This window comes from Populus nigra, chromosome 12 (assembly GCF_951802175.1).
Source record: "Populus nigra chromosome 12, ddPopNigr1.1, whole genome shotgun sequence".
Taxonomy (NCBI): domain Eukaryota; kingdom Viridiplantae; phylum Streptophyta; class Magnoliopsida; order Malpighiales; family Salicaceae; genus Populus; species Populus nigra.
In genome coordinates, this window is record NC_084863.1 from 6,692,351 (window position 1) to 6,764,439 (window position 72,089).

Below are 72,089 nucleotides of genomic sequence, written 5' to 3' on the forward strand. Positions count from 1 at the left end.
TGTACCAAGGGTTATACAACATAAATCTAGATTAACCATTTAACAAGCAAAGTATTAAAAATGAACAAGATAACAAATACAAAACATGTTAGTATCAAATATTAAAGTCCATGTTGAGTTTATACTATACTTATTCTTACACCATTAGTGTAACTTTTTCACCTTGACATGATAAGCTTAGCTAAACATAATGAAAGAGAGAAACATAAATAAACAAGATAAGAACATAAATAAGATATAAGTTAACTAAGTAAAGGAAAGGAAATGAAAAGTATAAACAAGAGATTAATATAAACAAAACTTAAGTATTGCAAAAATATAAAGAGAGAGAGCAAGAATATGATCTTGATATGAAAACCCAGATGCCTAAATGCATGGCAAATGCCTCTTTTTATAGGCCAAAATTTGAAACTATTGATTTGATGACTAATTATTGAGTGGGTGGCCACCTCTTGACTTGGTAATCAACCTTATCTTCCTGTCTACAGAAAGTGTCATTGCTAACATTAGAATTTGAACAGATAGTCCTCATGAAAGTTCTGGGGAATTGTCTCAGCTTTCCAACAAAATAAAAATGAGGTCATTTGTACTTCTAGAACTCGAGATATGGGCTGAACACTGAATAGTGCCTGAGCTACAGGACAGATTCTGACTTCTCTGTTGTTGCTACAATTTGAACTTGAAAACAGTCGTTTTGAATCTTGGACTCTTTATGAAAGTTTTAGGCCTATGTCTTAGTTTTCTATCCATATAAATCACACCTAAATCCAAGTTTTACAGCTCTAGTTATGATCCAATAACCGAATGGTGTTCCAATTTGAATTCAATCAGAATCTCTTTTCTAAGCTTAGCCATCTCTTTATCTTCTTATTTTCAGTGGTTAAACTCATCAATCAATCCTTTAATTTATGTGATAGGTCTGCATTTAAAATGAATATTTACCATAATTTAAAGGTATCTTATATTATCAGACTTGTTATTATAAAACATGCTCTTAGTTAAGGAGTTATTGATATTTCAAGTGCAAAATGATAATATAAAACCTTAATAAAAATACACTTTTAAGAACTAATCAATTTTTTTCACGATTCGGTTTTTTCGGTTATTTTTTTTCTGGTTTTCTCAGTTTAATCGGTTTTTTAGTTTTTTTACTCACCCCTAATAGAGATCATTGTCTCTTAATGAAACAATGTTTGATTATTTGATTACGAGGACAATCACATTTTAATGAGACTATTTATATTGATTAATTGATACAAGGAAAGTCACATTTTAATAAGACAATTTATTTAATTATTTGATAAAGAGGTTAGTCGCCTCCCTATTAGACTACTTTTTTTAATTATTGTTTTAAGGTTAGTCGCCTCTCTTATTGTTTTGAGGATAATTATCTTTTGATGAGACTTACTTTGATTTTTTAATTGTTTCGAGGTTAGTCACCTTTCGATGATATATATTTTCTATTTTTTTAAGGTTAGTCGTCTTTTTATAAGACTTGTTTTGCTTTTTATCTTATTTTGAGGGTAGTTACTTTTCGATGAAATTGTTTCATTTTGAAGAAAAAAATTGGGTGCTATTTTTCTTTTCTTTTTTGTTGAAAACTTACTATACAAAGTCAAAAGAAAATAAATTTTTCAATGACCTTGTGTCATAACTATTGTAAAGAATGAGTAGCTGTCATAACTTGTTTTTTGACCCTTGATTTTTTTATATATTTCTAAAAATTATATTTTTGGTCCAATTTAGTTTTTGGTATTTAATTTAGTTCTTGCTATGATGATGATAATACTAATAATAAAAAAAAAATTTAGGGAGTGAAATAAAAAGAAGAGAGGACAAAGGATCAAGCATGGTAGAGAATAAAAAAATAATAATGGGATATTATGCAAAAAGGAGAAAAAATAAATAGAAGGATGAAGCAAAATTAAAAAATTATTGAAAGAGATCCTACATGTTAGAAGAGGATATTAATTAATTAGGAACCCATGGTTTACGAATGAAATAATATAAATGTCTAATATTATTTTTTAATTTAATTTTTCATATTTAACAGGGAATAGATAATACTAGTTGCTATGCCCGCACGTTGTTGCGAGTTTATGGCATACTTGTGCGTTGTCATGGATTTGTAAAAACAATTATATGGAAAAACACTATTGCAATCCACAATATTTTCAAGAAAAATTAAACTACAGAGCTAAATTTTTAACCAGTTTAATATTAAAAAAACAAAATAGACAAAGATAATTTAAAAAAAAAATTATAAAAAAACAAAAGGAAAAAAAATCATGTAGAGAAACACTATAGCAATATATAATGTTTTGTGAGGAAATATATAATTGTAATTCTAAACCAACTCAATATTAAAAAAATAAAATCAATAAAGATAATTTTGAAAAAAAAATCATAAAAAAACGAAAGGAAAAAAAACTATGCAGGAAAACACTGTAGCAATTTATAGTGTTTCATGAGAAAATCTACAGTTGTAATTTTCAACCAACTAAATACTAAAAACAATAAATTCGATAAAGATAATTTTTTTAAAAAATTATAACAAAAAAATCATGTGGGGAAATGCTTTAGCAATCAACGGTGTTTTAAAGAAAAAAAATTACAAAGTTAAATTTTTAACCAGCTCAGTATGAAAAAAATAAATTTGACAAAGATAATTTTGGAAAACAAATCAATAAAAAAACATGTGAGGAAACATTGTAGCAAGAAAAAAAATCATGTGAGGAAACACTGTAGCAATCCATATTTTTTTTTCAAGAAAAAAACTACAAAGTTAAATTATCAACCAACTCAATATGAAAAAAACTAAAATTGACAAAGACAATTCTGGAAAAAAAACAAAGAAAAAAAATCATATGGAGAAACATTGTAGCAATCACGTGTTTTAAAGAAAAAAAGTACAAAGCTAAATTTTCAACCAGTTCAATATTAAAAAAAAATAAAAAAATAATTCTAAAAAAAACAAAAAACAAAAGACAATTTTGGGAAAAAAAAACAAAAAACAAAAACAAAAAAATAAAGGAAAAAACATGTGGGGAAAACTAAAACTAAATTCTCAATCAGCTCAATATTAAAAAAAAATTCAACAAAGATAATTTTGAAAAAAAAACATGTGGAGAAATATTGTATCAAAACAAAAACCATGCGAGAGAGAAATACTGTAGTAATCTATAATGTTTTTTTTTATATAAAAAAACTGCAAAACTAAATTCTCAACCAGCTCAATATGAAAAAAAAAAAAACAAAAAATGATCATTTTGGAAAAAAAATCATAAAAATAAAGAAAAAAAATCATACAAGAAAATATTATAGCAATCAATAATGTTTTTTGTTAAATGAAGAGCTAAATTCTCAAACAGTTCAATATTAAAAAAATCAGCAAAAAATTATTTTGAAAAAAAAATACAATTTTTTTTATATTAAAAATCAATAATGAAAAAAGAAAAATAAAAAAAACATGTAAAAAAAATAAAAAATAAAAAATAAAAATAAAAATATTAGTATAATAAAAATAAAAGGGGCGGAGAAAGCTACTCCATGCCATTGTTAATAAATAGAAAGTGTTTCACACATAAAGGTTAAAATATAGAGACTCACATAATAAACTAGCACAAACCCTAACACAAGAAAGAGAAAACAAAAAAAAGTAGCAATTCAATTTGTCCAGTAGAAGAAGCCTTTTCCACCCTCATTTGGAGTGCTCCGTTCAAGATGTTGCGTGTCAACTGGTGCTTAATCTTTGTATTAAACAAATATTAATGAAATTAATTAATTTTTAATGGGTTTAAGAAGAAGAAAAGGAAGGTCAAAAATTCAATGCACATGTGAGCTATGGCTGAAAGCAGCAGCAGCACCCATGCATGGCCGGAGATCCCATAAAAAAAACCCCTCATTTCTTCATTGAGATCCATCAATGGAGTCCCAGTCAACTCAACGAGGAGTAACTACCAAGAATCCTCCTTCCCAGTACCAGTTCTAGCTCAGAAAAACAAGATCCGATCCACCGCTGCTGGTCTCCTTTGCCTTTTCATTTGTTTATCGAAGACGGTGATTTTTTTTTGTTTTTGTGTTTTAAAAATAATTTCGAAAAATATTATTTTAACATATTTTTAAATAAAAAATATCTAAAAAAATAACTACTAATATTTTAAAACGAACAAGCTAATTTCATTTCAGGTAGCATTGCACTCCTGTGCTATTTCTCTAGAACGCCAATTATATGAATAGGCCGACACCTTATTTGCAGTAACTTTTAAAAAATTATTTTTTATATTAATATATTAAAATAATTTAAAAATATAAAAATAATTTTAAATAAAAAAATATCTCAAATTTTACCCCATCTCCCTTTGAGACACCGTACCAAGCAGGATTTTAATGTCAAGCATTGCTACTCTCTTATTTACAAATCAAGAAAAGAAAGAAAAAAAGTATTTCCCACCGTAAGGAAGGAGCCACATGTCACCTGGAGGTTCTTAAACACTCACCGCCCAATCTCAAGTCTCCACCTTGATTTTTTCCTTTTCCTTTTCTTTTTTTAGTATATACAAGATTTTCCCCCTCTCAATCTCTGATTCTCCCCTCAAAAACGAAAATGGCAAATTCTCTGATACTAGCAGCAGCTGCTGCTAACAAGTCACTACTAGCAGCACCGTCTCACTGCCACTCTTTCTCATTGCACCCAAATTGCCCTCCTCCTCACCACTCTCAATCATTTCCATACAAGCCCTTCCTCCATCTTCACTCACTCTCTCTGACTTCACCTCAGCGCCGACTCATTCCAGTTCCTGCTCTTGACTCTGACGTCCCTCACCCTCTTGACCTGGTAATTTACTGCTCACTCTAAACCCTTCTGATTTGTGTTAATGGTGACGACTTTGTGTTGGATTAAGGATTTTGTTGTTGGTGTTTTGAAAAGGGTTCAACAGTGAAGGTAAAGAATCATAGAAGTAAGGAAATTGAAGAATGGGACTCTTGGACAGCCAAATTCTCTGGAGGAGCAAATGTCCCTTTTTTGTTACTCCAAATGCCTCAAATCATTCTCAATGCAAAAAATCTTATGTCTGGAAATAAAACTGCCCTTTTGGCTGTACCATGGCTGGTAATTTTCTCACCTTTCCCCCTTCCTTTTCTTCTATTTATTCTACTCACTCATTGCTTCTTCATATGCCTGATTAATTGAGTGAAACCCATAATTTCCCACCTTTTGTTTTATCTTTTTCCCTTTTATGATCAAATGGGATGATTGCTATCCCATGACCTGAAATGGGCATTTTGAGACGACTGTTTTATTACCTGTATTGAAACGTGGAACTCTGAGTTTGCATAATGCAGGGGATGTTAACTGGGCTGCTTGGAAACCTTTCATTGCTTTCCTACTTTGCGAAAAAGAGGGAAACCGAGGTTATTGTGGTGCAGACACTGGGAGTGGTTTCGATTTACGTTGTAATTGCCCAGCTTGCAATGGCAGAGGCCATGCCTCTGCCTTACTATATGGTCACTTCAGTTGTTGTAGCAACTGGCTTGCTATTAAATTTCTTGAATTACTTTGGAATGCTCAATGCTGGAATCTGGCGCTTTTGGGAAGATTTTATCACTGTTTGTGGATTGTCGGTCCTCCCTCAGGTACCCCATTTTCTGTCTCACTTTTACACACCTCTAAATACCTACGCACCTATGCCTTTTCTCATCTTTATGTGTTCATCTTGGCTGTTGTGGGATTAAAAACATTGATATACTCTTAAGTATTCATGGAATATTCTCTTAATGGTTTTGTAAATTTGAGTGCAGGTTATGTGGTCTACATTTGTCCCATATATACCGAACTCCATTTTGCCAGGGGTAATATCTTTTGTCGCAGCAGTCGCAGCTGTTGTCATGGTAAGCTTTTCAGGTTTTATTCCGCCTTTGGTCATATTGATGTAATCACATGTCATGTTTGACTGTTAAAGATTAGCAAAGAGAAAGCATGTAGAATTGGATGATTTAATTCTGTTTGAATGGACTTTGCTTCTAAGTTTACTAACTTAAGATCAAATGACTGGAGAGGCTGTAAACACTCGTAAAGAGGACCGATTGAGCACTAATTTTATAGCTAATAGCAAATATGTGCACTGATTGGGTACCTGCATCCTACGTGTCTATAATGGTTTTTAAGATTTTGGGCTTTTAATGAGTAATGACAATGAAATGATACTGAAGTAATCGCTCATGATGCCTAGCAAATCTGTTTGAAACTTGTGTTTAGATTTATAATTTTGCAATTTCCTTCCCCTTTCTTTGTTTTTCACAGGAAATCTTCCTTTTGATTCAGCACCCCTTTAGACTTACCTGCTAAATTTTGCAGGCACGAACAGGAAAACTCTCTGAAAAAGGTGTAAAATTTGTTGGAGCAATATCTGGATGGACAGCAACACTTCTCTTCATGTGGATGCCAGTGTCACAAATGGTAATATATGTGGTCTTTCTCTGAGAATTTGGCTTATCGAATCAGGCATTTCATCTTTGCATCCCTGACCAAGACTTATGCTTCTTATTCAGTGGACAAATTTCCTGAATCCTGATAATATTAAAGGCTTATCGGCTTTCTCAATGCTGCTTGCTATGATTGGAAATGGACTTATGATCCCACGTGCCCTTTTTACTCGTGACTTAATGTGGTACTGCTTTTTACCCCATCATTTTCTATGCCTCTCAATTTTCTACAGATAAGATATACCCATGTTTATGCTAAGCTTTCTAAAATTTCATAGTTATATGCAATCGTAGTTTGTCACTGTGATCATCTCACATGCTAACACCTTATTTCTAGAACAAGTATCGTTGATTTACTTCATTTTTGATACTCTCAACTCTTGAGAATTCTCAATATGCTTGCTTTTCTTGACTACAGAAGGAATCAGGAAAAGGGACTCCGACCAGTCTGCTACAATGTTTAGACATGTCTCAACATTGTATTTTATTTGACAAGAACTTTACTCATGAGTTGTGTATCACCACAATGCTTCATAACTGACAGCTGCTAACAGTAATTCCTCACCAAGGAATAGTAAAATGACATCAACACAAAAGTTTTTATTAAAAACCTGAAAAGACGGGTGGGGTTGTGGAAGAAAATGAGAGAAATGGCTTTTGTAGGTAAAGCTAGTCTTTTTTCAAAGTGAGAATAGTGAGGCGGCTGCTTTGTTGCCAGGTTAATAATGACACTTCTGATTTATAAATCTTAATCTATACACTCTAGGGGGGGCAGTAATCAAATTAAACACTTCTTAACCATGAGTTAGGATGATAATAAAAAATCTTCTTGATATGTCTTTGATATTTCAGTGCATTAGATTATCCATCTTCAGATTAATTTCCGTATCTGACAGATGCATGTTCACCTTTTGCAGGTTCACTGGTTCTACATGGGCTTCCCTTTTCTATGGTTATGGGAATATTTTATGCATGTACTAGTAAGTTATCTTCTGTTAGTGAATCTTCATCTGCAATTGCTAGCTATTTTTCTTTTTTCAGACTTGGCAACTGAAGAAATTCAATTATGATGCAGTTTCAACAGCGTTAGTGGGAAATTTCTTTTGGCAGCAACAGCTGGTTTGGTTTCATGGATAGGTAGCCCCTCTATCCTTGTGTAGCTTATGTTTGGAATTTAGCATAGATAACTCCCTGCTCTGCCTCTGCCCTTGCCCCGACCCCACATGCCCAGAAAATAGGGGGCAAGTAAGCAATATTCTACACTTATGAGGAGCTTGTGATAGCGCTGAACATAAAATTTTCCCTTCATTACAGGTATGGCTCTATGGAGAGACACTGTAGTTTATGGATACAGCTCACCTCTAAGGTCTTTGAAAGAGTTGATTTTTGGCTCTTGAATTCCTAAGTCATGCTGCAATGGCGCTTAAATAAGATGAAGCAACCTGATCTAGCATCTTGACTGTTTTAAGTTTTATGAAAACTCATCTTCACCGATCACTGTTGAGATGCCAGTGCTCAGTTAAGATTACTACTTCAGCCCTTGGTTTTTAAGTTTGCTACTCGTCTGGCTATGGAAATTTGAACTGGAGAGGATGCTGTATGGGAATCACATTCGTTTGCACTTTTGAGATAAAAATTAGGATAGTATGTTGTAATTGATATTGTAATAATACAGGATTATTGGTTGACCAATACCAAAGCGCATTGAAGTTACCTGAGAGGAGCAAATAATTCTTGCAAGTTAAATAAAATGTACAATTAATTTCAGATTATTGGTGGAGTGTTCTATCAAAGCTCCTACATGTATTTGTAATGTTATTGTTTCTTCAAATCCCAGGTTAGAGCAAGAGTGACGGCCTGCCACTCGAATACAAGCTGCTGATAGTAACAGAGCTAACATCAAAAGCAGCAAATAGAATTAGCAATTGAATGCGTGGTGATCAGTAGTCATAAACTGAAGAATTGTCTGCCAAGTTCACTGAGCATGACCAATGGCTTCTGAAGGGAGAGACATTGGTCACAGATTTTGGCAAATATAGCTGCGGGTGATGGGGTTGAAACCGAATTGATGATGTTACTTCGAGGAACTACGAAATAGACGGTAGTTCCAGGAGATTTAAGATACCGAAAGTAGAGTACATAAAGGGCATCAGTTGAAGTGCTTCCTCCTCTCTAGTAATAGGGAGGAGCCTAACAGTAATGGTAAATATGTACTATAGCATTGATTTTATTTATGTTAAAAATATTTATTATTAATAATTTTTTAATATTTATTTATATTGGACTAATGAATTTAATATTTAATTAATAAATTTAGAGTAAAGTTAAAGTTAATAAGACAAAAAAAACTTTATAAAGAAAATTATTAAGTTATAATTATAATATTTTTATTGTATTAAAGTACTGTTCCTAAATATTACTGATTAATGTTTAAGTAAGATTGTATATTAATTAGAGTTGTTGAGACTGATATATATTATGTTTCTTCCTTTATAAAAAAAAACAGTTGCTCTCATAAACTAAAGTATGAGGGATATTTGAAACTAATATGTAAGTGTTTGTCAAATGATATGTACATTAAACTGACTCGCAAGAGAATTTTATATAAAAAGAACACCTATGTATGGAAAGACTAACATGATAGTTGTGTAAGTGATCCTTAGACTTGATATTACTAAGTTATCTTATATAGAGAATGTTATGTTTTGATCATGACCACGTGTTGTCCTAATCAAGAGTAACAAACAGGTAGATATTGAGTATATCATAAATAATATGAAGATATTTAAGTAATCAAGAGATGATTTATCACCCTGGGTGAATTAGAGAAAATGTTTCATATGTTCTCAAGATGGAATAAGTTATGAAAAGAATTTTAAAATCTTATTTAAGAAATCATTTACTATAATGTTGAAAACTAACATGATTTAACAAAGCAAACATACTTCATGCTATAATATCTAAATCGAGACATTAATGATGAAGGGATAATCATTGTATTGAGAAATTAGTCACTAAAAGGTTAAATCAAATTACTTAAGACTTTCTTAATATTAGAGATCATGACAGGTTGTTAGACATTGGATTTGATCTTCAAATATAAATCAATTAATTGTTGAGTTGGTAATAAATTAATTTATTTAATTTTATTTTATTTAGGTTTATAATTTATATCTGTTAGAGAATCTAATGGGTCACATATATAAAAATCATTAGTTAAAAATTAAAATGAGATGATTAATCATGTATGACTTGATTGTAAATAAATTTTAAAAATTAAGGACTAAAATTTAATGAAGAGTATAACAACTTTTCTTTTTAAGTTGCTTTATTCTGAACAAAATTATATGATTGTTAGAGTCCATAAGAGATATCAACATAACAAATAAATAGTTGAATAAAAAGAAACATAAGAGGTGGAGTTGTTATTTATATATTTGTAATGTAGTCAATTAAGGAGTTCCAAGAAGTGTAGTGGTGTTCTTTTAATGAATTATCTTTATAAACCTCAATCAAAACAATTTGCCTTGAGCTATTTAAGAGTAAATTTTGTTATAATCTTGTAGGTACAAAGGCAACAGCCCAGTTGAAAAACTATGTGTCTAATAAAACCAGAGGTTCTTCTCAATTGTTTAGTTGGCAGAGAAAGTACTTGTAGCAATTAAACAAGACAAATCCTATATCTTGCATAAACTAACACGACCAAAGAGCACTACAACAAGGAGAATGAGGAATCAATAACTTATCATGTTTTGTCATATATTTACATTTATTTTGGTTAGAATTTAGAGTGTAATCAATTTCATTTTCTTCATTTGCATCCCTTAATCTATAAATACAGGCTAAACTTTTATATCTGATAAGAAAAGGCATCTAGTAATTTTTCTAGGTCTTTCTATGAATTCTTTAGAGTTAAAATTAATGGGTTTCTATTTACCAGATGAATCCTTGTAGTTAGAAGTTAAACATTCTCATGAAATATCTAAAAAAAGGCATCGACCTGAAAATAAAAAGATCACAAAAGAAAGAAATAAATAAAAATATGGCATTCAAATATCATATCTCTGATACACTATGACATTCCAATTTTAGAATCTTACAGAAACTAAATTAAACAATAGAGTTCTCATTTCTTATCAAACCACCTTCTATCTATTTGCATGTTCTCACTGTTAGATCTATTAATGCACAAGTGGTAACTATAATGCAATATGAAACTTCTCTATGAACTTGCTAATGATACTTGAAAAAAAGAGAAGTTATACATTAAGATGATAGTTAGCCCGAGAGATAATTACAATGCACGAAATTGTTTTTCAAAAATAATTATACTTGTATAAGGATGTTTAGTTTATCATAGCAAAAGCATTTAAAACATAGAAGATATTCTAAATTTTATATAATTTTAAATCTATAAGCAAATAAATTAAAAACTCATAGCAAACATGCTTTTAACATAAATATAATAATAGAATTCTAGCATGCATACCAAATATATATTCAAATTTGCAATTGATATCAAATCAAAGATGTAACATGCATACTAATAATATAATAGAATTCTAGCATACATACATATGTGTGTGTGTGTGTGTGAAGTAAAACAAAGGTGATATAATCAAGACTGCACCAAAAGATCAATTGCAATTTTTAATTTGGTTAATTATATGATAAAAGGCAATATAGCTCAAAGATGTATTATATGGGTTTATTCAAAATATTTGGGTCAAGGTGGATTTCATGGAGGATACATCAACAAGTAAATATAAGACCTTAGTCAAATTAATTCATATACAAGAAGGGTCTGATCTATCTACTTCATGAGTTAATTAATTTCAGTAATTAAAGATTTATTTTTTTCTAATGTATAATTTTACTCTAACAAGCATAATTTTTTATTTGACCATTGTATTGGGACAAAATTTTACCACAAGTTCTTAGAGGTCTTCTCTATATTATTTTAAAATTTCATGGCAATCGAACATCGGTAAGGCCTTACAATAAGATTCATAAGTTACAGTGTGAGAATTGTATTAGTTTTAGTTGTTGATTTATGATTCTTTTTCTATTTTATTTAGAACTCTTTAATTATTTTTCTAGCATTATTTAGGATATTTTTGCATATTATAAATAGAATAATTTAGCTTGTATTTAGGGTTTTTTTTTTTAAGAAAAGACTTTGATTTCAACAATTATTATTATGTGAGGTTTTGCTCAAACTTTTCAATTCTTCATTTAACTACTCTGACTTATCAAATAATTAATCAAGCTTTATGATATTTTTTATATTTCTCGTTCACATCTCTTTATAGGTTTTAGGTTAGGGTTCCGTTACTTATAGTATTGGTGTTTATGTATAAATTATTGTTGTGTCAAGCTCAATTACAATTTGATCTTACCTTTTTTTGGAAGAGTTGATTTGATTGTGAGTTTTTGGATCTTTATATCCACGGAGTTCACATCAATTGATATCAGAATAAGGTTCTAAATTAGGTTGTATACCTTTTATCTTTGAGTTCATATACTCTATTTTTGTCAAATTATTTATCTTCTCTAAAAATTAGTTGTGGCATCTAGTTTTTTTTATATAAAAAAAATAGATATTATTTGTGATCTTGGTTAAATAAAGTCTTATAAAAAAACAAATAAAATCGCAGAAAAGAGATTTTTAGGGCGTGCCTCAAATCTTGATTCTTGGGGTTTTTTAGAGTTAAATCTTGATTTGGGATATTTTATGTTTACTTAGATGGGTTTCTTGAAAATTACAACAACAATAACAAAAAACATGTAGTTATTGCATCATTGTTTTTTTAGTGTTAGCCACCATGTATGTGTGTGTGTGTGTATGTGTAAGTGCTTTTGTTATTTTGAATCATTTAAATCTTATTCCATTAGTTTCTTAATTTTTGTAGTGTTTTTTTTTTAATCTTTGTATTGTTCATATTTTGCTTGAATTCGTATTGATAGTCGTGTTTTTATATTCATAGTTTTGTTTTGATAGTTTTTAGTCTTTATTAATTCTTGAGTCTTTACACTATTTAATTGTATCATTAAGATATTAATATTTAATTTGTTATGAACTAGTTCCTTAAAGAACTGAAATCTTAAAAATTGAGTAGTAAAAGGTGAAGAAGAGCATATTAAAGTGAAAATCCAAAACTTTATGTCAAACACGATATATACATATACATATACATATATATATATATATATATATATATATATATATATATGTGTGTGTGTGTGTGTGTGTGTGTGTGTGTGTGTGTGTTGTGCTAATAACTTAATTTTCAGCTTTTGACGATATCAATTAAGAGTAGATCATCACCACCAAAAAACAAGAATAATCTTGAATGAAGTTACTTGGTCATGCAATAATAATTAGAGTTGATGAACACAAGGTTTATTGAACTAATGAGTGGGATGACTGATTTGAGAACCAAAGTGGCTAGTTTTTTAGATGGGTCATACCAATGAGTTTGGAAGGAAAAAAGGTTTGTGAAACGAGCTAATTCACCCCTAAAAGAATATATAATAACAAATATTGATGAGGAGGCCAAGGATTTTCATGATAACCATTGTGTTAGGTTTCGATCATATAGAAACCAAAAGCTCAGGGATGTGCATGTTAGGTTTTCGAATGTCATACACATAGCGGAAATAATAAAACAAAATTATTTTGGAGTCCCTAGGATCCTGTTAGATAGATCTAGAGTTGTTTAGATATTTATTATCTATAGATCTAATCTTTTTTAGCTTTGAATTATTATTTTAAAGGTTAGGCTGTTGCAAACCACAAGCAGTCAAATTATTTAGCCTTCAATGATAATCCACACGAACCACCAATGAGAAATCTTTTAAATCTCTATTTAGGAGAGAAGGGTTGCTATGTCTAGAGTGCTAGCTCTAATTTTGTGTTTACATAATTTTTCTGTCTAACTAACAACTCTTAAAAAATAACATGCACATCTTATTATTTATAGAAAAATCTGAAAAAAAACTTATAAATTGGTAAAATATCAATTTGCCCCTAAATAATATCCATATATTAATTCAGAATAATTTTAGAAATTAACTCAATCAAGTCCTTACTTAATTTTTTTCTAGGTCTAGAAATATAATTTGTATTTGGAGATGTTTTAATCAAGTCCCTCTGTTAATTTTATTATAATTTTTAATTTCTAAAATATATTTTAATTAAGTCATACTTAATTAAATAATTCTAATTTAATTTCTGACTAATGGTTCTTAATATGTGTGACCTATTAGGTTTGTAATATGTTAACCCAAATATAAATTCTAATCCTAATTAAATGGAATTAAATAAATTAAAAATTTTAATTTATTATCAATTCAACATTTGATTAATTTGTATTTGAAAATCAGGTGTATCGTCTAACAACGTGTCATGATCCCCCAAATATTATTTAATTTTTCAGTGACCCGTTTCTCAGTGTAATTAATATCCTTTTATCAACAATGTTCTAATATAACATTAAAGCATGTAGTATGTCTACCATGTTAAATCATGTTTATTCTATATATAATAGTTATTGATCATTTGAATAAGATTTGAAACTTTTTTCAAATCTCATTCCACCTTGGCCAATGATTTCTCAGTCAATACTATTTGAGAACAGATGAAATATTTTCTAATTCACATAGGGTGGTGAATCCTCTCTTGACCACTCAAGTATCTTCATATAGTTCATATTATCCCCAATGTTTGCCCTTTCGTTACCTCAATTAAGATAACATGTAACAGGATCAAAACATAACATTATCTATATAAGAGAATTTAATACTATCAAGTTTAAAGATTACTTACATAACCATTACGTGAGCTTTTTCATAAACATATATGATATCTCCATATAGAATTCTCATATGGTCAGTTCAATATACATGTCTTATGACAAACACCTACATATTACTTCTAGGTATCCATTATATTTCAGTTTATGAGAACAACTATTTCCTTTCATAAAGGATGTTTTAGTTTCTACAACTCTAATGAATGCCCAATATTTAAGAGAGCACGACCAGGAATATTTTAGGAACAATACTTTGATGTAATAGAAATTCTATAATTATAACAACTCTATAATTTCCTTTGCAACGTATTTTTGTTCAATGAACTTTATCTTTACTCTAAATTTATTAATCTAATATTATATGAATATTAAAGATAAATTAAGCATTTATTAATAATAAATATGTATTTACATTAATATAATAATGACATGTATAACTAAATGATTGACTATATGACATATTAAACTAGTAGTACAGTCACTTGAGTAATTCACCCACAAGAGAGAAGATAGGGAGTATGTATTTTGGGATGGTTTGTATAGAGATTTGAGCAGCATTAAGATGAAGATTATGGTTTTTCAAGGCAAAAACAATTTGAAAGCTTATTTGGAGTGGAAAAAGAAAGTGGTGTTGATTTTTTGTTGTCATCATTACTTTAAGGTAAAAAGAATAAAACTTATTGTTATTATATTTACTAACCATGCTATTATTGGATAGGATCAACTTGTCTTATGAAAGAGGAGAAATGGAGAGAGACCCAAAAAGACTTGGAATGAGATAAAAGCACTCATGAGAAAAAGGTTTGTTCTTGGTCATTATTATAAAGAATTATATCAAAGATTGGAAATTTATTTTATGGTTCCATGAGTGTGAAGGATTACCACAAGGAAATAAAGATTTTCATGATTAGAGTTAATGTTGTGGATGAAAGAAAAGCTACAATGGCAAGGTTTTGAATGGATTGAATAGAGATATAACTAATTTAGTTGAGTTGCAGCACTATATTAAGCTTCAAGATATGATTTATATGGCTATCAAATAGAGAGGTAGTTCAAGAGAAAGGGCATTACATATCAATAAGGTAGTTAAGATTTCATTTCAGCTTGGAGATCGAATTATAGGTGAGAAAAGATTGTCACATCAAAGCCAAATATTATAGGCAATTAAACCAAATCATCTAAGGCTAGGAGAAAAGATTCGACCACTAAAATAAAAGGTAAAGCTAAAATTTTATCTAATCATAATCGTGATATTAAGGGTTTCAAATGTTTGGAGAGTGGACATATAGATTCAGAATGTCCAAACAAAATGATTATCGTTATAAGGAAGCATGGAGATATGAAATCTGAAATAGACAAATTCAAAGAGAATGAAATGCTACTACTTGACAACTGTAGTGATGTTGAGTATCCAACTGATGGAAAGATTTTGGTGATTAGAAGAACATTTAATGTTCAGATTCAAAAGGATAACGTAAAACAACAAATGAAGAACATATTCCACACTAGATGTCACATAAATAATAAGGTATATAGCATGATTATCGATAGTGAGAGTTGTGTTATTGTTGTTATTACTATACTTATTAGAAAATTAAATTTGAACATTATTAAATTTGAACATTATTAAATATGAAATGCCTTATAGACTTCAAATGTAAACCCATGTTTTACAATTTTATGGTCTTAAAAAAACATTGGAAATTAAACCTAATGACGGAATGAGTAAATTTAAAATTTAGAATAGAAGAAAAATAAATAATTGGAAAGAAATTTTTATTAAATAAATTTAAGTATAGTATTTTAATAGTGGACTAAGATAAAGTATCTGGTTAAATTAAAAATAAAACACATGAGCTAAACATAAGAGCATTGTAGTAAATAACTTAAATTGTGACTATATAAATGGATATATCTTAAGCCATGGCTCACGATTCAACAAGGAAAAAGGGCTAGGGTGTTTTTTTTCATTTTTTCATCAAATTATAAGAGAAAACATGAATTTAAGCTAAATTAAGAGACCAAAAGAGGTTTAGATGATCTAAACTAGAAATCTAAAGGCTTTTATTGAGTTTTTGAACTTTAAAGTGAGAATTTCAAAAGTTAAAGGGAGAAAGAAGAGAAGGTGAAGAAAGCTTGATTTTCTTTGTAATATCTTTGATATCTTGTGTTTGGAAGGTAAGAATCACTTTCACCATGATTGGTTTTTTATTTTAGCATAAATTGAATCTTAGTTAGTAATGTGTAGAATATTGAATTTTGAGTTTTATATGTTAGATTACTTGAAATGGTGTTTTGATTTTATAATTATGTTCTTAGATATGAAAAACTAATGAAGTTAGATTTTTCTAAGTTTAAAGGTTTAATGGACATCATCGACTTAAAATCAAACCATCCAGGGACAACTCAATTCAATTAAGGCCAATAAAATTAGATTTTTCTATGTTTAAGGGGGAGGATCCCCTACATATCAAATTTAAGGCATTCATCTATGATGATCTTATGGAAGCACTTATCAATCTAAAGAATGTTTTTTTTAAGTTGAAAAGAAACACTTAAAAGATCGAGTAACTCTATTACAAAATATTAAATTAAACTTATATAAAGTATAGAAGAGACAGAACACACATGTAGACCATTAAAGAAAGGAACTTGAATTAAAAGAAGGAGATTAGGTACCTTAACTTTGATCATATTATCAATTAAGCGTGCACTAGAAGAAAAATCAAAAGTTAGCTTACAAATATCACAAGTTATTCAAATACAACTAAATATAGAAAAGGTGGCTTACCATTTAGGGCAAGGTAGTTTTTTAATAAGAGTGGAATTGTAACGATATTAATCTTGACACACTAACAAAATTTAGTCTTATTTAAATTCAAAATTATCTAATTAATATATTTCAAATTTAAATTTGAATTTATATTTTATTTCAGCATTAGCTAAGTAGAATTTCAAGGTTATGGAAAAAATTATTCAAACTTTCCGATTGAGTTATTAGAGACCCGAGTTACTTTTAATTTACCTAAAAATTCTCTTTTATCTTTTTTTTTTAATTAGATTTTTGTGAATCAATTTTTTCATCCCATAAAATTTTTATTATTATCAACTTCAACTTGAATTTTCAAGTTTGTTAAATTTTTCTTAAAGAAGAATTCTAACATCACCTAGATCTATTAACTAGCTAATTTAGCTATAATAATTTTTTTAATAAAAAGTTTTAGCTTGGAATCATTATTTAATGAATTTTAATATTATTATTATTACAAATGGATACATTCCAATTATTTATTATTTATTTTTATTGATTAATGGTCCTGTCATATGGAGGAACCACATTCGCATAAAGGGACTCAATCAAACCAAAACACAGTAGAGGGATTCGATTTAAGCAATTTGAAGAGTACAGTGAGGAAGAAATGCTTTCCATTTCCGGATACCTTCGAAGGCTTGACACTGTAATCGAAAGCCAGCTTTGGGCCCTATTGGGCCTGTTAGGGCTTAGAAAAAGAAAAGGTCGTAGAACCCTAGCAGACAGGTTTTTCTCACTCTCTTCTTGCTCTCAACTCTCAAATGATTCCATAACGAACACCTGAACGGAAAAGGTCAGAAAGGAACAAATGAACCCTAAATCATGGTCTCGCTTGCTCCTCTATCAGTCCCTGAAAAAACCTAGAAAACCTCCAATGCCCCAACTTTCCCGGAAAATCTCGACTTTCCCCCACTTTCCCAGCACCCAAACACTCTCGCTCTCCCGTTTCTCCAAAACCCATTTTTCAACTTTCTCTGGTGCCTCCTCCAGTGTAGCCCGGGAACTTCTGAATGAGCTAGAGCGCGAGAAACAGAAGGAAAGAGAGGCAAGAAGGCGAAATGGTCTCGATACTAAAGACATTGATGCAGAAGATGAAGAAGATTACTTGGGTGTGGGTCCATTGATAGAAAAATTAGAGAAAAGGATTCAAAAGGATGCAGGGAAGCCGGAAGTTTATGAAAATGAAGCTGCTGATTCGGATAGTGACGATGATAGCTGGTTTTCTACCGATGCTGCTAAGAAAAGAGATGAACTTTTTTTAAAGAAGTTTGACAAACACGAAGAGTTAGTCAAGAGCTTCGCTGAGGCTGGTATGTAATAAAATTGTTGCTCTTGATATTCGGTTTGTTATTTAAGAAATGTTATTGTGGATATGTAATGGATTGTGATGATTTTGAGTATTTTTTATTATTATTGACAGAGACACTTGATGATGCATTCAAATCGATGAAGAAAATTGACAATTTTGAGCAAAAACATTTTCGGCTTCGTCCTGAGTATAGAGTGATTGGGGATTTGATTAATCTTTTGAAGGTAGCAGAAGGAAAGGATAAATTTATCCTTCAACACAAATTAAACAAGGCAATGAGATTGGTGGAGTGGAAGGAAGCTTATGATCCCAATAATCCTGCCAATTATGGATTTTTTCAACGTGCAGGAGTGGGACCAGGTGGCCATGCCTTAGAAGATGCTGAATCTGAGAAGCAAAAGAAAAAAACACCAGGTGTGGATGTTGAGGGCAAGGAGGATGAGGATGATGGGGGCAAGGAGGATGAGGATGATGGGGGCAAGGAGGATGAGTTTGATGACATGAAGGAGAGGGATGATATACTGCTAGAGAAGCTGAATGAGATTGACAAGAAACTGGAAGAGAAGTTAGCGGAGTTGGATTATACTTTTGGAAAGAAGGGGAAGGTTCTTGAGGAGGAGATAAGGAATCTCGCGGAGCAGAGAAATTCTTTGACAGAAAAGAAAAGAAGACCAATGTACCGGAAAGTAAGTACTTGCTTTCTATTTCTAGGTACCTATTTTATAGCTTCTTGAGCTATGTCAGTTCCGTCAATTTCAACCTTTAAGATCTTTGGTTGTGAATGCGCATTGTGTCTCTAAATTTTTGCATGAAGTTGTTACCCTTACAATTTTAAGTTCATATTTATGTGCATCGTGTATGGTGGTTGCCTTCGTCCTTAAGTATATATGCTGATTTATCTACAATGAGATTTATTTCGATTGTTGCTTCACCACTTTTGGCATCATATTAGTCATGCTTCGCAACACTAATTCTTTATATTTTCATTTTTCTGTATTTATTTGGTATTGTTGGTAAGTTTTATGCTCCATATATGATCCGAAATGTTATTGAATATTGACAGGGTTTTGATGACAGAGTGATAAATGTGAATCGAACTTGTAAAGTTACCAAGGTATTACTGCCTTACCAGTTTAGGCCTTTGATTTATGAGCAGTCTATGTAGAATTGTTACTGAAATATTTTTTTTTGACCCAGGGAGGGCGAGTGGTCAAGTACACTGCTATGTTAGCTTGTGGTAACTATCACGGTGTTATTGGTTTTGCTAAAGCTAAAGGGCCAAGAGTCCATGTTGCTATCCAGAAGGTAATTCAAAGTGTTGTTATTTTATTTAAAATGTTATTATTTTATTATAGTTATTTTTATTGCTTATTTTTTTACATGGCGCACACATTATTGCTAGTCTGCAGGCTTTCTTTTTCTTTCTTCGCCATTCTTTGGGCCTAGCATAAATCAGATTTTGATCTAAATCCTGTACATGTTGCTATGATTGCGATCTTCTGCATCATTATGACACAAACATAGAATGCTTGTTGTCCACGAACGTGTGTAATGCGTGGATGTTTTTGAGATACTTCTGAGCTTGGATGCTCCTTCACATGTACAATATTTTTCGTTGTGTAGTATATGATGCCTCTTGGCTATTCCTAGTCTTTCTTGCTCTCCCCACTTACATTGGCATAGAAGAGTATAATTGTATGAGAAACATAAAAAAGGGTCTGTAGCATACATTTTTAGTCCTTTTGTTGCGACAATGCCTTCTCAATTGATGATGGATTAAAGATGCTTGCTGTTCATTGTTGGGGATTAGTGTTGCAGATTATATTTTGTGAGCAATCAAACAGAAAATTCTGTGTGCGTGCTTGTGCATGCCAAAATGTGTTTTAGTTAGACCACTACATGTCTCGCTGCCCACAGTATCTATATTCTAGCATTTCAGGATTGTCATGAGATTTACCTATTCTATCTTGATATTGATATTCTTGGTTTCATTTGTGAGTCATTGTCATTCAGGCAGGAGTGTTACTTTGATCTGCCCTCCTATTTCTTCAAAACTTCTTGTTAATTTGTTTCTGTTTTGGAATTCGTGTTTTTTTGTTTATTGGATAAAGAGAGTAATAAAAATTTGGATAAGTTCTCCAAGGGAGTACACCTCTACCAGTAAATGGCAATCAAGATTTCCAAGTTCCACAGCACTTTGTAATTGTCAGTGCTTGGTGATAAATTTGATGCTTTTGGCCTTGAATAATGTTGCTTTTTAATGGTGAAGTAATTTTTTCTCCTTTCCCATGACAGACTAATATGCTTCATTATTTCATTCATCTAGTATCATATCATCAAGATTATGTTATATTGAACTCATTCATCTCCTGTAGCCTAACCTTCTTCAATGGCTTCTTGTAACCTGGCCCCCCTGATTCTACCAGTAAAGCCAGGGCAGCTAAGGAATGCATGCAGTTCTGATTCCATTTCATTTTGTTGCCCCTCTTACCCTCTTGAAAAGGCTATAATCATTAAAGGAATGTCTGGAAAGAGGTTGCACCATATTTTAGAAATTGACCTATTATGCGAAATTGGGAGTGTTCAGAGGCTCCTATTTTTTTATTTTTTTGCTTTCTGTTTAGTTGTAATAGCCTGAGTTGTCAATTGCCTTATGTGTCTGAGATATTTTGAATAGTGAACTAATTTGATTGAACAAACAGGCACGTGAGAAATGCTTCCAGAATCTCCACTACATAGAGCGCCATGAGGAGCACACAATTGCAAATGCAGTACAAACACAGTACAAGAAAACCAAGGTTTTTGCTTTTCCCCATCTTTCATTTTCCGACTTTCTCTCTCTCAAGTTTATCACTTTTCCTCTTTTTTACTAGTTTTTATCTCTGTTTGTGCGTGCCCCTTAGCTGTATCTGTGGCCTGCCCCAACTAGAACAGGCATGAAAGCAGGAAAAACTGTCAAGGCCATTTTGAATTTAGCTGGTTTCAAAAATGTTAAATCCAAGGTAAAGATCTTATAAGCCAAATCCGAGCCACAAGCACACCTCCTATACTCTGGAGTTTTAATTGAAAGCTCCAACTTTTTTGCAGGTCATTGGTTCTAGGAATCCTTATAACACTGTCAGGGCTCTCTTTAAAGCTCTGAATGCTGTAAGTAATCCAGTCTGCCTAGATGATGGACATCTCTCTCTCTCTCTCTCTCTTTCAGGGTTTGTGATCACTGTTTTATCTTTTGCTATTTCCAGATTGAAACTCCGAAGGATGTCCAAGAGAAGTTTGGCCGGACTGTTGTTGAGAAACATTTGCTATGATAGCTGCATAGTGTAAGATTCTCATTGATCTTGCAATAAAAGAAAAAACAGTTACATTACTTGAGTTTTTATTTTTTTTTGTTTTTTGATTAATGGTAGATAGATAGATAGATGTATTGGCCACTGCCTTCACTGTCTCAAATTTTGCATCCTCTAATGGTGGATAATTTGACAGAAACATGCTTTGCTTCTTTCGAATTACTTGTGTTCAATCAAGGAAGGGGGCGCCATTTGTGGCCTCACAGCCTTTTCCCCAATGCCGGTTGGCCGGCAAATATTTTTCACATGGCTTTGCCTGCATTTGGGCTCTGTGTTTACCTGGGTTCCGGTTAATGAAACTAGAAATCCATTTGATATTTATAGACAATTAAGTGCATGTGGTCTGCTGTGAGTGGTAACTTCACAACCACCTCATTCCCTCAATCCATTTTGAAACAAATCCGGTTAATTTTGACTTTGAAGGGTAAGGAGGGAGACGTCCTGTATCAAAGGAAGAAGATGAGTCAGGTTTCATTCTTTTCAACTTCAAATTTTTTTTGGAAAAAGAATAAAAAATATTTAGAAATTATTTAATTTCTTATTTACTCGACCAGCCATCTTTATTTAGCGGTGAATATTATTATTTTGTACTTTTTTTTTAAAAGTGAAAAATTGATTGAATTCTTTTGTTAATTTTTATTTATGTTGGCTAATTCTTATCTTTATTTCTAAAATTCTAGTCCTTGCTATCTAATTTTTTATTTTATTTTAAAAAGCTGAAGGAAAATGTTTTGTTGGAAATAACATTTTATTTATGAATTGGAATAACCCCAACATGAAAAAATGAAAATTAAAATGAAAAATCATGTCTCTAAAAAAGAAAAAAAAAGCGTCTTGAAGTCATCAAAAGTGTTTCATCAATTAATTCATTGCTTTATCATTTTAATTATTAGACCATCTTTTATTTATATGATCTACATGATCACTACAATATTAGCTTAACTAGTTGCTAATAGCGAAAATAAGTTTTAAAAAAATAGAGGAATTTGATTAATTTTTTATTTGTTCTTTTACTTTATAAGATAAAAAAATAACTTGCATAAATAAATAATAATTTCACCAAAAAAATTATTTAATTTCTTGACCTTTTAAAATAAAGTGAAATTTTGTTTCTAGTGTAAATAAAAAAAAGTTATTTCTTTATATATAAAATTTATTTTTTTCATTTATTTTTTTTATGGTTGAAAATGGAATCAATAAAAATATCGGCATGTGTCCTATATTACTCGTGAAAAGCAAAGAAATTATCTGATCATGGACAGAGGGGGACTGAGTGAGAAAAAAAATTAAAAAACTGATTAAATTGAGATAATTAAAAAAATTAATAATTAAAAAAACTGAATTATAAAAAAAACTAAATAAATCAATTAGAAAATTTTTTTTAAAATTCGATTTGGTTGTGGTTAAAAGATTGAAATCAAATAAACTAAATCGAACCGGTTCAAATAAAAATAAAAAAACCAATACCATAAATAGTTTTCAAATCAATCTATAGTTCTACATTTCAGTGTTAGGAGAGACACAAATGATGCATTTTATTTTAATTTTAAGGATCCTTGTAGATTGTATTTTTTTAGTTTTATCAGATGTACTATTTTCTTGGTTTAAGCCTATTATTTTCAAGATATTAATTATTTTTTATGTTATTTTCTGTATAATTTTATTTTAGATTTTGATTAGAGTCGAATAAAAATGCAATTATTTTAAAAAATAAATTAAAAATTTGTTAAAACTCTGGGTAAAGATGAAGGAAGAATCCTCCCTCTGGTACAAAGGAACCCGTTTCACTAATTGTTTTATATATATATATATTATATATATATATATATATATATTAAAATAATTTTAAAATTTATGTTTCAATTAATATTTCTAGTGATTTTTTTATTTAATTTTTTTTTATGTTTGTGTATATTTAATTTTTAAAAAATTATTTTGATTTATTATTTTTTTATCTTTTTATATGAAAGAGCTTTATTTTAAAAAATAAAATAAATTATTTTCAGATAATATTTTTTTTATTTGCAGCCTTACATAATATTTATTTTTACTTTTATTTTATGTGATAAATTTAATATGCATGTTTATTTCATTATCGTTTAATTGAATAAAAAAATATTTTAATAAACAAGTTTAGCAAACACAATCAGTTAAATATCTCATTTAAATATCATAATTTAAATTTATTTCTTGATTTTTTTAATTTATTAATACAAATAGTTTTTGGTTTATTTGATTACATATATATATATATATATATATATATAAATTTTTTGATTTTTTTTAAATTTAACTATGAAAATATGTTAAAAAACACTTGTATAAATAGTGTTTTTGTTGAGAAATAAAATATCTAACCCGGGATAAATATCGGATAATTTTGATCTCATCCACCGTCAATAGTAAAATAAACAGCTCCTTCCCCGAATCAAAGACAACAGCTTTCTACCACTTGCTCTCCCTAACCAACGCCGTCACGAGTGTTCCTTTTCCGTCCATCGAAATTCATTGCGATCTGCCCTTCCGCCTCCACCCTTTTGACTACTATATAAGAAACTTATAAATCATTCAAAATAAATAGATTATTATTTTAGAATGACACGCGCATATGTATTTTTCAACTATTAATTAAATAATACTTTTTTATATGGATATAATATCCACATAAATTTTTATCTCGTGTTGGTGTTAAGAACTAGGACATGTTTATTTTTGTATTTTAAAAATATTTTTGAAAAAATTTAAATTTTTATTTTTTTAAATTAATATTTTTTTAATATTTTTATATTATTTTGATTTACTGATGTCAAAAATAATTTTTTAAAAATAAAATAATATTATTTTGATATATTTCTGAGTAAAAAATATTTTAAAAAACAACCATAATTACACTTCCAAACACGTTTAATTTTAAAATTTAAAGATTACAATAGGAATGACAATAATTACATCTAGATTTTTATTTTGATACTTTATGGAAAATAAAATTAATTATGTTATATTCAGATATTATTTATTTGCTAGAGGATGTTTACAAAGTCAAATTGGACTGGGTTTGAGATAGAGAGTGATATTTTTTAAAAAAAAATGTGAGGTTTTCAAGTTAATTGCTAGTTAGTTCAGTAATTATGTTATTTTATTTATTCTAACCCTAAGAACCTTAAAAATGTAGATATGATGCCTTCAGAAGAATTTAAACCTCTTTAACCATTAGATGAATCTCTTGAGATTGCTCTTTTAATTAGTTATTTTGTGTATTTAAAGATAGGAAAAGGGAGTATTTTCCAATTATATAAAAAAGCAAAAGTATTTCCAAAATCTTTATATTTTTTTTTAAAAAAACCTAATTTATTTGTTGCCTTGTGAAAAATCAGTTTCCAAAATTGAAAAAATCAGACAAATGGGAGGGTTATCATTTAAAGAGTGTTACGGAACGTAGTGCAAACCGTGTTTCTGAAAAATTTAATTTTTTTTTTGCTAAAAATTAATTTTTTTATGTGTTTTGGATCGTTTTGATGTACTGATCTCAAAAATAATTTTAAAAAAATAAAAAATATATTATTTTGATATATTTTAACATAAAAAATACTTTAAAAAACAACTATTATCATAATGTGAAATTGATATTATTATTATTAGCACGAAGGGACTCAATCAAATATTAAATTAATAAAGAAACGATTAATTAAACAACTCATCATAGTACGAATAAGCTCATTTATGCCCATCACTAATTCCAAGTGAGTGGCTGCTTACTTATCCCACATCACTTCCAAGTATTAAACACCTGTCTTACGTTTAAGCTTTTCTGTTTATATGGGGTTAGCGGTAACGGTGAAATTAAAGTTGGATAAAATTTTAATTTTTATAATTTTAATTAATTTTTTAAATAATTTTGATGTGATGATATTAAAAAATAAAAATATATATTATTTTAATATATTTTAAAATAAAAAAATATTTTAAAAAATTACCGCTGCTGCTGTCACTGTCTTTAATATCCCTAACTTGTCTTCCAAGAGAGAAATTATAAATTTTGTGACGGAATATCCTTCCCTTGCTGTATGTGCTAACTGTTGTCTTGTGAAAAGAAAAGAAAAGAAAAGAAATTATAAAGTTTGCTACGGAATTACACGAATATTCAATAGTCCTCTCTTTATAATAAAAATAAAGTGCTGGAATGTTCCAGATTTAGATCCGCATGAACCACCACCGCCAATAATAATAATAATAATATAATAATAATAATAATAATAATAAACCATTTAGATGATGATTAGTGGTAAGAGATTGAGACCAAAAAGTTTGCTTTTTTTATGGTCTCAGGTTCGAGCCTTGTGGTTGCTCATATAATGACCACTAAAAACTTACATGGTCGTTAACTTCAGGGCCTGTGGGATGCTGTGGTCAACCGTGTGACTTGTTCCGCCCCCGTCCCAGGTTCAACCCTCTATGTGCACGTCTGTCACCCCCGCGGTGCCTAACCTGCCCCTGGGCTTGCAGGATATCCAGTGGACCGTGAGGAATAGTCGTGGTGCGCGCAAGCTGGCCCGGACACCTCACGTAAATCAAATAATAATAATAATAATAATAATAATAATAATAAACCATTTAGATGATGATTAGTGGTAAGAGATTGGGACCAAGAAGTTTGCTTCCTCTGTGGTCTCAGGTTCGAGCCTTGTGGTTGCTCATATGATGACCACTAAAAACTTACATGGTCGTTAACTTCAGGGTCTGTGGGATTAGTCGAGGTGCGCGCAAGCTGGCCCGGACACCCACGTTAAACTAAATAATAATAATAATAATAATAATAATAATAATAAATATAATTCAATTAATAAAATCTTGAGTTTTCTAAAAATCATTAGTTTGAGTTCAACAAATCTCGGATCACTAAAAACTTACATGATTGTTAACTATTATTAATATCCTACTACTATTAATGTCAAGGATATTCTACCACCACTACTATTAATGTCTTTTCTATAATTTTGAGGGATATAACTTAACTGGTCAGGTTCTGGGTTTACTCTCTAGAGATCATCGATTTGAGTCCCACAAACTTCAGAGTTACTGGAGGCTTACATAGTTGATAACTTTAGGGTCTGTGGGATTAATCGAAATGCGCACAAGTTAACTCGGATACCCATGTTAATAATAAAAATAATAAAATAAAAGAAAAATTCTGAGGGGTGTAGCTCAACTGGTTAAATCATGAAGTCACCAGTTTGAGTCTCATAAACCTCAAGGCCACTGGAGACTTACATGGTCGTTAACTTCAGGATTTGTAGGATTAGTGGAGGTGTGCGCAAGCTGACCTGGACACCCACGTTAATATAATAATAATAATAATATATCTTAACTAATCAGGTTCTGAGTTTACTCTTTAGAGGTCACCAGTTCAAGTTCCGCAAACCTTATGGTCACTGGAGGCTTACATGGTTGTTAATTTCAGGACCCGTGGAATTAGTTGAGATGCGTACAAACTGACCCGGACACCTACGTTAATAAAATAATAATAATTATTATTATAATTATAATTATAATTAAAAAAAACTAGAACATCTTCTTTGAGAACGAGAATGCACATGTACATTATTTGTGTCATTTCAAAGGGTTAATGTTAGAAGCAGTCATTCATTTTTTAAATAAATATTCTTAGATTATTTTCATTGCTTTTAAGAATAAATAATCTTATCAGTGTAATTTCATTTCAATGGGTTGTTAGAAGCAATTAGTCATTTTTAATATAAATAATTTTAGATTATTTTCATCGCTTTTAATTAAGAATAAATAATTTACTTGCACTGAAGATTGAAAAACGTTAAGGATATCTGTTAATCCAAATGAACATGCTCAGTACAGACCATTCTTTATTGATAAATCACGGAGGATATTTATTTTTCTATTTAAATTCAATTTATTTATTTCTAGACATATCAAAGGGCTTAACAATTTATTTTTTAGGGAAATTAAGTTTATTCATTTAGTTGCAGAACCAAGGTTTTAGTGATATTAATTGTTTATCCAATATTTAATGCAGATTATCTACTTGTTTATCCAAGCTCTATGGGTTATTCAAGAATTATATTATTACTAAATTCCTTCCTTTTCTTTGACGTGGCATTCTTTGTTTGGATTTCTCTAACTTTTTATTTTACATAAACAGAAATATTTGAGTATTTATGAGCAGAGTATTCTTTTATATTATTCTCTTACTCAGAGATACTTACTATTATTTTTTAAATCATATGCTATCATATACTTGTTTCATGCATAACAAGTATACTAAAGATATCGGGTCAACATGTTATATAGTTCAACTAAAAAAATTAAGAGATATATGTTTTGATTTGCATGCATTGCAATCATAGTTTTTAGACCAGGTCCGGTCGTCAGCCTGGTCTAAGATCTGGGTTCTGGGTTTTGACCGGGTCAGCAGGTGGTCTGGATCAATTTTTTTTAAAATCAAAACGATGTCGTTTTAGTAAAACAAAATCAACGAGTTACAACTAGGTTTTTGAACGAGTCTTGCCAAATCACCAGGTCACACCAAGTTTTTTCTTCTCCTGTTTTTTTTTAACCCGGCCCGGTTTAAGATCCGGGTCAGGTTTCATGATGGCAATTGTTTTATGTACGATATTATTTGGTAATTATCATCTTACATTTACATTACTATTCCTGTTGATTTCTTTTTCTTCCTTGTTTGTAGTGTTCTTAAATTATGGAAAAGAGAAAAGAAGGAAAGTGAAGTGAAATGGAAGGAAGTTGAATCTCAAATGTCCTTTTAAATAGTAAGATATTTCCTCTTGAATAGGAGGAAAATGATGGAAATTGAAAAATTATAATTTAAAACATACTAGTAAAAAACAAAATCAATTAACTTCACTTCACTTCTTTTATGTAAATATTTGAAAAAATTATTATGAGAAAATTTAATTTAATTTCTTTTTATTTTTCTTCTTTTTTGTCGTAGATATAATTAGTGGTTAGTTAGTTCAAAGCCCCATTTGTTTTAGTATTTCAAAAATATTTTTAAAAAAAATTAAATTTTTTTATTTGTTTCTTTGTTTTAAATTAATATTTTTTTGATTTTTTCAAATTATTTTGATGCACTAATATTCAAAATAATTTTTAAAATATAAAACAATATTTTAAAAAATAATCACTACCATGCTATCAACTAAACTCTTGATATACTTAATATTTGCCGACAAGAAATTTTAATTCTCTTACTCTTATTTCCTTTACATAATTTATATTTTAGAAAGCATGTAGATATATTCGACTTCTGTTCTTAATTATATTATTAAGACAATAAAAAAAATATTAAAAAGAGACCGACACCTCACACGTGTCCATTCCCAAAAACCTCTTCGTGTGCATAATAAATTCATAGACAGCCCCTAAAATCTGTAAGAAAAGAAAAGAAGGGAAAAACCTCCGAAACCGACAGCTTTTTTGAACTTAAAATTCCCAAAAAGAAAAAAAAAATGGTATCTTCTCCTTCTCCTTCGCCAGATGGTGGTAAGGACTCGAACTTGATGAGGAGAATACTGGTTTTGGGATTCTGGGTACAAGGGTTCAGGTGTTTACCATGGATGGCTATAAACTTTTTCGTGAAAGATGGGCTTAATGTGGACCCTTCTACTCTTCAGCTCCTTCAGAACTCTGCTAATCTTCCCATGGTTGGCAAGCCTCTCTATGGTGTCGTTTCCGATGCTGTTTACATTTTTGGCCAGCACCGCATTCCTTATATTGCCATCGGTGGTAAGTGAATTAATCACAAAAAAGCACTCAAGCTTTTCTTTTCTTTTTTCTTTCTCTTGCTGTTCATTGATGTGTTTGATTGAATTGTGTTTCACTTGTTTGGTTTTATTTTATTTGGTTCCAGACCTTACCTGGGATCAAAGTAAAGGCAGCAGGGGTGTCTTTATTTATTTATTTAGCTTCTTCTTGATCTGATTAAGATATGTTAAAGTTTGAGTATTTTGATAAAGGGTTTATTATTATTATTATTATTATTATTATATGGAAATATAAGTTTTTGGACGTTCAATGTAGGGTTTATATGGAATGTTGTTTGTTTTATGAGTGTGCTTTTGTATTTGTACAAGGAGTTCCACTGGTTGTTGTTCTCTTAGAATTCAGTTAGCAAATTTACTTCTTTTTTATTTGAAGTATAAAAAGAATTAAGGATGTTTCCAAGGTTTAGTTCGGAGTGTGTGGTTAGTTTGAGTTGCATAATTTTGTTTGTGCCATTCTCAAGGGACAAGTTTCTAGTATTTTTTTGAAACATGTGCTGGCCACCATATACCTGTTTGAAAATTGAACCAGGTGATGTTTTTTATTTGGAGAGCTTCCTCAGTCCTTGCAATTTATTTAAGATACTGTTTGCGTGTGGGTAGTTAATTTTTAAATGGGCAACCAAAATCAGAGACTCAGGCTTGAATGGTCTGCACGACTCTTGCTGTTCTCTGAAGCCTCTCTCCCTCTCTTCTTAGAGTCATACCTCTATAGGAACATTGCTTCCAAGAGTCTGCAATGTCGATCTGGTTATAGCGAAGAGGCTTCTTTCTGAGGCTGTATGTTTCGATAGTTAGCATGCTTTGTTCTGTTTCCTTCCATTTTAGTGGCGGTGGTGGGGAGGGAGGAGGATTTCAATAGTTAACAGCTTCAAGATGTTTTCATTGCAGCAGCTAAACTACTCTCATGATGATTTTAACCTATGCCTTTCACTCATTGGATAAGTTCTATATTCCTTGATAAAGAGGGCTTGCATGTTGAGAAATGATGGTTGGATCCCATATCAAACTACTTTTCTTGTCGGTAAAGGCTGACAGGCAGAGCACAGATGCATCTTAAGTTTCAAGAAACAACCTTTTTTTTGGTATTATCTAAGTTCTAAATACTATCTAACAGGTGATTTAGGATAAAACTGCTTGAATGTGTTTTCGACTTTCAGGGGAATTATCTCATCGCTTCTTCAAATTGTATTAACTTGTAATATTCCTGCTTCGCATGTTTATCTATTTGAATCACCCCAGCTGCCACCTTCACGATAATTTTATCCTTATACCTTTGCTCATGGAACAACTTATATGTCATTTGATGAAGATAGCTATGAAATAGAGAAGTAATGAATTGCAACATAAAAATCTTTTACTAATTTGCCTGCAAGGAAAAAGTTTGGTACCATGGAGAACTGATGGATATGATTCTACACAAATATGCATGGTTCTGTTATATCTCTTTCATGATATAACTCAAAATCGCTTCATAACATGTTTTCTCATCTGTTATTGCAGCTTTCTTGCAAGCAGTTTCATGGCTAGCTATAGCAATCCTCTCTCCATCAGGCATCTCAATCTTCACCTTGAGTCTATGTCTCCTCCTTAGCAATCTTGGTGCTTCAATAGCTGAGGTTGCAAATGATGCCATTGTTGCTGGGATAGGAAAGCAGCTCACCATGTCTCCTAAAACTTCTCAGTCATCTTCCTCAGGTGAGCTGCAATCATTTGTGTGGATTGCTTCCTCTGCCGGTGGTGTCCTTGGAAACCTGCTTGGTGGCATTGCCATTAACAGATACGGTGCCCAAGCCATGTTCCTCATTTTCAGCCTTACTGTTGCTCTGCAATTGTTTGTTACAATCACTGTCCATGAAAGCTCACTTAACCTCCCCAAAAGTTCATCCGGGGTTGGAATTAGAAAACAGCTTTCAGAGCTTTCAGTTGCATTACAGAAACCTGAGATTGCTTACTCAATAGCATGGTTGGCAGCATCTAATGCCATAATCCCAGCACTAACAGGAACCATGTTCTTTTACCAAACACAGTATCTGAACATCAATTCATCTGTGTTGGGGATCTCTAAGGTTTTTGGCCAGGCAGCAATGCTTCTATGGAGCATCATCTACAATTGCTATTTAAAGTCAGTCCCATCAAAGAAGTTAATTGCAGCCATTCAGGGAGTGATGGCAGTATTCATGCTTTCTGATCTGCTATTTGTTAAGGGAGTTTATCGGAATATGGGCGTGCCAGATTCGTTGTATGTTATAGTCTTCTCAGGCCTTTTGGAGGTTCTATTCTTCTTCAAGATTCTGCCATTCAATATTTTAATAGCACAGCTCTGCCCTTCAGGATGTGAAGGATCCCTGATGGCTCTTGTGGCTTCTGCTAATGCCCTTTCATTCATAGTGAGTGGATACCTTGGAGTTGCACTTTCATCATTTGTTGGAGTTACTGGCAGTGATTTTTCAGGATTTCCCCAGGCCCTTCTAATACAGGCAGTCTGCACACTCTTGCCAATTTATTGGTCATCCTGCATTCCTGACGATAAGCAGGCAAAAACCAGCACGAAAAAGGAGTAGGATTATAGTTGCGGTGATTTTCTACAGCATATTCTTTTATACCACATTTCCTGCTATGTCTAATTACAAGTATACTAGGTGTTTATTCTCCAGAAAAATGTATGCTTAGTGGTAGTTGCAGCCTTACATGAATTTCTTTGTGATATCTTGAATGCTATATATTGCGACATCGTGTTGTTGGATCTCTTTTCATACGTACTAACAGCAGAAATCCCACATCAAATGGTGTAATACTGGTCTTTCTTCTCCTCTTAGATTTCTAACGGAGCCAATCTTTTGGTTTACAAAAGGACTTTTTTCTCTCCTGATAGAGAGGGAGGTGAAGTGGGAGCATTCAAATGTCTGGTAGATTGGCAGTGTTTTCTTCAATGACCAAACAACCAAAATAAGGACAAAATGGAAGGCATTTCGATCACTTGTAGAACTGGAGATTGTTCGAAATGGGGGATGCCTGGAGCAGATTGAAGAGCCCTCATAAGTTGTCAAATCTCGAGTAAAATTATAATACTAGAAGATAAGAATCCTTTACTGCGCGAATGTTGTTTCCTTGTGTTGCAAGCCTATTGCTTGTTGCTTCGTTTGGTGGTATTAACAGATCGAATACATTCTCAAAAAAGGGAAAAGACTGGAATAGGGAGCGAATAACTTTGAATATCCTGCCCTAGCCCCACAAGAAAATCTTCTCTTTGTGCCTATGGATTTTTTATATTTGCCACACGATGGGAACCAATAGCCAGAGCAGTCAAACAGCTGAAATATCTCATGAATATCGCTTGCAGACAATCCATTGAACAATCGAAAGAAAAAATTGATCATTAAATCGTACCTGTACTGTTCCAACAAGCTAGGAACGTGCTGACAAGTTCATTTATGTAGAAACTCCAGCAGTCAATCATGATATTCAAAATTTAAACAAAAAATATAGAGCGATATCTACTTTTTTGTTAAATTCTGATCACAAGGCTGTCTACGACATGCTAAAACAGAATAATCAGACACATTCATGATTAAAAAACTCTCCATGTAGCTCAACATCATAGATGCAAACAAGCCCTAGTTGGAACAGCACATAATCTCGTAATCCACACAAAGGGCCACTGCTCAAATTTTTACAACACACAACATTTACGTCAAGAAAAGCATTTGATTAAGATCAGCAATTTCACTAGTTCACACTAACACACAGCCAGAGGCTGAACAGAACACTACAAATTAAAAGCACAACTTGCAGTCATACATTAGCTTCCATTGTGACACCAAAGCATAATACTAGAACTTCTAAACGCGACCATCCCACCAGCATTCTGATTGAACCATTTCAGCCTTCAACAGTCCCTCAAATTCATTCGGTGGGTTTAGACCTAAACGTTGAGCACGCTCCCAACGTGCAAGCCGAGACATCCCAAGACACGGCCCATATGCCATGTTCATGTCAAATTGTCTCAACAGTTCCTCATGTTCGTCATAACAATCTATTAAACACAAAAAAAAAAATCAACAAAACACAATAAGCTACATGTAGATCGATATTTTACAAAGAGTATATCACAATGAAGAAGAAAGCCAGATACGAATTTTCAATTTGAGTAAAAATAAATATGAAAAAATGTGATTAAAAACATCAATGGAAATTTATCTTCTTGGAATTAAAAAAAAAAATCCACTCTCTTTATTATTGAAGAAAAATACATCAATAATCAAACAAGAAGTAACAAATTAAATGTAACAACAAAATAAAATAAAATTTCGAGAGAGTACATATGAAACGAAAACCTTTATGATCAGGAGAGCCATGGGAAACCAGGGCAGTTGGTTGTGTAATATCGGAGCCAAGAGAGGCAATGTGATGAAGGGATGATTTCTTGGACGATGTTGGTTTTGTGATACCACTATTCTTGTTCTTCTTTTGCCTGTAGAAACCCTTCATGTTGCTTGATGCTGTTGCCATCTCTCTCAAAATTTCAAATTTCGAATTTCGAATATGTTTTACTGGTTCTGTCGGGAGGAAGAGAGAAAAGAGTGCTTTTAAACAGACAGATCACCAAAGGCAACGTGTCTGACCTAAAAGAAAAAAAAATACGTTTAATAAAAAATCTATTTTTTTTATCGATGTATTTCTTTTTTATTTAAAAAAAATATTTTTTTGTGAGAAATATTATTTTTTAAAGTAAGAAATGTATTATGATTGTGAAACCAAGTCTTAAATTATAAAATTATAAAATTTTGAATCAACATTTACATAAAAGATATTTAAGAACAATAAAATTAAGAAAATTATATAAAAAATAAAAATAAATATTTAATTCTCATTAAATATCAATAAGAAAATTATACATATTAGAAAAATACATAATTATTTATAACTAATGATAACATCATCACAAAAATCCTAATCTTTTTAAAAAATAATGTCATAATCATTTAAATATTATTTTAATAATTTAGTTTAAAGATATTTTTATCTTTTTAATAAAGAAATATCTAAAAAAAACAAGTGTTTTTAGGCTTTACCTACAGGCGTTTGGCACTGAGTTTGAAAAGTGCTTTCGAAAAAATTAAAATTTTTTTTTTGCTTAAAATTAATATGTTTTTGATGTTTTTAATTTATTTTAATGTGTTGATTTTAAAAATAATTTTTTAAAAATAAAAAATATATTATTGACAAACTTTTCTGAGTGAAAAACACTTTAAAAAGTAACCACAACCAAATACGCACATGCCTAACCCTAGAAAAACGAGTCTTACACCTACCTATTGGCCTAGAAAGCAAGCCCACATGCCTTATTTGTTTTTTTTAATAGACGATCTTTCCATCAAATATATTTTTTAAAAAATAGCTGACAATGCGTGTTAGGTATAGGTAGATAACTATCTAATCTTTTTTTTTATTATTATTATTAACGTGAATGTCCGGGCCACTTTGCACGCACCTCGACTAATCTCACGGGCTTTGAAGTTAACGACCATGTAAGCCTCCAGTGACCATCATATTAGCAATCACATGGCTCGAACCTAAGACTACAGGGGGAGCAAACCCCTTAGTCCTAAACTCTTACCACATGCCACTATCTAATCATGTTTGATAGTTGAAAAGTTAGGGTCTAATATTTAGGATTCAAAATACATAATTTTCAACTTGTTTTACTCAAAAGTATCTTGAAATATCATAAAAATCTCAATAAACTTATTTTAAACCCTAAAAAAAGCATATAATCACTTTAAAATCTAAAATCCAAAATCCAACCTAATAAAAAAACTTAACGGTCCTGATCTATTATTTACAACATGTTTAAAGAAAAATATCACCTTCATTGAACTCCTATCTCCAAGATAAACTCACTAACACCAAGATCGATTTTTTTAATAGTTGAAATGTGGTTAACTAACAACTTTTTTTTTAGGCTACTCTCTATCCTCTCAAATTCTAGAGAATAAAATGTAAAACAAATGGAATTTAAGATTAAAACATAAAACTCTAAAAAATAGGGATAAATAATGAAAAAGTAAAAAAATTTAGGACCAAATCGTAGTTTTATGCCCTATAGACATTGAAAAAGAAAACAGAGTTGTGTGTTTTGTTTTCGTGTTAGATTTGGTCCATGTTATTTTAATTTTTTTAGTTGATAAAATTAAATTTTATCTTGCAAAATCAAGTATGAACTCAATGTTAGGATATTTTTTGACAACATAACATGCAAACTATTAAAATTAAGTGAAAATAGTGTGGAAGGATGAAATTAAAAAAAAAAAGAAGTTTTGTGATCGAAGTGGATATTTGTTCAAGGATCAAAAAATGAGGGGTCAGACTCAACTTTATTGTAATAATCCACATTGCAACTGAGTGTTGAGAAACAATAAAAGAAATAGTGAAATACATTGCCCTTTTATTTTGTACTAGTCAATAGAACTGCGCTTTGTCATGGGTCATATCAAAAGGTTTTTTTTGAAATGTAAAAAAATATACAGGTGTTGTTAATGCATTTTAGTGTATCAAGAAAAATTTCAATGGTGAACTAAAACGTTGATGTTTGCACTTAATAAATTTTATTGAGAATTATAAACGTCAATACATGTAAAAAAGAGTTGCTAATGTTAATTAAAGATGAAGTTTGGAGTTAAAAGATAAATATAAATTAAGATATTTGATCTTGTGTCGCAAAAAGCTTGCCAAATTCTTTAACCTAATTATATGTCAAAAGATATATGTTTTTGCAAGAAGAGCACTAATTTAAATTCCATAAGAATATAATAATTTTCTAATATAATTCCTTCTTTTTTAACCATTATTTTTTTAAAATGCACTACTAGAATTTTGTTTTTAAAAAAGCAATGAAAATGCTGATGAAAAAAATTCCATCAATAGTTTCTGATGGAAATGGCAATGAAACATTTCTGTCAGTAATTTCTAACTTAGATGGAGATGGAATAGAAAAAAAAAAGAAAATCAATAAGATTTTTGCTAGCAATTGCATTGGCAATTCCGTCAGTAATTTGACATGTCAGCAACGCTAATAGAATTGCCGATGAAAATTTCATTAACAAATATTTGTATGCAAGTAATTAGAGTTGAATAATTGAATATTTGTTTTAAAAAGGCAATGGATAATTACTAAAGATGCATGCAATCCCTAACCTCTTAAATGAATACATCTATATATACAATACATGACCTTTAACTTTCACCTCATATATTAAATGAATGGGTAGATGACCGATGGAGTCTAAGAAAGAGAGAGGGAAGATCATTTTAAGTTCGTAAATTATCTCAATGTTCTTTCTAAGTTGCTCTATATGTTGGGTATGCAACCTGTTTGAATAAATATCTCTAAGAAAGTAACTAATCTTCATAAGTGCATCCTATATTCCTTTTGAAAATAAATCCTTATAAATAACTGGAATGAGTGCTTGCATAAACACATGACAATCATGACTCTTCATTTTATTCAATTTGTATTCGTCTAAATTCACTAGTCTAGCTATGTTTGAAGTATATTCATCTAGAAATCGTAGACTCCTAAGTTATTCATAGACAAGAAGTTATACATCCTTTTATAATGTGAAGGTAGTTTTAGGCTTTGCAACACAAAATCCATTATTAACAACATCTATATTTTCACTATTACAATATAAAGTTAGATCTATTCTAGCTTTTATATTTTCATTGGTTTTTCTTTTCATATTCATAACCGTGTTAAAAATATTTTCAAATACATTTATCTCGATATGTATAACATCCAAATTATGGAGGATGATATTAGTCTTCCAATAAGAAAACTCATAAAAAATACTTTGCTTTACCTAATTGCGAGTCATACCAAAACTAAGAAACTTTTGCTTACCAGAATGAAAACCAAATATAATGCCCTTATATAATAAGATTTTATCGTATGCTTCTTCAACTAATAGTATTGAAGGTGTAACATTATTTTCATTTAAACCTTTCAAGAAGTCCTTTATGTTGTTTCTGAATCGACATGACTTGGTAAGAACCTCTAGTAGCAATAAAAAAAGAAAAAGCTTTATCATTATTAATTAAGGTAAATGTCTTATTATTATCTATAAAATATAGAAAAGATAATTTTCCATATAAACTCAACTTAAAACCATCCTATACAGAGAAAAATCATTTGTAGTTCACATCAAAGCCGCCTTCATTTGAAAACTTTATTTTCTTAAGACATTATATATCAAAGCCTTGACTAACCATAACTGATTTAACTCATCAATCAATGATTTAGCAAAAACATCTATATTCGTACCTGGATTGTAAGGACCACGTATAACCATAGATAAAAATACAAATTCTAGCTTCATACATATTCCTAGGGGTAAGTTGTGAACCGTTAATATGACCAGTCAACAAGAATAGAGTGCAGGAAAGGATCCAAATGGATTAAATCCATTTGTACATAAGACAAAATGTACATTTTATGGCTTCATTGAAAATTATGGATGCACCCTATTAAACTATTTTCAAGCTTAACCATTGAAAGGATGCATTATGACTCTATCTACCTCGTCATATGAATGATGTCATGTCATATGCTCAGTAGTCTTTGGAGACATAAATAACCTTTCCAACATGAGAGTGATTGGGAAGTATCTCAATTTTTTGTATGCGATAAGTGTCCATGCTCTACCACAATTAGATTTATATTGAGCATGCTGACAGGTTTTGCACTCAATAAAATTTATATTTTCATCGTAGTACAACATGCACAAGTTTAGACACACCGATTTTTTAATATCCTTGGTCAAAAGGTTTCATTATGAATTTTACAGCATCGAAATTATCTTTCAGCCTATTCCCTTCATGTAAAATGATTTTCACCCATTCGAGGATCCTATCATAATCGGCTTCACGCAACCTATAATCTGACTTGATGGTAAATAGTTGTGCAATGACTGATAATTTATTGTGAGTTGTACACCATTCTCATAATGGTTCATCAGAATCTTTCAAAAGTTAAAAAAAACCTAGTTGCATCTACATTTGATTTTTCATCTAAAGGGATGTTATATGAACCTTCACCTGAATAATTTTGATTCATTCACATTGTATCCATCATCATACTCCTATAAGGATTATTATTATTATCATCCACAAGCTCGTGTATGTTCCTTTGTGCAACCCAATATAAATATTTCTTGACAAACCATCATTTCTAACATTGTTTTGTAAGGAACATATGGGTCTCTATGTGCAACCTAATATAAATATTTCTTGACAAACCCTTTCTTAAATAGATATAACATCTTTATGATGAAACTTTTTCTTCTTACACTTCACATATAGACATCAAATTTCACCTTCACTAATATTCTTTAGATTAGAAAGTACAAAATTAATAAAACTCTTAACCCCTTTAAGATAATCTTACTTATACAACCCATTGGAAGAATCTCGGTACATCCAATAATGATAATCAATTACTTATGAAACCTATATAGAATATTGATGATAACATTTATTTACACCTATCCATTCAAAATAAATTTTTTTTATTAAAATTAAATTCACAATCCAATAATTAATTATCATTTGTACACAAATTTAATTTTGTCTTAAAATGTGAACGAAATAATAAAATTAAAAAACAAATAATCGTTACCCAATTAATTAATTATCCATAATTTATTCAATTCAAACTTATTCAACCTATATTAATATATTTTAATTATTATCAATTACATAAAAAAATCAATTTCCCCAAATTTCCCCAAATTTTCAATCTGGCAAAAAATTGAGAAAATATAATTGGTACTCATTAAATAACTCATCATTTCTTCAATTATAAAACATTAAGTTACAAAATCAAACTCAATTTCATCAAATGACAAATAAAATCAATATTCTCAAATCCCAAACAAACCCTAACATACAAATCATGCATTAATACAACAAAATTCTCTTGGAGAAAGCTATAAAATACTTAAATATACAAATAAACTACAAATACTATAATTTTTTAATAAATTAACCTAAAATATAAATGAATTACAAAAAAAAAGAGATTTGCTTATTTGGTGTGATGAAGTTTCACAAGAAATTAAACTTAAAGAGGTTTATGGTTTCATTACTATTTATGGTAGTGTTAATGCTTTTAGCCTAATTTAATTGATGCTTTTAACACCTCTAAGGGCCTGTTTCAGATTGTGGTAGCGGTAACGGTTTAAAGTGTTTTTCGTTTAGAAATGCATCAAAATGAAGTTTTTTATGTTTCAAAAATTATTTTTGACATCAGCACATCAAAACAATATGAAAATATAAAACATTTTTCATTTTAAACAAAAAAATCGAATTAAAAAAAAAACAATTTACACAATATTCTCAAACACACTATAAGTCATTAATAATATGTAAAGCTCATCAAAAAATATATATTCTCTTTCGATTTTGCTTGATTAAAAAACATCTACTTCCATTTTTGGCTTTGACCACGAAGACAAGATTAAAATCTTTTTTTTCCCTAATTGATCTTAAAAATGCATAATTAATTTGATAAATCTTACTTAGAAGCTAACTCTACAATTTAATATAAAAAATTAAGAAAAAACCTTCCTTAAATAGTTACATCATAAAAAAAGTAGTTTTATGTATGTTTGGTTAAAACTGTGGTTGAAATTGAGGTTAAATAAAAAGTAGTTTAATGTGTTTGGTTAAACATGCTTTTCAAATTGAGGTTATAAAATAACTAAAAAAGATATATATTAATATTGATGGTTTTTAATTTAAATATTGTAGATTTAACTACCACTATTACGTCATTAAATAAATACTACTTTATATCAAATATTTTTTATTATTCCATTAACTTATGTACAATTTCATCACGTATGAAATTCATTCGATAAGGACTATAGTTTCCATGGTTTTTTGAGTGTGTAACAAAATCAGGTAAAATATCATCAAAAACAAAATTGGAATTGCGATCAAATTCTGCATGTTGAAGATCATCAGCTTTAATCAAAGCCTTTCCATATATACACAGCCTTAATCACAACACAATCATATCCAATTCCTTCCCTTTCTCTTGCTCACAATTATGTAATAACGTTACCTTCCTTTCTCATATAATATATTACATATTTGATGTATATAAATACAAGAACACTCACCACCAAATCAGTGTGGCAGATTTCAAACATTCTTATGGTATCAGAGCTTTCATTGGATTAACATTCCAAGATTCTAATGGCCTCCAACTCATCCGATTCTTCTCCCACCCTTTTTCCTTTCAACACCATGATTCACATGGTTACAATCAAGCTCTCCTCCTCTAATTTTCTTCTATGGAAGAGTTAGCTTCTTCCTCTTCTTGACAGCCAAGGTTTGCTGGGTCATGTGGATGGCATCCTTGTACCGCCACCACAATTTGATCCTCCCACCTCTTAGATACCAAATAGCAGTCACCTAGCATGGAAAACAACTGACCAGGGTCTCCTCAGCCTTCTCCTCTCCTCTTTCACAAAGAAGGCAATGGCTGAAGCTGTCGGCCTCTCCACATCCCATGAGGTCTGGACAGCCTTGAAAAGCACCTTCAGCCACCGCTCCAAGGCTCGTGAGATTCGTCTCAAAGATGACCTTCAATTGATGAAGCGTGGCACCCGTCCAGTCATTGTCTATGCCCGTGCATTCAAGGTTTTATGCGATCAGCTTCATGGAATCGGTCGCATAGTTGTGAAATCGACAAAATTCACTGGTTTCTTTGTGGTCTCGGGCCAGATTTCTCCACTTTCTCAACTGCCTATATGGCACAAACTCTTCTCCCCTGTTTCTCTAATCTCGTCTCTAAAGCTGAGAGTTTTGAAATTTTTAAAAAATCTATGGAGACTTTAGCGCCTCCAGTTGCAACATTCACTGCCAACAGAAGCTCTTCTCATCGTGGAATCAACTCATTTCGCCAAAATCGTGGTCGTGGATACAAGTCCAGTAGCAATTCTTCTCATTCTGGACAGAGCCGTACTCACACCAACCAAGGTTGCTGTCCACCACGCTGCTAGATCTGCCGACTAGAGGGACATTATGCTAATCGCTGTAAGCAGCGCTATGATCAGCATGAACCCACAGCATACCTTACTAAATCTGATTGACACTTGGATACAGGAGCTTCCATTCACATGACTCCAGATAATTCCACATTGGAGCAATCCACAACTTACACAGGTAAGGAATGTGTAATTATAGGGAATGATGCGTCCCTACCCATTACTCACACAGGCAATATTTCCCATTCTCCAGATCTCAAATTATTAGATGTTTTGGTTGTTCCTCACCTTATTAAAAATCGTTTATCCATCAGTAAACTCACAAATTATTTTCCTTTATCAGTTACCTTTGCTAATAATTTTTTCACTGTTCAGAATTGCCTAACAGGAAAGGTGGTGTCAATCGGTAGATGTGATGGAGGCTTATTGTGCTAGAGCGCGACAATTCTGCATTTATTTTTGTCCTTAAAAATAAATCTCTTCATGCTTCATATGATTTATGGCATGCACGCCTTAGACATGTGAATCATTCTATTCTTGTTTTATTAAATAAAAAAGGACAACTTTATCTCACCTCTTTATTGCCATCTCCTAAATTATATGACACATGTCAACTTACAAAAAATCATCGCTTGCCTTATACTCGTAATGAACATAAGTCATCAAATGTGTTAGATCTAATTAACTGTGACATATGGGGTCCTTCACCTGTAAAATCTAATTTAGGCCATAATTATTATGTTTTGTTTATTGATGATTATTCTCGCTTGACTTTATCTTTTGAAATTGAAATCTAACTTCTATGATACCTTTATTCAATTTCAAAAATTTGTTGAAAATCAATATTCTTCTCGCATAAATTTTTTTCAAAGTGACGGTGGTGCAGAATTTACAAGCAATTGCTTCAAAACTCACCTTCGTACCTTGGGTATCCATCATCAGCTATCTTGCCCATATACTCCTGCCCAAAATGGTCGCGCTGAACGAAAACATCATCATGTGATTTAAAATGGTTTGGCTCTTTTTTTCCATTCTCACACTTCTCCTTGCTTCTGGGTTAATGCCTTTAGCACTGCAGCCTACATCATCAACCGATTGCCCGCACCGCTTCTCGAAGGTAAGTCCTCCTTTGAACTTCTATATGGTTCTTCTTCTAATTATGAGAATTTTCATCCTTTCGGTTGTCTTGTATATCCATGTTTACATGATTATATGCCAAATAAATTTTCCCCTCGAAGTATTCATTGTATTTTTATGGGCTAAAACACTTCTTATAAAAGGGTCCCGTTGTTTTGACCCTTCTACATCTAGAATATATATCACTTGAAATGCTCAATTTGATGAAAATTACTTTCCCTCTCTAGATACCTCTCAGGCTCAACCCATGTCTTCCCTCCAAATATCCAACCTTTTAGAACCAACCCCTCCCTATACAAACATGCATGCTTCTTCCCCAACGCCACATTCCCCGTATATTACGCAGTCCGAATCTAACTCGTGTATTCTTTATACTGATCCCGTGACTAAGCCTATGCAGATGGACAATTTTATTGCAGGTTCTTCTCCGCAGCACTCAGACCCCAGTTCAACTTCCCTTGCACCCACTGGACCGGCTCCTCCTCTTCTACTTGCTGTCTCTCAAATGAGTTCTCATCCTATGCTCACACGAGCTAAAGTTGGAATTTTTAAAACTCGGCACCTGGCAAATCTTGCTTTTTTGGGATCCTCTGGTCTTCTCTCAGCTCTTTTGGCATCTGTTGAACCAAAAGGATTCAAATCTGTTGCTAATAATCCTTCTTGGACCATTATGGATGAAGAAGTTCAAGCTTTGCAAAATAATCACATTTGGAATTTGGTCCCTCGACCAGCTAACACCAACATTGTGGGTTCTAAATGGGTATTTCAGACCAAATATTTGCCTGATGGTTCCATCGATCGTCTTAAATCTCGCCTTATTGCCAAAGGCTATACACAAATACCTGGTCTTGACTACACCAACACTTTTAGCTCAGTTATAATGGCTACCACTGTCTATGTTGTCCTATCTCTAGCTATGACAAACAAATGGCTTTTCGCCAACTTGATGTCAAGAATGCATTCCTCAATAGACATCTCACTGAACAAGTCTACATGGAACAACCTCCTGGGTACATTGATCCTCGCTTCCCTAATCATGTTTGTCAATTGAAGAAAGCTCTTTATGGACTCAAACAAGCTTCTCGTGCTTGGTTTCAGCGTTTTAGCTCTTTCCTCACTCAGCTCGGCTTTTATTGCAGTCGTGCCGACACATCATTTTTTGTCTTTAACAGAAAATCTGATGTTATTTATTTGCTTCTTTATGTTGATGACATCATCATTACAGGTAACAACTCCTCTCTTCTTCACAGTTTTACTTTAAGCTTCATTCTGAATTTGCTACTAAGGATTTGGGTTCTCTGAGTTACTTCCTTGGTCTTGAAGCTACATCCACACCCGATGGTCTCTTTATTGGTCAACTAAAATATGCTCGTGACATTCTCACTCGTGCTTAGTTACTTGATAGCAAGCTTGTTCATACCCCCATGATTGTTTCTCAGCACCTATCTTCTAATGGTTCTATGTTTTCAGATACTACTCTTTATCGATCTCTTGTTGGGGCCCTTCAATATTTGAACATCACACGTCCTAACATTGCTCATGCTGTCAACTCTGTCAGTCAGTTTTTACATTCTCCAACTAATGACCACTTTCTTGTAGTAAAATGCATTCTTTGTTATGTCAAAGGGACTTTGCATTTTTATCTCACCTTTCGCCCCTTTGCCACTTCTACTACTTTAGTTGCTTATTCTGATGCCGACTGGGCCGGATGTCCTAACACTCGTCGCTCCACCTCTAGTTATTCCATTCATCTTGGTAACAATTTGGTTTCCTGGAGTGCCAAGAAGCAACGTATCGTGTCTCGTTCAAGTTGTGAATTTGAATATCGTGCACTTGCTCTCACTGTCGCAGAATTGCTTTGGCTCACACATCTCCTTCGTGATCTGAAAGTTTCTCTTCCACAGCGTCTTCTTCTTTTATGTGACAACAAAAGTGCCATTTTCTTAAGCTCCAACTCTGTTTCTCACAAGAGGGCCAAGCACGTTGAGTTAGATTATCATTTCCTTCGCGAACTTGTTCTTGCTGACAAGCTTCGCACACAATAAGTTCCTTCTCACTTACAAGTTGCTGATATCCTCACCAAAAGTGTGCCTAAAGCTCTCTTTCAATTTTTCCTATCCAAGCTTTATATCGGTCCCAACTCAATGTTCAGCTTGCCGAGGGGGGGTGTTGAAGATCATCAGCCTTAATCAAAGCCTTTCCATATATACACAGCCTTAATCACAACAGAATCATATCTAATTCCTTCCTTTTCGCTTGCTCACAATTATGTAATAACTTTACCTTCCTTTCTCATGTAATACGTTACATATTTGATGTATATAAATACAAGAACACTCACCACCAAATCAGTGTGGCAGATTTCAAACATTCTCACCACAAATGCTTATTGAATAATATTAAATATTAATTTTTTGAGTAAAATACAATTTAAAAAAATAAAATTTTTTACCGGATCAAACATGATCCAATAAACAATGAAGATACTATTCATATAACCAGTGCCAAGTGAAATTCATTCTGTACTGTTCTCTATAAAAAATTAACAGTGTCAGGTTCACATAAACACTGCAAGAGGAGCTGCTTTCGACATATCAGCAATTTCATCATAAAATGTTTGAGCCCCACATAAACAATAAATTAAGTTTTAATATTACCAAATATATTATTTACCGGCTTACTTTAAAAGCTAAACCTACACGTAAACAAACATCCAGTATCTAATCGCAACATGACAGCCATTCTCCACAAGAAAATCAACCCATTCCAATATTATTTATTAACTAAAATCATAAAAAAGAAAATAAAATTAAATGACATCACACACCCTACACCTTGCTTCTCGACCTGCGAGATATGTGGGCGTGCAATGGATTCTTCATGGTCACAGCAAGCTGTTGCTTCTCAGACAAATCAATAACATCTCCATCCACAGCCTTCCACTCAAAATTCCAGACTAAATTAGCCACAAAATACTCCAAATGAAGCATGGCTAAGCCATATCCAGGGCAAATTCTCCTTCCAACTCCGAAAGGCATCATCTTGATCTCCCTGCTTCCTGTTATATCAAATGCTTCCCCTTCACCATTTAGAAACCTTTCAGGCTTGAAAGCCATGGGATCCTCCCACACCTTTGGATCCCACCCCATATCAGCCACCATGAAATTTACCGTCCCGTTTTTAGGAATCAGATACCCACCCAACACCGTATCTTCAGTCACAGCATGTGGCAGAACAAAATGCCCAGGTGGGTGCCTCCGTAGACCTTCCAGAATTATTGCTTTTAAATACGGCATCTTTTGCAGATTATCGTCCTTCACCTCTCCCTCTCCTTCTCCAACGACCTCTTTCATTTCCGAAAATAGCTTCTCCTGAATCTGTGGATACTTATCCAAATTTGCCATGATCCACTGCAAGGCTGTGGTAGTAGTATCTACACCTGCAGCAAGGAACTCGATGCATAAAGTAACCATTTCGATCTCATTAAGCTTTCTTTTCTCACCAGGAAGTTGCAGATCCAGCAGCGTATCAACATAAGACAAGACATACTCATCCTTCTTGCCCTCCACATTTGATTTTCCCAACTTCTCTTCCTTCAACTTCTTTCTTGCTCTTATCAATGGAATGATTACATCTTCTTGGTCCTTGCGAAGCTGCAAGAACTCTGCCCATTGCTTACGAAGCACTATCTTGCTCAAACTTGGCCAGAAATTAAGTATATTGAATCTACGCATATTCTCAATCATGCGACGCTCGACTCGTTCGATCTCCTTAACCTGTTTCTCCTCTAACTTGTCACCGAAACACATGAGTACTAATAGACAAAACATGGCAAACTGAACATGATCCACAACACGAACAGGATCTCCAGACCTGGACAACAAGTCAAATTGACTCTTCAAGATTTGCAGCACCCATTTACGCGCATGACCAAATGTTTTAACCCGCGAAGAATGGAGGATTTCTGATGTGAGGTTTCGACGGAGGAGGCGCCAAGTCGGACCGTAAAATGAAGAGCTGATAGTCTGCCGATTGCTATTAGGGTGTGTTTGGGAAAGTGGTAGCTTTTGTGTTTGTGGTTGGTAAAAGTAGGTTTTGAAAAATCACTTTTTCTTGTGGTGTGTATATGAAAAGATGTGTTTGGTTAAAATTGTGGTTTAAAGTATTGTTGTCTAATAAGCAATTGATATTTGTTTGGTTAAGTTGCTTTTGAAAGTACTTTTGTTAATAAAATTACCAAGAAGGACACGTGTTAATTTGCAAGTTGTTAGTAGCATTTGTGAGCATTTTTTCATACATAAAGGAAACAAGAATGTTACATTATTGTTGTTCTTCAATCAGCTCATTAAACTATATGTTATTCCATCACGGACATAATTCATTCGAGAAGATCGCTGGTTGCCTTGGCTTTGTGAACATGGAAAAACATCGGCTAAAATATCATCAGGAATAAAATTAAGATTGCGATCATATTCTGTAAATGCAAAATCTTCTTGTGACTTCCTCCTAATATAGTTATGTAGTGCCATTGATGCCACTACAATCTGCACTTGCGATTTGTATGAATATGCCGGCATGTTCTGTAAAATTCTCCACCTTTGTTTCCACACTCCAAATGCACGTTCAATGACATTGCGAAGTGACGAGTGTTCACGATTGAATCGCTCTTCTCGGCTGGTTGGTTGCCCTCGACGCCGAAACTCTTGGAAGTGATATCTCTCACCTTTATATGGACCGAGATATCCATACTCATTTGGGTACCCATCATCAACTAAATAATATTTTCCTAATAACAAGGAAGAAAATTATAACAAATTTAATAAAAAAAAATATAGAATACACATTTTAAATTTAATTAACAATTAATTATTTTAATATATTTACCTTCAGGAGGTTTTGGAAATTTGATATTTGGATTGTCAATAGCCTCCAGAAAAATACGAGTATCATGAGCGCTACCTTCCCATCCTGCCCAAACAAACGTGAATTGCATATCAAAACTACATGCAGCCATTACATTCTGTGTCGGCACACCTTTTCTACCAATGAATGGCACTTGATTTTCCTGAGAAACAGAAGCACGAACATGTGTGCCGTCTATCGCATCAATGCAATTCTACAAAATATGACAAAACACAACATTAACCAACATGTCATAAATAATGACTAGCAAAATCTTAAATAATTTTTTTTTGTCATTGGTTGCAATAAACAGCATCTGGCTCACCTTAAAATGAGGCATAAATCTCGGATTCATCGCAATTTCTCGTGGAGTGTTTAAAAATTCAGAGTCCTGTGGTTTAATTATATCTACCGCAAGCAAACAAATTATCTTCAACACCTCATTAAAATTTCGACTCACAGTTTCACCAGAATGTTGAAATCTTTCTTGTACTTGTCTATTTGTTGCACCTAATGCAATTGTGTACAAAAACATTGCAACCTTCTCAATAACACTTGTCCTTCTTGATGGTTTCAGCCCATACTGTGTTTCCAAGTCATAACAAAGGGTTTGTAACGTCGTTGCATCCATCCTAAACATGTTAACACATCTTTTCCGGTGTCCTCGTACGACTTCATTCAACAATCTCATCCCTGTGTTATATGAAACCATACAAGGTTCCTTATGCACATAAGTAACATAATACAAGTGTAAAGCACCAGCAGTGCATAACAACAGCTTTTTACGATCATTTTCTCGTAGCCAAAATGAATCACCCTCATCATCAGAACAATTTTCGTCTTCATTTTCATCACTATCATCATCACTGTCACCATCATTATCTGTTCCGTTCGAATCATCCCCATCATCCCCACCATCATTAACTCCACCATTACCACCACCATTATCATCGTTGGCAGCTCCACCACTACCACCGGTACCACTACCATGGTAATTAATACTATCAATTACATGATTCATAACGATATCATAATTGTCGTCATAGTTAACACCAAACATAGCATCAACCCATTCATCTGCCATATCTACCTACACAAATTCAATTACAAACATTTGCCTTCATACCAATTCGTACCATAAATGAGTAACACGATATAATTACTATATCTTGATTAACAACAATTCAAATTTGTTTATTATTATAATATTATGGCATATGCCTGTTATGAATTGTACAAAAACAATGAGCGTGTTTGATTATTTGTTATAACACACATGGAGCAAAAGTTTTTTAAAATGCTACTTTGTTAAAGTGTAATAATCAAGTACAATCATATGAGGAAATGAAGAGGGAAGCAGCCTGGAAAAATTCATTGCATAATACCAGAAAGGAAGCAGCCTGGAAAAAAGTAACTGCACAATTCCAGGAAGAATTATTTGCCAAATTCTTGGCAAAAGCAACAGAAATGTTTACAGGTGAAACTTTCCACAAAAACACATCTAAGGGGTCATTTGAATATTCAGTAAATATTACACAAGGGATGTTGATTGAAAAAAATACACCTTGCTGTATGAGAGTTGTTAAAATAATTAATCTATTCAAAAAGTTGATTCAAATAAGAGTAACTTACTGCAAAGTGTGATTTTTTGTAGAAGCTCCCAAGACTGAATATTTTTCTTGCTGTAGTGTTTAAAGTTATGCCTCATATTGCACACAACATTATTATATAGGGGGCTACAAGTATTGTGGGACAAAAAACTAACCTCTATACACTCACCAGTTTGCTATACCAAACTGTAACAAGTTGACAGAATGCCCATACAATATGCCTGGCATATTCTCTTCCAAACTGTAACAATATGCCTGACATATTCTCTTCATGTTATGTTTTTCCTACTTTTCCTGCATTATATATACTGTGCAAGTGTCTTTATTGTGATGTTTTTATGTAGTTTGACTTGCTTTTCAGTTGTATGTACCCAATATCCTTTCAACCTGCAGCATTATATAATTATTATCAAGAAAACAAAAGCAACTGGAATAGTGTTGTGCTGAACACTTACAAATATATAATTATATCTAACGTTGGGAGCCATAGCAATTGACAGTAATTATTTTGTTTGTTTCGGCCAACAAGAACACAGTTCATCTAGCATTTTTGAATAATGCACACAATAAGGAAAAACAAAAGTCTGATATATGTTTCTCTTAAGATGTTGCAATCCGATTGGTCTAGGAAGAAAACTAACATAATATTCAGTAAATATAGCACAATTTTCTATATATTAACAGCAAACCAATTACCCAGGACAACAATTCACCATCAACATTTATAATAATTCACTATCAACATCACAATATAAATCACAAGAAGTTTACCAATATTTCATTACATGTAAAACATGTTACATTGGCAATCCATAAACACAATAAAGACCATTGATAATAATTATCCTTAAACATAACAGCAGACAACACAACAAGTGTTACCAATATTCCATTAAATTGTAAACAAGTTAGATTAGCAATCCGCAAACATAAATAAGAAAGGTTGTTCTCTACCAAAATCAGCACTACTCTTCATGCTTCAATATATCAGCCTTAAGAGTATATCCCATTATTGCAAACCTGCACATCATTTGGCAGCACAACAAAACTCTCATAACATGCAGTTGTATGTTGCAATTTATAGTAAGTAATTTTAATTAACCGCTATATCATTCTTTAAGAAACAACAAAAACTAAAAGCATCATTAAAGCAATACTAACCTTCATTTAGTGCTTTTGACTTCTCTGATGCATTTTTTGCAGCCATTGGTACTTCCTATCAAGATCTCCTATTGCTGCCCACATCTCTCTTTTATTCCTCCTAGACAAGTACTCCGTAGCAAAGCAATATAAGTCATCACCAAAAATAATATCGGGTATGGAATGAATCTCTGTCATCACCTCACTATTGCTACACCCTATCTTATCCCTACTATCATTCCTTGTTGAAACATCATCAACTAGTTTATCCCAACGTGTAAGCATTTGAGCTCCAACTCCATGAGGTTTTTTGCTTTTCTTTGTACTTTGCCCACCGCATTGCTCTCTTGCTTTTCTCTTTCCACTGCTATTTGTGGTACTGCTATTTCCCATATTAACTCCAGCAACTAAATTGCAAACATCATCTGTGTAATTGGGAATGACATCCTCCTCGGAATCACCACTCCCTTCCTCTAGATTTTCTTCTTCATTAACATGAACATCCTGAGTGTTTTGATTCACAGTATCATCATCAAATAATACTCCGGAAGATGAAGCCCAAGCATAGTGTCCAGTCGCCACAACATTGCTGAACATTCTATCAAACTTACTGCAAAGTGAAGGTTCAATCCCAGCATGTCTAAACTTTTTAGACCCTCTGATTTCCTGTATGGAACAAATATGAAAGAGCACATGTATAAACCATATAAAATGTGCTCAATAGTTTAAGAAATAGGACAAGATAAAGAAAAATCCAGGAAACAAGGGTATCAATAACTAACCTGAGTTTTTTTATTCCACCACTCATCACTAGCACTAATAGTTCCAAGTTCATTATTCCATCCTACTCCTGTTTCAGAAATCAGTTTTTTCCAAATCCTCCACTCCTTTTTTGCACCATCCCATTTGTTTTTTAGTTGAGTCTTAGTAAAAGCAAGACCAGTTTTCTCTTTGAAGACAGCCATAACAAATTTCCATCCGGCCTTATCAAAATGAGTGCTTGGCCTCATTCCTTTCTCAATAGCGACAATACAAATATCACAAAATGTATGCAACATCTCTTTACTCCAAGATGCTTTATCCGAGCTTTCAGCACCTTCCATTGAATGTTTTTTTCTAGCCAAATGTTATATGCATAGAAATTTCATCAAAATTGCAATTTTAAAAAATGGGAGCATGCTACCAGCAATGCAATTGATTCAAATAACTATCTGTATATTCATAGTACACAAGACATAACCACATCTTCAAATTCATACCTACTATAATCAATAAACTGCAGTTCATTAATCAACAATAAAAAACACATAACCTATCCAGATATACCATACACTGACAAATTGAAAAGAACTTCATAAATAATGAAATATTATCATTAAAAATCTGAGTACAAGCTACTTGGTTATATGACAAAACAAGCACCAATTTTATTGTAAACAACATAGCTGAGCCAAGTAAATTAATAAACAAAACCACTGCCACTAATATCATTATAGTATAACAACAACTATTTACACAACAATGGGTGGTCTCATATCACTTGGTAACCTTATATTTTTTTGTTTCTTTTATACTTTTCTAACTACAAAACTTTTAGGCCTGCGACAAATAAGTAGAACATAACAAATAAGTAGAGAAAAGTACAAAAAACAGGGATGGGGGGTTTACTCGAACTAAAATACGAGTTTGCAAGGGTACATGACAGTTTTGGCTGACCTACAATTTCTTTTCTGATCGTTTTGTAATTAACAAATAAGTGTTTTGAACCACAGTTTAAGTTCAAAAGAAAACTCTTATTAGCTTTACAATTTGGAACGTTGATTGATATAACATGGTGTTAAATAGTAAACAAAGCACACTAGTAGCAAATTCTCAATTCAACACCTCAAGACTCGCTTAAACAAAATTCCACACAACAACCAGTGTATTCTCAAAAATTGAAAATATGTCTTAGAAATGTAGAGTGAGCAGTAAAAATATACACATTCAACTTTATTGATCGAGTATCAACCTGAAACACACAAACACACAATTATACTGGGAAATGATTCTAATCCTTCACCCCCTTCACTCCCCCACCCCTCTCTTCCCCTTTCTCTCTTTTCAAAGTACCAGCATTGGAATCAGCATGAAGCCCACGTTTTTTATTTTAAAATACCAATTAATATCAGTTTTCTTTGATCCCTGAGAGCACTGAGATCTTATTCATGCAGGTGCTGAATTCTCCTCAAACGACTAAGGCCACACAAGTCTCTTATTTAATCACATACATACTACTATTGGCATTTAGAAATATCTTCCTATATTTGTGATACCAATCTTAAAAACTCTTTGCTGCACAACCTTAGAGCAGCTAATTAAGCAAATAAAAAAAATGAGATCATGCTAATAAGCACAGCACAATGAACTAACAAATCACTGTAGTAATTTTTTAAATAACAATTAACAAACTGTTATCACAACTCACTTTTTATGCAAGGTAGAGGGGAAGAAGAAAAAACACGGTCCTCAAATGCTTAAGTGTGATATTAGTCGTTAGAGCTCAGGATATTTTTCAGGAGATTCATCCCCCAACGTAACCAAATAAAAAAAAAAAAAAGAAAGCTTACCAGATCAGTCGTTATATGAAGGGGGTGTGAGATGGTGAGCAAACGGGAGTGAGCGAGCTTTTGGTACCAAAAATAGTAGGATCTGTTAATCTAGACAAAAGGCAACTAGATCTCTAAGGAGAGCTTAGCCTTAGAGATCTGTCGGCTATGATGAAGAAAAAAGGAAAGTGATGGCTTCTTGTTTGGCTCCATGATGGCTTAATGGTCTGGCACAGAAATGGGTTTTAGGGATCTGACTACAAACGTGGAGTAATAGCTTAGTGATCTTCTTGTGGCTTTTACAGATCTGGGGTATGGTGACAAAAATCTTTTGCGTTCTGGGTATTTGGATTTGGAGGAGTGATGACTTTTAGGGATTTTTCAGTCTCCAGTGAAGAAAAACAAAGTGAATCAAAATCTTTGGAGCAACGGTTACAGTGTTGTGTTTGTAAGGGGAGGATAATGTTATCTAATTTTTTCAATGGTCTTAAGCACCACAACTTTGTCAAAATTTGATTGTTTGTTTACTGTCTTCAGACCAGCTTTTCACGTGAAAAGCTGGCTAAAACTACTTCATGTTAACTGTGGTCATACCTCAAAAATTCATGTGGGGTCCACAAATTAATATCAGCTTCCTGTTGTTACCAAACAATAAAAAATTATGTTTGGACTAACCGCAAAAGCCACCACGGAGCCAAACACCATCTAAAACTACTTCATGTTAACTGTGGTCATACCTCAAAAATTCATGTGGGGTCCACAGATTAATATCAGCTTCCTGTTGTTACCAAACAATAAAAAATTATGTTTGGACTAACCGCAAAAGCCACCACGGAGCCAAACACCATCTTAAACACTCTGCTAGTAGCAAGAGCAGATGGGCGGTTACCAAAAACAGAACCGTTCAGGATCAAGGCTTGGTAAGCTAGGGAGCGATCGGAAATAAAGATAGCCGGGCGAGAGAAGATATGGAGGGTGACCATCGGGCCGAGCTTTTGGACGAGGGAACGAAGGGTGGGCTCGAGGTCGGCGAAGGATTTGGAAAGCCATAAGATGTTGCCAATAATTAGAAAGGCTAGGGGGCCTGGAGGGAGTTTGTGAGTTTTGCAAGGGAAGAAGAGGTTGAAGAAGGCTTTAAGGAATGCAGACAGGGACAGAGAGACGAAGATGAGGGCTTTAATAGTGCTGCCTGCCCTATTAAATAAATATATAAATTTTTTTTAAGATAAATTATTAATTTTTATACATAAATTTTTAAAATTAATAGTAAAGTTTTAATTCAAATATATTATCTAAAATATTAAAAAATAAATTTAAAAATATATAAATTTAAAATAAAAGTAAAAAAAATTCACTATTAAAGTTGTATTCTTTGATATTTTATGGAATATAATTCATCTATAATCGAATCTGAATCGATATTGTAACAACCCCTCAACCGGTATAAAATAATAATCTCATGTTAACTGAAAAATAAAGTAATTAAATTTTTTTCCTCTCTCAATTCCCCATTTCTTCACTTGATTCTTCCTTAGGTTAGTGTTTTATAAATTGAACTTTATAAGTTTACAAGTTATTCTCTCACTTTTCCTATTTTTTTTCCTTAGATTTTTTTTTTATGTTTTCCCCTTAATTTTCTCTCTTTCTCTCTCGCCTTTTTTTTTTATTGTGCTTCTCCCACTACCAGAAATTCGCTAAATACCAACGGATTTACCGACAGAATATTTCTGTCGGTATTTTGAGGTCGAAAGTACCGACGGCCACTTTCTGTCTGTAATTCAGTCTGTAATTACCGACGGAAACTTTTCCGTCCGTAATTCAGTCGGTAACTACTGACGAAAAGTTTCCGTCGGTAGTTACCGACTGAATTACGGACGGAAAATTTTTTGAATTTTAAAAAAAGCGGGTCGCTGACGTGGAGGTTTTGGCGGGTTTTTTTTTCCGACGGAATCACCGACGGATTCAAAACGACAGCTCGTACAGTGCTCGTACAGTGATGCGACCGGTTTCGCCGTTTAAATTGCCGACGGACTCACCGAGGGATTTGAAATGGCAGATCCGTACGGTGATGTGTCTATGTTTCCGTCAGAATCACCGACGTAATAACCGACAGAGTTTCTGTCAGTGAAACCGTCGGAAAAAGTTAATATATGACAGCTCTGCCGACCCGCTCATCCCCTATTTCTCCTTCTTCTTCCTTATCCCAACTCTCCCCATCTGCAAACAACTAGCCCCCCCTCCCAAAAAAAAAAAAAATCTTTCTCATATTAGCACAACAAGTTATATTTCTTGAAGTTTTGTGGTCACAACATCCGTGTTCTGATTTACCGACGGATTTTATCAATTTTTGTAAGTAATTATATCTTTTTAAATTTTAACATTTAATTAAATGTCAATTTTATTGTTTTTTTAGTATATGTATTTTGTTAGTAGATGTACATGTTTTATTGTTATTTCTCAAACAAACTTGTAGTATATGAATGTATAATTTTGTACCTGTTATGGTTTGTTTTAGATTTTGTAAGATTGTATTTGTTTGTAAATTGTTATTTCTTTATGGAATTACCGAATTACATGTGCTATTTTGAAATAATTAATAGCTTGCTTAATGGGCCCGTTTAAAGTTTTATCAATGGTATTGCGGAGTGGTAATTTCTGTAAATTTATATATTTTAATTCATATGGACGTTAATAAATGATAATGAATATTTAATATTTATGAGAAGTTGTGATTGGTTTGTTGGATAATCTCAACTAATTGGTTCATCCACACTAACTCTTGTGGTAGAGGTTGGAATAGGCTTTTGCCGAGTCCGTGATGATTGAGGATCCAATGTCTGTGCTGAAGGAGGATTAACCATCAGTAATAGTGGCATAAAACAAGTATCAGAAGAATCATCTTTAGTAAAAGAATCGTCAGAAGTTACGAGAGTCCCATCATCAGGAGTCTCTTCTTCAGATGTATTGGTAAGAGGTTCATGGGTAAGGATTTTAGGAATAATCTGTTGGGAATAAGTAGTAAGAAAAGACTGGATAGGGTTGGAAGGTTGGTTTGACTGGATCATAAGTTGATAAAGATCTTGGGAGTCTTATAATGGATCATTAGGTTCATACTTTTTAGATTCAAAAGAATCAAATGATGAAAAGATGATAAGGGCTGGTGATCTGGGTTTTTTGAAAGTGGTTGGTACTGGGGTTTTCCCTTTATCTCTTTTGGAGAGAGGTTTGAAAAGTTTTTCAGTGTCTAGGTTTTCAAATAGTTGAGGTGTGGTAGGTAGAGGTTGGGGGTTGTAGGAAAGAGAATGTTTAGCCCAATAAGGGTTTGGATAATAGGAGGTCATCCTAGTCTATGGAGGTTTAGGAAATGGTAAAGGCTTAGATTTGGATTTGACTAATTCAGCCTGAAGAGACTTGAGTTGTATTTTGAGAGACTGAATCTCATGTTCGTTCTGAGGGTCTACATGTCTGCCATTAGAAGCTTGAATAAGTAAATACTTATGGATGGTAGAGATCCTTTATTGAATTTCAGCACACAGTTGTTCGAGATGAAGGATTCGAGAATCAACAGAGATAGTCATCTTTTTCAGATTAGTGTGAACCAAGTCAACCTTAGATTCAATTCTATGAAGAACAGAATTTTGAGCAATGGCATTTTGACTTTGCCCGTTGAGAACTGTTTTTGCTTAGGTGACTTGTATAGAGCAGCTATCAGCATCTACGCCTTGAGGGTTTTGAACTTGTGGCAGAGTACGAACCCTATCTTTTACTTGTTATTGTAAAGCAGGAAAATCATCATCATAAGGTCTTGTAGGTTAATACATGGAGATTGTGGGGACGTGTTCTGGAGGTGCCCAAGAGGGAGGAGTATATTTGATAAGATAGTCAAATTTTTCAGAGGGTTGTCCCAAAGTGTCAACTGTCAGCTTCTTACCGAAAGATTTCCTTTTTTGCTTGGAGGAGTCATCTTCTATGTCTGGATTACAGCAACCTTCACAATTACAAGTGTCCCAAAAAAATGATTATCCTGAGCAAAAGAATAGACGGGGAGACCATCCTTAGAGAAGGACTCTACAGGTACCAGCAAAGGATTGTTAGTTGGTTGCATCATCGAGATGGAGGAGGAAAAGATTCCTGGTGGAGAAGTGGAAGATTCTCCCTTATTGAAGATGATTTCAACAGTACCATCAGCCTTTTTGGTGAACTCAGGTTCTGTGGATTGTATAGGGACATAGCTTTGATGCAGCTTTTCATAATTGATAATCCAAGAAAAGGGGAGTAACTTCTGTAAGTTCTATTTCAGGATTTGTCACGGGATATGAGTACAGGTGGCTCTTTGATTGGTATCAACAGTTATAAGCAAAGCATCATTGGTTACAGGGAGTACTAAATCAAAGGCATGATTTTGAACCCAATAAGCCATTTGATAATGAAGAGTGGCTTGATAGGTGTCTAAACCTTGATCACCACCAGTGATTTTTAGTTGGACTTTCAAAAAGTGATGAAGTTGAGGATCATCCAAAGCCATATTGAAGTTGGGATAAAAAGTAACAACTGTTGTGCCACAATTGAGCGTGGTTTCAAGAGATCCAATGTATGCATATTGATACTCTAGATATCTAGTATCTAGAAAAGCTAATCTTGCTGCAACAGGTAAACGTTTTAGGCCACGATAAGACAAGGCTAGTCGGATAGCACCAAAATAAATATGTGTATATCCTTGAGAAATCCATTGGCCTGGAAATTCTAATGGAATTTCAAGAGTAACAAATTGTTTGCGGGAAGTAGCAGGAATTTTATGTTGGTCAAAAGAGGAAGCTTGGACATATTCTTTTGCCACACGAGAAGGTTGTTTGATGAGAGTTTTAATACTGCGGATAACAGAAAGAGACTTTTTGGCAAAAGCAGGATAAGGATTGATAAGAGGAAGATCTGTTTCAGAGATTTTTTGTGTATCATTCAAAAGGCTAAGCTCATAGAGATAGTCAAGTTTTGTAGATGTAGACTGACGAATGGAAGGGGAAGGAGGAAGAAGAAGGAGGAAGAGAAGAGGGAGGAGGTGAAGATAGAGAAGATGTCATGGTCACTCCCAAACCAGAGGCTCTGATACCACAATTCTTTTCAATTTATTAGTCATATATTTTAATTTATTTTATTAAATATAAACTTTTGAAAAGAAGAAGAAAATGAAGATAGAAAATAGTGAATAAAATATTTAAAATGGGGAAGACTATCGGGGGAGGGGAACACTCCACTCCACCTCGTAATCTTGTCTTGTTATAAATTTTTCTTTAGCTTTTCGGCTCCCTGCGTTCAAACCACATGCTTCTTGCTACAAGAAAGTTTCTTGAGCTTTCTTGAATAATAACTTTAATATTCTAATGACTATTTAATTTTATGTTTTAAAAATATATTTAAAAAAATTAAATTTTTTTATTTTTTTATATTTTAAATTAAATTTTTTTAGTGTTTTTAGATTATTTTATGCGCTGATATCATAAATAATTTTTATATAATAAAAAAAATTATTTTGATATATTTTCAAATAAAAAACACTTTAAAAAACAACTATAACTATACTTCCAAACATACTCTAAATCCAACCATCTTTTTATGAATTATGATCACTCGTGAGGCATCTCAATGAAAATTATTTCTTCTAGATGATAAAATTTCTACGTAAATGCTTCGATTTTCTCATTAAAAAAACAAAAACAAAAAGAGATGTGTCATTGTCGTTATATATATATATATATATATATATATATATATATATATATATATATGATGTGGGAGAATCACCGTCCCCCCACACCTAAATCACTGTGGATTACAACAGTAATCCACAATATTTTTTTTTTTTTTGTATTTTTTTCATTTTTTTTCTAACTTTCCCTCTTTTTTTTTGTTTTTTTTTTCTTTTTTTTTTCCAACTTTGCTTTTTTTCTTCTTTTTTTTTTCCATTTAATTTTTTTTAAATTATCTTTATTAATTTCACTTTTTAAATATTGAGTTGGTTAAAATTCTGCTTTGTAATTTTTTTCCTTTAAAATATTATGGATTGCTATGGTGTTTTCCCATATAGTTTTTCTATTTTATTTTATTTTATTTTTTCACTATTATATTTCTCGATTTTTTTTATATTGAGTTGATTGAGAATTTAGTTTTGTAATTTTTTTCTTTAAAACATTTTTTATTGCTACAATGTTTCTCCGCATGATTTTTTTGTTTTTTTTATTATTTTTCAGAAATTATCTTTTTTATTTTATTTTTTAATATTGAGCTGGTTAAAAATTATAGTTACAATATGTGAGGAAAACACTGTAACTTTTCTCGCAAATTACTGGGGGTTGCTCCAGTGTTTTTTCTCATATGATTTTTTTTCTGTTTTGTTATGTTTTTTCCTAAAATTATCTTTGTTAATTTTATTTTTTAAATATTAAGCTGGTTAAGAATTGCAATTACAAGTAAATACAAGTTTTTCCTCATAAAACACTATGGATTGATACAGTTTTTCCTCACATGGTTTTTTTCCAGTTTCTTTTGTGTTTTTTTTTTGTAATATTGTTTTTCAAAATTATCTTCATTGATTTTATTTTTTTAATATTGAATTGGTTAGAATTTAACTTTGTAATAAAACTTAATCATGTGGGGGGAAAGCATTATAGCTTTCCTCATAAAACATTGTTGAAAATTACAATTACAAGTCATTACAAATAAGGTTAAATCATGTGGGGAAGCACTGAAGCTTTCATCACAAAACACTATGAATTGCTATAGTGTTTCCAACATGAATTTTTTCTCCTTTTTTATGTTTTCTTTTATATATTTTTTTTCTAAAATTGTCTTTGTGGATTTGATTTTTTTAATATTGAGTTTATTAAGAATTTAGTTTTATAATTTTTTTTCTTTAAAACATCGTGAATTATTGTAGTGTTTTTCCATATGATTTTTTTATTGTTTTTTTCAAAATTATCTTTGTCTATTTTTTTAAAATTTAAGTTGGTTAAGAATTATAATTATAATAAAGCTAAATCATATGGAAAAAGCATTGTAGTTTTTCTCACCAAACACTATGGATTGCTACAGTATTTCTCTAAATAGTTTTTTATTTTATTTTATTGGGGAAAGTATTGTAGTTTTCCTCACAAAACATTGTCAATTGCTACAATATTTTTTCTCATGGGTTTTTTTCCTTCCAAAATTATCTTTGTTGGTTTTTTTTAATATTAAGTTGGTAGAGAATTTAACTTTGTAATTTTTTGTTACTTTTTATTAACAAAAAAGCTAAATCATGTGGCTAAAACACTATATCTTTCCTCCCAAAACATTGTAGATTGCTACAAATTATTTTGTTCAGTCTCTAAATTTTGATCATCATCATAACTTTTTTTTTTTCATCATTAAATATTGATTTTATCATTCCTTTAATTTCTATTACTTATCTAGTACTAGTTCATAATTATAATATTATTAAATATATTTGTTTTATAAATCCATGAAGACATACATTTCATGTAAACTAAAAGACATTAACTTTTATTGTGCGAATACACGGTAAAAAAAACTAATGCTTTTTAGTTATAATTAATTAATTAATGCATTACCATAAATCAAGGATCAACCGGTAGAAACTTGGATGATGACCAGTACTGGTGAACTTTGACATATCTTCTCCCTCTTTACTTTTCAAAGAAAACGGAGCTAATATCATGTCATTTGCGTGAGTGATATTTGCATCATGGAAAGGAATGGATGGGAAAGGCTGATTTTGTTAGCTTTGAGGGGTATATAAGTTTTTTCTTTTACGGGATTTATCAATAATTATATTAAAAAAATATTAATTGGTAATTTCATGTTTTTTCTAGTAATTACCAAATAACATTTTAAAAAAATTCATTTTGATTCAGGGATTTTTCAAGTTTTTCTTTATTTTTTATGCATGTCAATTGTTTAAATGTTTCTAAAAAATAAATTCTTTATTATGAATTCAAGGTCATTTTAGGTTTTTTACTATTTTTTTATATATAATTCTCATATTATGGGTAATTTGATATTTTAATATATATAAATTAATTTTAAATTTCAAAAGCTCATGGCGTGTGCGCTGCCCACGCATATCGAGTGGCGTGTGCAGCACCCACACAACGCCAAATGCCGCTGTTGTGGGTGACATTCGATGTGTCTTATCACCCCTGTTATGGTGGTGAGGCACGTGTTTGCCGGCGGCACGCAGAGGGGCGCCGACAAGAAGTTTTTCCCTTCCTCTCTCTTTCCCCTCTCTCCACTTGGAAAAGCACGTTGACCATTGCAACAAAAAAGTCTAGTTATTTATTTCTTTAGTTAAATTAGGTCTTTATTCTTTTGATTGTAATGTTTGGGTCTTGAATCAGTTTTTTTTAATATCAGATTTGGTTCTCATTCTTTTAATTGCAATGTATTTTGTTTTGGATCATTTAAGTTAATTATTTTTTCAATTGTATCCTTTTACACTTTGTTTTTATATTAGATTTGATCATCATCCTTTTAATTATGATTTTTTTTTGTCTTGAATCCTTTATTGAATTAATTTGTCTTTGGATTTCATCCCTTAACATTTTATTTTTATATCAAATATGATTCTCATTCTTTTGATTGTTATTTTTAATTGTTCTTATTCTTTTCTTAATTGAAATTGTTTTCTAATTTTATCTCTTATGATTTGACTTTTTGTTTTTGTGTTAAATTTGGTTCTCTTTCTTTTCAAATTTACATTTTTTATGTTATTATTTTATTTGTTTTTTCATGTTTATCCCTAATTATTTTGGTTGGTTTAGAATTTTACATTGTTATTTTTTTTAGTTTTTTTTTTATTTTCAATTTCATCGTTATGATCTGACCTCATGATTTGTGTTACAAATTTTGAAAGTTGAATCGGGTTCGTTTCAGTTTTTTAATTATTTTTAAAAATTTCATTCATCATCATTGAATTCGTTGAAAATTGATTTTCTCTGTTTTTTTAATGTTTTGGATTCTTTTGTGAATTTGATTTGTCTTTTTAATTTTACCCTTTAATTCAATATATTTTTATATTTAAGGTTTGATATGATATTGCTTGCGGGTTTTGATGATTTTACTTGGTTTTGCTGGTGTTTTGTTTTTAATATTTTTTTCATTGATGTTTTTTCTCCATTTCAGCATTTTATAGTTGATTCATGGAGTTTTAAAATCATTATTTTTTTTAATTATTTTTTATTATGTTGAGTCCTTGATTTTTTTCCGCTCTCTAGAATACAATAATAGCATTTGCACATTGTTTTTTTCAGTTGCAAATAAATTAACCTGCTTATAATAATGAAACGCGGGCCATCGATCGTGTGTGTGTGTATATATATCCACTGAGAAATTATTAATCGTTGATGGTTATAAATTATAGCTCCACTGAGAAAAATCTCTGCATCCATCACTGTAAATAAGATCAATTAAACAAAGATATATTATATTTCAACAATTTAGTTTGAAAAGTACATACAATTCTAGAAACTCGATTAACTAGAAGTGTAAGAGAATATGATTAGACCGACTGCCTTGCTAGAGTGGCCCTTTAATTAAAGTCCCCAAAACCAGAAGAAAATATGAACTTGCATGTCGTCGGAAATGCTTATCTGTTGCATTTTGATTGCTTCTATAGTCTATTCTATATTCGATGATTTTCTACCGTGTTAAAGAAAGAAAACGAAACCCTAACGGCAGCCATTACAAATCTAGATTGAGATTCCTATACTGGGATTTTGTCTCTGGAGAAAGATTTTGTTGTCTGGTTGTTTATTTATTTATTTATTTATTGGGTGGCCTATTAAACTTGAAAGGCCGAGAAGTCAATAAAGGAGAATAAAAAAACACTGGCAGCTGGTGGACTCCCAATAGTACCAAAGCTACAAAATTCGTTATCTATTCTCCAAGATTTAGCGACATAATTGATTCAAAAAGCTTTCACCCCTGCCTCATTTGATTCCATGACTCCAGTGCTTGGGCATGTGAAGTTGCATACAATCCTCCCTTCCAAGAAGCTGAGGACACCTGCTCTCCCTAGTTTCCCTATAGAGAGATGAACCTTCAATATTCTATTTGACGAAACCTGGTGCTGGTTTTTCCCATCTGGTTGTAGGCTTCTTTTTCGTACGGTTACTCAACCTTTTTTTTTTTTTTTAATAAAGGTGTTCGGGTTACCTCGACTAATCCCACAGGCCCTGAAGTTAACGACCATGTAAGTCTCCAGTAGCCAATCATATGAGTAACCACAGGGCTCGAACCTGAGACCATAGAGGAAGCAAACCTCTTGATCTCAAGTTCTTACCACTAAGCCACCACCTAGATGGTTACGATTACTCAACTTTTTAATTTTAAAAGTTGTGTGTTTTTCCTTTGGATTCACTTTTTCAAGAATTTTAATATTTGGTCCAATAAATTAACTCTCATATTAATATTTTTTAAATTAATAACATCATAGTTATATCAATAAGAGTTTAATAGGATTTTTGTTATATAAATATAGGTTTTTGGTCTCTAAGCTCATACAAAGAAATATAGTCTTTTGCCTCTAGAAATACACCATAAAATTTAAGTATGCTAGAGCTTAAAAGTACCAAAACCTTAAAAAAAACAAAAAATTTATGAGTGTTTTTCATTGATAGGAGATATATTTTGATTTATTTATTTATTTGTTTCAAATCTAAATATAAATTGTTTGAAAAATATATTTTGATTTATCAACTCTAACATGTGGTATCAAAGCTATAATTATAATATATCTGTCTTGATGTGTATGTTGATATATTTGTTTAGAAATTTTTGTGCTCAGAGAAATTAATTAATCAGCTTAATTATACACGAAATAGAGTTAGTTAGTGGTTATTTGATTTTTTTATCCGGCCATGTTTTATATGTCTTAAAAAAAATTTAGGAACAACCTTATTTCCAAATTAAATTAATGATTAACTTGATTTTATTTATAGCTTGAAAGTTTGGTTTAACGTGGAATGAATTTCAATAATTGCCATCAATATGATGCCTAGTAGCTAAGGAAATAATTTCCATCAATATGCCTAGTAGCATAGGAATAAAATGAAAAACATTTATGCAAAAAATAAACATTTTGGGGTTTTTATCTTATGGGTTGTTTTGATAATTTGTATGATTATAAATCATTAAGAAAACCGATTTCTAATCATTGAATGTTTGGGCTATCTATTTTATTTTCCTTTGAGCTATGTAATTTTAATTCGAATGGCAATCACTTTGATTTTTGCGTGTTTTATTTTCATGGCTTTATCTTTGTTTTATTTGGTGCTTGTTTTATGAATTAAGAAAAAAAGTAGCATGTGATTTTATGTTTTATAAAAGTATACCTTAACTTAATGTCAAGTGATCATATAATTTTGAATAATTAGGAACAAGCCATAACGTCTTTATTAAATAAAATTATATATTATACTATGTTAGGATCACATAAAGAATTATAGACGTTTCTTGTAATTAATTATAAAAAATATAATAAATATTATCCCACAATAATTTTTCATTATATTTATATAATTTATTAGAATAAAATATCAAACTATTTTTATAATATACCCACAAGAATTATAAATTCATTACATAATTTGATAGTTTTATTGTAAAATTTAAGATAAAACATCAAATTATTCTCATAATATATACCTATAGAAAAATGAATTAAGTATATAGTTTGATAATTCTATCATACGATATATTTGAATATGCTTTAATTAAAAATTTAGCCCACAAATAATTTTTATGTCATTAGATTCAATTTTAGCATGAATTACATTGGTAAAACATGAAATTTTATTTATTCCTCAATTTTGATATAAACATGTACTTTAAACTTATTTTTGTAGTTATACAACCTGCTAATTTCTCTGATTTTTGTTATGATATTCCTAATCTAAAAAGCGATAGCTCTAAAATATGAAAGGAAAGAATTCTCCTTGATTTATGATGGATGGACAAAGATTATGCAATTAGAAAAGACGAACCACTTGCAGTTACTAATATCAGCACTATATAGGATATTAAACTTTATGAACGATGGGAGCAAACTAATCACCTCAGTATGATGTTTATAAAAACTAGAATATCTGCAAGTATACGTGGTTCGGTTGATCAACATAAGAAAGTCCACGATTTGCTAAAAGTAATTGACGATCAGTTTATCACTTTATATATGGCAATAACAAACACCTTAATCATGAAGTTCTCATTCATGAGGCTCACTAGTGTGATAGTTGTGCGAGAGCACATCATGTATATAAGGGATATTATGGCTCAGTTGAAGAATTTTAAGGTTAAGATATCAGGATCCTTCATTGTGGACTGCATCCTGAATACTCTTCCAAAACAATACAGACTCTTTAAAATCTCATACAACATATATAAAGATAAATAGTCAATCAATAAACTCATGATCATGTGTGTTCAAGATGAAGGGAGGTTGGTAATGCAAGTAGGAGAAAATGCAATGCTAGCAACACGATGAAAGGCCCAAACTTAAGCCAACAAGAAGGGAAAAGGTAAAATACCTCCCCAAGTTGACATCAAGAAGGAATCCACATGTTCTTTTATAAAAGAAAGGATATATGAAGAAAGAATATGTTAAATCTCATAAATGGCTTGAAAAGAAAGGTATTCTAATCTCATTTGTTTGTTCTACAATTCATATTTCAAATACTTTGCAGGGTATGCGAAACCAAAGGAAACACATGGAAAATGACTAAAACATATATTCAGGAAATAAGATGTATTCACATGTGAAAGCTATAAGATTATGATATTTAACTCTAAGTAATAGTTTGGTTTTAGAGTTGGTAACGACCTTTTCTGTTTCAAATTTTTCTAGAAACCTGGTTTTAGTTTCAAAACTTATACCTTTTAGATATTCCATTAAATTTTCATAAAATTTCAATTTCTTTATAAATCTAATTATGTTGAAAATGATATTTTATCTTATGGTCGTTATTGCATTAATTTTCAAAACAATATCACATATAGTTTAATGCATTAATATATGTGTTATTAACGAGGATTCTTCTATATTATAACACCAGAGATCAGAACATATCTCTATAAAGAGAATTAAGAAATTAGTAAATGATGGGATACTTAGTACTCTTGATTATACTAATTTTGAAACTTGTATGGATTATTAAGAGAAAGCAAACCAACAATTCAAAGAAAGGTGTCAATAGAAGTTCAGACATATTAGAAATCATTAATACTAATCTATGTAGTTTTAACATGAACTCACATGATCACAAATGCTTTATCTCTTTCATAACAAAAATGAAGTATTATATGCTTTTAAGAATTTTAAGGCTGAAGTAGAGAAACAATGTAGGAAACAAATTAAGATTGTGAGATCAAATAGAGATAGAGAATATTACGGCTAATACACAGAGGATGAACAATCACATGATTTGTTCATAAGATATCTTCAAAAGAATAGGTTAGTTGCCCAATACATCATGTCTGGTTCACTATACTAGAATGGTGTAGCATAAAAAAGAAATTGAATATTATTAGACATGGTATGAAGTATGCATAGCAATTATAATCCACTTAAATCCTTGTCGATTAAAGCCTAAAGATGGTAGTGTGTATATTAAATTGAGTTCCAACAAAGTCTGGTCCAAAAATTCCATATGAATTATTGAAATGTTTGAAACCGATTTTGCAACATGTATGCATTTAAGGATGTCCATATGAAGTAAGAATTTATAATCTACAAGAAAAAAACTGGAGCCAATGACCATTAATGAGAAAACTTTAATATTTGATCCCATAAATTAACTCTCATATTAATATTTTCTAAATTTATGGCATCAGAGTTACATCAATAAGAGTTTAATAGGATTCTTGTTACATAAATACAAGTTTTTGATCCTTAAACTCACACACTAAAATAAAAACTTTTACCTGCAGAAATATCCTATTAAATTTAAGGATGTCAAATTAAGATTTGAAGTACTAAAATCTTTTTAAAAAAATTTATGAGTGTTTTTCATCAATGAAAAAAAATATATTTTGATTTATTTATTTTTTGTATCAGATTTAAATATAAATTATTTTAGAAATAATTTTAAATATATCAAGTCTAACACTTATCGCATGTGAATTCCACATTATATCAGAACTGTGTAAACAAACCCTTCATTCCAAACTAATATAGAGTGAACTCTATGAAAGAACAATAAGAAATACTACCACCTAATCCAATTCATTGTCATTAAACATTCCCTCCACACCTTAATTTTCTTGTATTATCACAAAGGATTTTGTCTTATTTTTGTAATATTTAAAATCATTATGGCTGTAAAATAAAAATAATAATGTATTCATTTGGTTTATCTCATCAGTTAAATTGATATGTTTTATAAATAAATAAAAAATTACAAACATTATACTTCAAACATGACAACAAATGTTCATATCAAAAACATTCTGAACAACATAAATTTCAACGTTTTGTTTTAGTATTATTTCGTAAGTAATACAGCCGCCTTGTCAAAACAAGCCACATATAGTGACAATACACAAAGATGTTACTGTATACATATAGATAGCCACACACCCTAACTTCTGCTCTTCAACTTGCAACTCTGCGAGATAGGTGGGCGCGCAGTGGATTCTTCATTACAATGGTAAGTTCTTGCTTCTCAGACAAATCAATATCATCTCCATCCACAGCCTTCCACTCAAAATTCAAGATCAAATTAGCCACAAAATATTCCAAATGAAGCATTGCTAAACCATAACCAGGGCAAATTCTCCTTCCAGCTCCAAAAGGCATCATCTTAATCTCTCTACTTCCTGTTATATCAAATGCTTCCCTTTCACTATTCAGAAACCTTTCAGGCTTGAATGCCATGGGATCCTCCCACGCCTTCGAATCCCAACCTATATCAGCAACCATGAAATTTACAGTCCCATTTTTAGGAACCAAGAATCCACCCAGCACCGTATCTTCAGTCACAGCATGTGGCAACACCATACGTGCAGGCGGGTGCCTCCTTAACCCTTCTAAAATTATTGCTTTTAGATAAGGCATCTTTTGTAAATCGTCTTCTTTAACCACTTCCTCTCCTTCTCCAACAACCTCTTTGATTTCCAGGAGCAGCTTCTCCTGAATCTGTGGATACTTCACCAGATTTGCCATGATCCACTGCAAGGCTGTTGTGGTAGTATCCGTGCCGCCATTAAGGAACTCGTTGCATAAACTAACAATTTCGAGGTCATTAAGCTTTCGTTTCTCATCAGGAAGTTGCAGATCCAGCAGCGTATCAACATAAGACAAGACATACTCATCCTTGTTCTCCTCCATATTTAATTTTCTCAACCTCTGTTCCTTCAACTTCTTTCTTTCTCTTATCAATGGAAGGATTACATCTTCTCGGTCCTTGTGAAGCTGCAAGAACTCTGCCCATCGTTTACGAAGCACTATCTTGCTCAAACTTGGCCAGAAATTAAGTATATTGAATCTACTTATATTCACCACCATGCGACGCTGAACTTGTTCGACCTCTTGAATCTGTTTCTCCTCTAATTTGTCACCGAAACACATGAACACTAACAGACAAAACATAGCATACTGAAAATGATCAACTACACGAACAGGGTCCCCAGAATTGGACAACAACTTAAATTGGTTCATCAAGATATTCAACACCCATTTACGAGCATGACCAAACGTCTTAACCCGCGAAGGATGGAGGATTTCTGATGTGAGGTTTCGACGGAGGAGACGCCAAGTAGGACCGTAGAATGAAGAGTTGATGTTACGCTGATTGCTAAGCACTCTGCTTGTAGCAGGAGCAGGTGGGCGGTTAGCAAAAACTGCCCCTTTCTGGATCAAAGCAATGTAAGCAAGGGAGCGATCAGCTATAAAGATGGCGGGGCGAGAGCCCATGTGGAGGGTGACCATCGGGCCTAGCTTTTGGTTGAGGGAGCGGATGGCACGCTCCAGCTCGGAGGTGGATTTACGGATCCATAAGATGTTGCCAATAACAGGGAAGGTGAAGGGGGCTGGAGGGAGGTTGTGAGTCTGGGAAAGAAAAACACGGTTAAAGAGGGCTTTAAGGAAGGCACAGAGTGAGAGAGAGATGAGAACGAGGAGCCATATCTCCATGTTTTTAGCAAATTAAAGAAAAACAGGATAAGGAATCTTTATCTTTCTTGGGAGCGGTAGATAATCTTATTTATAGAACGAGGAAGTCACCTTTTCTTATGGAAATTAATTAATTAACTTTTATATGTCAGAAATACATAATTCATATTTTGACTATTATTTATATAAAATTCAAACTCTCTACAGTCAGAGAAAGTTCAAAGAAATAATGTTGTTTATATCCTGTTTCGATTTGTAGCCGCCTCACTGTATTGTATACTGTATAACTTCTGTAAACTAATAACCTCAATTAAATAAATTATAAATCCAAGAAGAAGAAGACGACGACTTAGATATAACTAGCTAGTTTGATTCACGTTTTGCATTAGATAAAATCTTTATTTAACGCTATAAAAGAATTTATAATGCATCAGCACAAACAAGATTTGTTATCGTAAATTAAAAATTTAATGCATTCATTTAATAAAATAAATCTAGTACTAATAATTTTTTAAATAAATTATAAACGTAAATTAAAAACCAGTTGAGAAGATAAGAGATAGATGCTAATTATGATTTCTAACCTCGTTTTATGAAAAGTCTTCTCAAATCTTTTTATTTTATTATATGACTGCTAAATTTATTTATTTTTTTGCAAGAAGAGTAGTAATTTAAATTTTGTTGAAACAAAATGATTGTTAGTATAATTCCTCCTTTCCTTCTTGCTTTTTTATATAAAGAAAAATAAATTTTTTTATCATTTGTTCTCAATTTAGTAAAAATCAAAAGCAATAAGAACAAAAAAAAAATTAATATGAAATAATGACAAGAAGAGTAGCTCTTTAGTTAAAATCCCTCTTTCTCTCTCATCAACTTGGTTTTTTCTTTATCTAAAATATTTTTTTTTTGAAAACATCTCATCATAATCATAAAATACTTTATAATTAAAAAAAAAACATTCTAATGATGTTGACATTAATGCATCAAAAAATATTAGAATAAACATCCCATACAAGTTGCTGTGTAGAACTTTCTGGTTGTGTCACCAAAACTAGCTAGGCTTGGATAATCAACTTGGAGAACACAAAACTAGACCTCTTTTGGCACAAATTTTAAATTAAATTAGGTAATAGTTGATTTAATGTTGCTACTTAATCGACGTGAACATAACCCGATCAAAACTCGATTTGTTTATAAAAAAATTCAAGATGATATCATTTCAACCTGTTTTTGAATATATTAAGAGGGCTAGGTTTTGAATTAATCCAAGCTAGTTTAAATTAACGTGTCATGTTCATGACCTAGGTCATGGACTCGATTAAGTTTAATAATATTTTTTTAAATTTGTTATTTATTTAATCATAAAATAATAAAAATATACATAAAACTTAAGGAAAAAAATGCAATATGAAAGGATGTATAAAAAAACGTTGGTTAATGTTAAAAAGAATGCTACAATCTTATAAAAAAAAGTAAAAATTGAATGGTATTTGATAAAATAATATCCAAAATAAATATTGAATTTATTTATTTTAATGTATTATAACTAAAATTGAAGGGGTGAAGACAAAGGAGAAAAAAAAGGTAAAGATTATTTATTTTAATGTATTATAACTAAAATTGAAGGGGTAAAGACAAAGGAGGAAAAAAAATGTAAAGATTAAGGGTCTAGATGGAACAATGCGCATGCTAGTTAAAAATGAAGGAAGGTGCATTGACCTACAAGGCCAAGCTAACCCATGCTTAAAGTTTTTTCCTTTTATTTTATTAGAATTGGTGTTTGACATGTCATCTTCTTATTCATTAAAAGCAACAACAAAAAAGAGCAAGATGATATGTCATTTGCAATTATTGAAAAATAATTTCGCACACTTGCTTAGATTTTGACAATAAGAAATATGACAAAAAAAATTTTCACCCTAAAAAACCATTTTTAAACTTGTTTACACATAAAAAAAACTATTCAACACCATAACTACCTCAAAAAACCTATTTATCAACTTGAAAAACCTTTAAATCAATCTCAGAACACAAAATCAAATTGAAAAAATAATAACTTACCAGCCTTAATATACTTTTTTAGGCGATATGTGATGCAATCATATTATTCGATAGTTTCACCCACATTTAACTAATGTTTTGCCGATGTTATACATATAAAATGCCTTGAAATGCTTTGTTTTATGTTTTGAAGGCACTTTTGAATGAAAGATGCAAAAATAAGTAAATTGGAGGTAACTAGCAGATTTGACGTTCAGTCAATGTTTTGTACAGAGTGTGAGTTCTAGAGGTTGAAATGAAGTGATTCCAGTGGAACTAAAAAGCTAACATCCATACCTTTCTAGACATCTAAGGCAAGAAAATAAAATAAAGAAGAGCATTGGAAATCGCAGCTTTCAAAGTCAAATCTCGTAATCTGCCAATGTTGACCTTCGGCCATTCCTACTTGAATATCTGGAGCTACAAAAGTCCAATTGATGCAAACCCAATTTTGTTGGATTCCTGACTACAAGTCCTAGAAACACTCAAACTTTCAGCCAAAAATGATGTCATGTGAGGGAGATATGATTTTCCAAAATGACAGCTGAATTCTGCCAGCAAACAGGTTTCGTGAAGGAACATGTCCAAATTACGTTCCGAAGCATCTAAACCGGCATCCAAGTTTTTATTTCAGCAATTTAGCTCCTCTAAGTCAAAGCTTGAAGATTTAATGCAAGGCTATTTCTCCTTTTTATGAAAATAGTTATTGAAGTACTTAAATGTAAATTGTCAACTTAAGGGAGGATTATTTTGTAAAATAGAGACTAGGGTTTCTTAGCATATAAAAAGAAAGAGAAAAGGGAAAGAGAGCAAAAGGGGGGGCAACAGCCAAAAGTGAAGAAACACAAACTCTCTTATCTACAAACCAGAAATAATGCTTTTTT

At 31.8% G+C, this 72,089-nt stretch overlaps 6 protein-coding genes across 6 annotated transcripts; 3 read left to right on the forward strand and 3 right to left on the reverse strand.

Moving 5' to 3' along the window:
- The first annotated feature begins 4,435 nt into the window (after positions 1-4,435).
- Positions 4,436-8,258, forward strand: LOC133670189 (maltose excess protein 1, chloroplastic-like). The gene is made up of 9 exons (XM_062090694.1): positions 4,436-4,837; positions 4,931-5,113; positions 5,347-5,637; positions 5,803-5,892; positions 6,359-6,460; positions 6,553-6,671; positions 7,404-7,466; positions 7,562-7,623; positions 7,801-8,258. Exons 1-9 carry the CDS (start codon positions 4,607-4,609, stop codon positions 7,881-7,883), a joined length of 1,224 nt encoding a protein of 407 aa, XP_061946678.1. The 5' UTR covers positions 4,436-4,606; the 3' UTR covers positions 7,884-8,258.
- A 9,558-nt stretch (positions 8,259-17,816) lies between these two features.
- Positions 17,817-21,927, forward strand: LOC133670137 (uncharacterized). The gene is made up of 8 exons (XM_062090621.1): positions 17,817-18,422; positions 18,533-19,107; positions 19,485-19,535; positions 19,619-19,726; positions 21,124-21,219; positions 21,325-21,423; positions 21,509-21,568; positions 21,664-21,927. Exons 1-8 carry the CDS (start codon positions 17,921-17,923, stop codon positions 21,727-21,729), a joined length of 1,557 nt encoding a protein of 518 aa, XP_061946605.1. The 5' UTR covers positions 17,817-17,920; the 3' UTR covers positions 21,730-21,927.
- Positions 21,928-29,171: 7,244 nt separating this feature from the next.
- Positions 29,172-32,322, forward strand: LOC133669057 (probable folate-biopterin transporter 7). The gene is made up of 2 exons (XM_062089066.1): positions 29,172-29,541; positions 31,080-32,322. Exons 1-2 carry the CDS (start codon positions 29,265-29,267, stop codon positions 32,138-32,140), a joined length of 1,338 nt encoding a protein of 445 aa, XP_061945050.1. The 5' UTR covers positions 29,172-29,264; the 3' UTR covers positions 32,141-32,322.
- Positions 32,323-33,118: 796 nt separating this feature from the next.
- Positions 33,119-34,187, reverse strand: LOC133669058 (DNA polymerase delta subunit 4-like). Its single transcript, XM_062089068.1, has 2 exons — positions 33,914-34,187; positions 33,119-33,612 (listed from the first exon to the last, which is right to left on the reverse strand). Exons 1-2 carry the CDS (start codon positions 34,086-34,088, stop codon positions 33,419-33,421), a joined length of 369 nt encoding a protein of 122 aa, XP_061945052.1. The 5' UTR covers positions 34,089-34,187; the 3' UTR covers positions 33,119-33,418.
- Positions 34,188-50,445: 16,258 nt separating this feature from the next.
- Positions 50,446-51,521, reverse strand: LOC133669917 (L10-interacting MYB domain-containing protein-like). Its single transcript, XM_062090250.1, has 2 exons — positions 51,201-51,521; positions 50,446-51,084 (listed from the first exon to the last, which is right to left on the reverse strand). Exons 1-2 carry the CDS (start codon positions 51,519-51,521, stop codon positions 50,446-50,448), a joined length of 960 nt encoding a protein of 319 aa, XP_061946234.1.
- A 15,991-nt stretch (positions 51,522-67,512) lies between these two features.
- On the reverse strand, positions 67,513-69,244 carry LOC133668911 (cytochrome P450 89A2-like). The gene has a single exon (XM_062088916.1). It carries the CDS (start codon positions 69,184-69,186, stop codon positions 67,648-67,650), a length of 1,539 nt encoding a protein of 512 aa, XP_061944900.1. The 5' UTR covers positions 69,187-69,244; the 3' UTR covers positions 67,513-67,647.
- Positions 69,245-72,089: the final 2,845 nt, after the last annotated feature.

Excerpts from the sequence above, each read along its gene's own strand:
- LOC133670189 (XM_062090694.1), top strand. The coding sequence starts at position 4,607 with ATGGCAAATTCTCTGATACTAGCAGCAGCTGCTGCTAACAAGTCACTA. Across the intron at positions 4,838-4,930 it reads TCCCTCACCCTCTTGACCTG|GGTTCAACAGTGAAGGTAAA; the intron begins GTAATTTACTGC and ends TGTTTTGAAAAG. Across the intron at positions 6,672-7,403 it reads TTTACTCGTGACTTAATGTG|GTTCACTGGTTCTACATGGG; the intron begins GTACTGCTTTTT and ends CACCTTTTGCAG.
- LOC133670137 (XM_062090621.1), top strand. The coding sequence starts at position 17,921 with ATGAACCCTAAATCATGGTCTCGCTTGCTCCTCTATCAGTCCCTGAAA. Across the intron at positions 21,424-21,508 it reads TCAAAAATGTTAAATCCAAG|GTCATTGGTTCTAGGAATCC; the intron begins GTAAAGATCTTA and ends ACTTTTTTGCAG. Across the intron at positions 21,569-21,663 it reads TCTTTAAAGCTCTGAATGCT|ATTGAAACTCCGAAGGATGT; the intron begins GTAAGTAATCCA and ends TGCTATTTCCAG.
- LOC133669057 (XM_062089066.1), top strand. The coding sequence starts at position 29,265 with ATGGTATCTTCTCCTTCTCCTTCGCCAGATGGTGGTAAGGACTCGAAC. Across the intron at positions 29,542-31,079 it reads TCCTTATATTGCCATCGGTG|CTTTCTTGCAAGCAGTTTCA; the intron begins GTAAGTGAATTA and ends CTGTTATTGCAG.
- LOC133669058 (XM_062089068.1), bottom strand. The coding sequence starts at position 34,088 with ATGGCAACAGCATCAAGCAACATGAAGGGTTTCTACAGGCAAAAGAAG. Across the intron at positions 33,613-33,913 it reads TGGCTCTCCTGATCATAAAG|ATTGTTATGACGAACATGAG; the intron begins GTTTTCGTTTCA and ends TGTGTTTAATAG.
- LOC133669917 (XM_062090250.1), bottom strand. The coding sequence starts at position 51,521 with ATGGAAGGTGCTGAAAGCTCGGATAAAGCATCTTGGAGTAAAGAGATG. Across the intron at positions 51,085-51,200 it reads GGTGGAATAAAAAAACTCAG|GAAATCAGAGGGTCTAAAAA; the intron begins GTTAGTTATTGA and ends TGTTCCATACAG.
- LOC133668911 (XM_062088916.1), bottom strand. The coding sequence starts at position 69,186 with ATGGAGATATGGCTCCTCGTTCTCATCTCTCTCTCACTCTGTGCCTTC.